Below are 53611 nucleotides of genomic sequence, written 5' to 3'. Positions count from 1 at the left end.
CCAGTGCTTCTGTCATGGGGACCATTCAGATATTTAGCCCTTCTATGCATTCTGAAGAGTTCAGGAAGAACTCTGCCCACATGGTTTTTTAGAATGTTTGTTAACTCCTTGAATTGCTAGTCCTTCAAGATGGCGGGACTTGGTAGTTATAGGTATTTTTTATCTAGTCCCTGTAGTAGGAACTAGATATTTATATTGTCAGTGTCCTTTTTACAACCCATGGTAATATAATATATTTTACAACATGTGGTGATCCATTACCAAAAACTTCCTAGTAAAAGAAAAATGAAAAGACTAAATAAGGCCTTGAATAGCTTTATTGAAATTTTTATAAATAAAACATGCGCATTTCAAATGTAAACCCAAGTGAACTCAAGTGCAGACAATTTTTTAACCTCTGTCATGCAGGAGGCTAAGCTTACATTTAAAAAAACAGAAAGCAGCTTTAAAATACCAGGATGAAACACCAGCTTTTAATATCAAAGTATAAAGCAAAGCCATGTCCACAAACCTAATTTTTTTATCCTGGTCAAATGCAATTTTAAACTTTTAAATGCTAACATAAATAAATAATTTACCAAAATGTGCACTCACAGAGTGAACTTTATTTACAATACACAATTTATAACTTATTGTATTTGATTAGTTCAAGTGAAGATCATACTTTTTGCTTTTAACAATGGTGGGACTTCAGGTAGTAGATATGTGAAGTGGGCCTCCACACTTAGGGAGTTCCTGTCAAAGGCAGTATTGTATATGAATCAACAATACATTCTTCCAACTATATCAAAGGGAAAGCAGCAAATAAAAAAAAAATGTTTCAAACTGTTACACTTATTTTTGGCATCCCAGACTTCTTGAACACAGTTAATTAAAATCCAATTCAAGGTATGTATGCTTTATCTACTTACTGTACAGGTTCTGACTCTTGAACATGCAAATGCCAAATCTTCTATAATAAAGTTACCTTTTTTGAGATAAGATGTAAGGCTATGGTGAATTCCACCAAGAACGCACATGAAAATTAACAGACCTACCTTTAAACCAGTTGCCCATTAACAATTTGAAGGCAAGTTATATGGAAAAGTCATCTAAGCTTGATGCACAGTCGTTACTATGAATACAGTATACTATTAAAAATCGGACCCTATTACACGGCATGTAGTTTGCAAAATTGCCAAACTACCAAAAATGGGGTGGGGTGGGGACTTTTACAGCACAATTAAAATTTTTGGACTGACACCAGATTAAAATTACGCACATCTTATAAGCAAGGTAACAGGAATTATGTTTACAAAGTAGATCCAACAAGCAATGAGGGATACTTACATTTAATTGAAAAATTCAATTCCTTAATGCAGCATGAAATCCAGAACCTGTTCCACAGCAGCAGTAAGATGAACATAATATTCTGGAAGTTTACTTATACCACAAAAGGTTAAAACACCTTTCCCAAGTTATTTTCTATCATGATTATTTCAGGGATAAACTTGAAAATTTGGTGTTGCAAGAATACTGCTGCACTTATTAATTAGTCACATATACTAGGCAAATTGAAGTTTGTTACATGTATATGGACACACCTATCCAAAAATAAAGGCTTGGCAGTAATATTCTTGTGGTGTTACACAAAAACCAAATCCACAAATTGTTGATAATAACTCGCATCCGAAACAAAAAATCCATAATTCATCCAAACTGCAGCAGAAATTGTAAAGGGGTTTATTTGTGATTTCCTATACGTATATAGCTTGTGAATACAAGATTGTAAAGGTAATAGGAGACAAATTCTGTTAACGTTTTCATTGTGTTTCACTTCAAGTACTGCACAAGTTAAAATGTAATAAGGATTTACATTCTGTCATCTGAAATTTCCCATCTCAGATTTTAATTTTAATTTGGTGGGTAATTTCAATGCTTTAGTAGGTATCTCCCACAAGAAAGTTTTTCTCTGTATGGCTTCTAGGTCTTCCATTAGTTAGTGTGCATACAATTTTCATTCTCTATATCATTGTCATTCTCATTACTGTCTTCATCACTCTCTAATGGGATGCCTGTGGCGGCAGAAGCACCTTGTTTAGTTTCCCGGTCAAGAGGAAAAAAGCCAGTTCCACTTATTGTGTCCTGTCTCTGGTAGAAGAGCACATATGCTGCTTTGGACTGCAAAATAAGGAACAACCAAGTTTTAGTATTATCTCCATTTTCATAGGTTCAAAAACAAGGGCCCAGAAAGCCGACAATGGTATTCACTGAAAGGATTCTGTATTTGTACTATTTTTCACTACGGCGCCCAAATTCATATTGGTATTTATGAACTGACATAATTAAACCTTTCCGCAACTGCTTTCTATTGAAGAACGTAGTACTCATTTGGTAAGCCTTTCTAGATTTCCAAGGCTGTTCTTCCAGACAAAGTACTAAGTACGTAACATTTTGGCATACTGCTATTTCAAATTACACTGTAAATTGGGGTGGGCAGACTTCAGGTTTGTGGGAGCTCTTTTGCTTTTTTTTTTTTTTTAATATAACCAACTGAAGGCAACTTTTACTCAGAGTAGATTCACTGAAATGAGTGGACCTAAATTATGTCATGCCATTATTTGATAGGTCTCCTGTGAGTAAAAATTAGTTGGATTCAACTCTCAGATTAAAAAAAAAATCATGGGACCAGAAATTTGTTCTGAGTTTAGAACAGAACTGAGCTCACAGTTCTTCCACACAAAACCCCCACTTCTGATAATTCCCATTTCAGAAATGTAATGTGGGTGGGGTGGGGAAGTAATTTTGTCATTGCCATTATTATGTTGAGAGTCAGAAACCCTTGCTCAGAAATCCACCAGGAGATCCGTATTTAACTCCTGATAATCCCTGTTGTAAATTATTTTCTTACTAAAATATATGTGCAAGTCCATGTTACGTCTTGTTTCTAGGAAAATAAAATATACTTGCCACTATTTGTTCCTCAGATGCAGTGGACACGCTACTGTCATCAAAGTAGTACCATTTCCCATCATCCTTGTTTTTTGCAAAAGCAGTGTCTAGGATAGGACAAGAATATTTTCCCTTAAAGTGCTAATAACAGGCCACAATAAAAAAATGTATTATCTTATGAACAAACTAAATTACTTACAATGCCCTCCACCCATTCCTCCATAGTGGTTTGAAACTGCAATCAAATTATAGCGGCAAGGCCCAGCATTTGGATTAATAAGGAATTCCGACATATCCAAATCACTGTTTCAAAGAAAAGTATCTCATTAATTCTGGATTTATATTCAAGAACTGGTTGCAGGTTTTACATCTGATTTTAACACAACTGAGACAAAGCACTCACTCCAAACCTTATGCAAAGAAACAAATGTAGGTCTTTTAACTGGTACGTATTCATCAAGGCATTTTCATACACACTTATATCTACTGGGTGCCCTTGCTAAAGAAGAAATGGGAGAAGCCAGCCTATTTAGTGGTTAGAGTGTCAGACCAGGACTAGAAAGAGCAACTAAATCAGGCATAGGCAAACTCTGACCCTCCAGATGTTTTGGAATTACAATTCCCATCATATCTAGCTAACAGGACCAGTGGTCAGGGATGATGGGAATTGTAGTCTCAAAACATCTGGAGGGTAGAGTTTGCCTATGCCTGAGCTAAACCCATGAAGCTCACTTGAGCCTATCTCAACAGGATGTTGTGAATATAAAATTGGGATCTGGGAGAGCAATGTATTCTACCTTGAGTTCCTTGGAAGATAGAAATGTACTAAATAGCTAAAATCAAGCAATCCTCAAATAATAAGAGCTCATTCATGTAGAAAGCTTTTAAAGGGGCATTTTTACCCTAGGCAACACTATCAATCAGAACTTTCTTCCAAGCCTTACTGAAGTCACAACTGAAAATGTATTTAAGATTAGAATGATAGGACTGTACATTAATATCTGAGGAATTGTTTGGACAGAAACTAATTAGCATGGTAGCCCACTGCTAAGAAAACACAGGGGTCATTTTTTAATTTGGAAGCAGTGAAGAGCAGGTTGTGCAACATCAATGAAAGCTATGTAACAGCACTGAAAATGTCTTAGCTGTAGTAACCTTGAGCGTAAGCAAGGCAAATGCAACTTATGCTAAGCAAATTATTCTTTTACGGCACCTGGAAAATGCTTTGTTGTGTTCACAGTGAGTTAAGCCTACATAATCAATAAATTAAATAAATAAATCAAAACAAAACAGGAAAAAACTAAACTATTTAATTGTTGTTAAATATGGTTTTCTTACGTTATAGGGAAGTCAACCAAAGTATCCAACTTATCTCTCATGTATCTGCTGTAAGAAAAACGTTTTAAATGCACTACCAGTACTGGTGGCAGCGACCACAAGTCTAGTTTTTTGGTAGCTTGCTGATGTTCTTTACAATTTGGGCAATACCTAAAAGAAAAACACATTTCAAGTCAAAGCTTTGCATCACAGTGAAATTAAAACATCATGTCATTAATGCTTCTCTATGACTGAGTAAAGCTCATCTTGACAAATATGAAGGTATTCTTTAGATCGGGGGCTGGGAACCTGTGGCACTACATATTCCATCCTGACAGAGGCTAGTGGGGTTTGGGAGTCCAAGGACACATGTTCCACACACCGTCTTTAGGGCCTATACTTAATAAACTAAACATGTACTTATTTAAATTCATGATACTAATTAACAGTGTGATCTGGAGAGATCCCCTGCTTCTGTTTCTTCTGAAGCCTATGCAAAGGGAATGCTTTACCACTCCTAATAGGGTTACATAAAAGGTGATGGGTAAATGAATGACCAATCCTAGCTCTTCAGACATAAGTTATTTCTGGCCTGCATATTCACTCTGCTCAACCTTCGCCAGCTGGTGCCTTCCAGATGTTTTGAAATACAACTCCTGTCAATCCCTGTAAATATGATGGGAGTCGTCCAAAACATATGAAAGGCATCAAGCTAGCGAAGGTTCCTCTAGCTCTTAAGCATATCTATATGGTCCAAGGGCTAAAAAACACCTTGGGTAAGTTAAATTTATGACTGAAGTCTTTATGGATTTGGGGCACATTATGTCCCTTTAGATATTTTCAGTTTTTTTCTTAAGAAAAAGGAGAAGACTTAGGCTCATGTGTTTCTTGCCTCACTCTCGCTAATGGAAGAAATATGTGGACCCATCTCTCCTAGCAAGAATTCTTTCAAAGTGTTAATTCTAACATGCAATATAGCAAGCTTTCACTTGGCTTTGGAACACATTTTAAAAAGAAAAGCCTGACTAGCTTTTCAGATACCTTTTAATTGAGTAACTTTTTAAAGAAATGTAACTGATATTATAGTTTGAAGTCTTGTTACAGAAGAAATAGTTTACTCCAATTTATCCTAAATAGAACCCAATAAGGCAGACATGTATGTACAAAGTATTTTTTTAAAAAATGTGATCCCATTGAGATCTGAACATGAATTTTTGCCGGTAGTTCTTAGAAATATTTAATAATCAATACAGTGGTGCCTCGCAAGACGAAATTAATTCGTTCCGCAAGTCTCTTCGTCTTGCGAGTTTTTCGTCTTGCGATGCACGGTTTCCCATAGGAATGCATTGAAAATCAATTAATGCGTTCCTAGGGAAACCGCCTTCAGACCAGGTCCGGGGACAGTCTGTCCCCCGACCTCTTCTGAAGGCTGGGGGGGGGGGGACAAGGGCTTTTCTTCCCACCCCCAGCATTTTAAAAAACCCCGGGACAGCGGAGGACTTCTCCGCTGTCCGGGGCAATCTTAAAATGCTGGCGGGCGGCATTTTAAAATCGCCCGGGACAGCGGAGGACTTCTCCGCTGTCCGGGGCGATTTAAAAGCCCCTGGGAAGGCAGGCAGGGGGGACAAAGATTTTCGCCCCCCGCCCGCCTTCAGAAGAGGTCAAGGACCTCTTCTGAAGGCGGGTGGGGGGGCGAAAGTCTTTGCTCCCCCCTGCCTGCCTTCCCAGGAGAGCGGAGAAAGGCAGCGCGTTTCTCCGCTTTCCCGGACGGCTTTTGAAGGCAGGCGGGGGGGGGGGCAGCAAGGATTTTCGCCCCCCGCCCGCCTTCAGAAGAGGTCCTTGACCTCTTCTGAAGGCGGGCGGGGGCGAAAGTCTTTGCTCCCCCCTGCCTGCCTTCCCGGGAGAGCGGAGAAAGGCAGCGCGTTTCTCCGCTGTCCCGGATGGCTTTTGAAGGCAGGCAGGGGGGAGCAAAGACTTTCGCCCCCCACCCGCCTTCAGAAGAGGTCCTGGACCTCTTCTGAAGGCGGGCGGGGGGCGAAAGTCTTTGCTTCTCCCCCCCCCTTCAAAAGCTGTCCTGGACAGGCTTGCGGACCTCTCCGCAAGCAGCGGGAGTGCTCCCGCTGCTTGTGGAGAGTTGCCAGCATGCCGAAGCCTGCGCGCGCTGAGATCAGCGCGCCCAGGCTTCGCGGCCCCGCATCGGAGCTTGGTTTCGATGCCGGGCGGCGGGAGAAGGCGTTCCCGCCCGCCGCCCGGCATCGGAGCTTGGTTCTGATGCCGGGCGGCGGGAGGAGGCTTCCCGCCCCCCGCCCGGCATCGGAGCTTGGTTCCGATGCCGGGCGGCGGGAGGAGGCTTCTCGCCCCCCTGCCCGGCATCGGAGCTTGGTTCCGATGCCGGGCGGCGGGAGGAGGCTTCCCGCCCCCCCCGCCCGGCATCGGAGCTTGGTTCCGATGCCGGGCGGCGGGAGGAGGCTTCCCGCCCCTCCGCCCGGCATCGGAGCTTGGTTCCGATGCCGGGCGGCGGGAGGAGGTCCGAGGACAGTGGGGAAGACGCGCTGCGCTTCCCCGCTGTCCCGGAGATTTCCCTATGGGCTTTCGTCTTGCGAAGCAAGCCCATAGGGAAATTCGTTTTGCGAAGCGCCTCCAAAACGGAAAACCCTTTCGTCTAGCGGGTTTTCCGTCTTGCGAGGCGTTCGTCTTGCGGGGTACCACTGTACATTTTTTGAAAATTTTAATCATATTTTTAATCCCTTTTTATAATGTTAAATTTTGTCACTTAAACTTAAATTTTAAAGTACGTCCATCATGTGACATATCATATCAAAGCCCATGAAGAGATTGGTGTTTTTAGTTTTGACGTATCTCAATTCTAGGCTGAGCTTTTAAGGTTTTTCTGTAGTCTGGCAAGGCCAAAATTGTCAATTCCTAGACATTTCAAACCCTCATAACTCACAAACGGGATGAGGTTTTTTAAAAAATAAAATTTTAGATTTAAACTGAGTTTTCATTAGTCAACAAGTGTACAAAATATTAAGAAAACTGAATGACACAAGATAAAAAACTTGAATCACTTGATATGGAATGACCCTGGTAGGGGACCCCATACTTGAGGCTTAGTCCTCTTTAGAGCAGGACTTGAAACTGCAGCTGGGGTAAAATTTGAGCATCTTGCATTGTCAGGGATACAATCTGATGAGTGCTGTGCAATCTCCCCCCCTCTAACCCCTTTCCTTCTACCCATTCGCACTCATTAAGCAATTGCTCTTACCACGGATCTTCAGCACCTAGCTTTTCCTTTGTTGTGAACAATTCAATGCAATCTTTTAATTTCACAAAGGGCTTTTTGGGAGGTCTATATTCCACGCTCTCATGTTTTTCAAAATCCTAAAGAGAAGTATTTCTTGCGTTAAGAGAACAAATAAAACAAAACTCATTTTAGTGATGTTGTCTTACTATGAAGCAAGGTCTACAAGCTCCCAAATCTGGAAAAGCTAACCCAAATGGAAAACAAACTTTCCCTATATTGAACTATGCTAAATTATTTTGAAAGAATTTACCGTTCCCTAGGCATGGTGTCCTTTTGCCCTGTTTCGGAATTTGTCTGATCTGGAGGGGAGCATTTAGGACAACCCCCAAAATCGAATGACAGGAGGTAGTGGTGCAAAGTGATTTCTGCTGGTTTGGGTGAGAGGGAGCTTACTATGCTGGTACAGAAGGAGAAAGTAAAAAGGAGGGAAGAATCTTCTCTGCTACCAGCTCAATAAGCTCCATTCCCTGAAACCCTTCTGAGTTCTCAAGTTGTGGCCCCTGAGTTGGATGCCCCCAGTTACCCACCTCTGAACAGGGTGGTGAGTTAGGGATGGCCATTTTAGCCTACTCCTTAATTCAACCAGAATATTAATTTTTTACAAAAAAATCACATACCTCAGCGGCATTTTCATCGAAGAATCGCTTTTTATATTCGGGGTCCCAATCCAAAGCCAAGAAAGATCTTTCTAAACAGAAGAGTAGAAACCTGCTTTAAAAATGCTGCATTTATTTTAATTAATTAATAATAATAATAATAATAATAATAATAATAATAGTCCTCTAAGTACCAACCCAAACATATTAAGTGGCTTACATGAGTTAAAAAAAAAGTTACTTCATGAATATTTTTGTTCTGCATTTGTTTTAATCACATATGCAATTTTGTTGTTTATCCTTTTAGTACATTGCCCTGGGCTTTGCACCTGCTAGATACAACGTAGGTACTTAGTAGTACACAGTTATCTCTAGAATACAGTGGTACCTCGGGTTAAGTACTTAATTCGTTCCGGAGGTCTGTACTTAACCTGAAACTGTTCTTAACCTGAAGAACCACTTTAGCTAATGGGGCCTCCTGCTGCTGCCGCGCCGCCGGAGCACAATTTCTGTTCTCATCCTGAAGCAAAGTTCTTAACCTGAAGCACTATTTCTGGGTTAGCAGAGTCTGTAACCTGAAGCGTATGTAACCTGAAGCGTATGTAACCCGACATACCACTGAACTGTCTAAAAGGGCCAAGACTTGCTAACCGTTTGCCAAATTTGCATACACACCCATCTGATATACTGTATCCAGTTCAGGTATCAATTGCAACCAAACTAAGACACAATAGCCAAACCTCAGCTAACCATTTTTTTGGGAATCTCTAGATTAAAGGTAATGCGATATGTTAACGTTGTGATATAATGAGTTATATGCAAGACTGTCTTTGAAGACAGCTCAGAAACTGCTTTTATTCTGTAATGTTTCTATCTTTTAAAACGGTTTTAAAAATTTTTTTAGTGCATGCTGCTCTTGGAATTTAATTGAAGAGTGGGACATAAATAATAATTGAAAAAAATGGTGCAACACAGGCAGCCTGAAAACTCGTGTATCTTTTGGGAATGGACTTAAAAGAAGTTCTATGGGGGAGGGGGAGGGCGGAAAGCCTCCTTGTGCCTTTTGATACCACTGACCATAGTATCCTTCTAGGCCAGGGGTTGTCAACCTGGTCCCTACCACCCACCAGTGGGCGTTTCAGGATTCTAGGTGGGCACTAGGGGTTCTACGGCACAAGCTGAATCCTCCTTCCATCGAGCACTGGTGGGTAGTAAGGAAATTTTACCATCAAGAAAGATGCATTAGTGGGCAATAGGTATAAAAAGGTTGACCCCTGTTCTAGGCTGTCTTCCCAGAGTAGGGCTTGGAGGCACAGTCTTAGGGTGATGGTGGTCCTTGCTGGAGCTGTTGGAAGATTACTGCTTCACCCTATAGAACAAGTTATTTGAAGGACCACCTACAAGCACATGAACCTGTCCATGACTCAAAATCAAGTGTTGGAGGCCTGATCTCGCACCTTTCACTGTGCTCAAACAGCTTGGCAAGCACCTGATACAGGGCTTTTTCAGTAGTGGCCCCATACTTCTGAAGTTCCCTTACTCAAGAACCATGCTTGGCTGGCCCCATCCCTTGTGGGCTTTCTGTGGTCCCTAAAGACTTCCTTATTCCACCAAGCTTTTTATTTTATTTTACTGCTGGTTCTCTATTTTCAATTTTATCTCCATTTTATTATATGATGGTTTGATTATTCTTTTTTAATCGTAATCAGCATTCAGGAGCTTGCCCCAAAATAAAGGATAAAAATAAACAGCAAAGCAACAAAATACACACAACATTTTAACAGGAAATGTTAAAAGAATGGAGTAGAATCAAAGCTACCCCACTACAAAAAACAGCAACTTACCATCTAGCCTAAGTTGCCTGTCATCAAATCTAATATGCCTGGTGTCATCTTTAACATAATTGATGTCAGTATTGCCTAAACTATTAAACTGGAATGTGAACAATCGCTTTTTGTGCCCTATAAGTTGATCCTTGCATGAGTCCTCTGTGCATAATCCATTCTCGGAATCATTGTCCCCTCCAACAGAGTCTTCTGACTGGCTGTTTTCATTTTCAGAAGGAAGTTCCTGATCCTGGCTGGATTCATCATCTTGTTCATCAGTTTCCATTTCACCTGGGATGGAGGATATAGCGGCACCGCCTGTCATTTACACAGAACGTTACACATCTCACATCATTGTGAATTTAGTTCTCCCTCTTGGTTCCTGCTTCAGCGGATCTCCCACCCTTCCACCATTTTTCATACGTTTGACATCTTGGTCTTGCTATGGACCTTGGTTGGTCACCTGTTGAGGGGGCCTGGTAGGAATTTTTCCACTTGGCAAATTGGCACCAGCCATGTGGTTTTCACCTACCTCATAGCAATCGTCAGAACTTTGTAAGGTTTGGCGGTTAGGCATTGGTAAAACCTGGTTTATAGGATGGGAGGTTGTGGCCATCACCTGCCCCTCCTCTTTAAGGGTATTCCGTTAAAGGGATCTGGGGCTGTGGATCTCATCTGAAGCCCGGGTACGGGCTAGGGCCATGCCACAACCCCATCTGGGACCCTGGGGGAGCTCTCAGTTGATGTACATCATCAGGGCTCCCCTTACTGGTGGTTGACCCTTACCGGACTACCTGCATGGTGGGCAGGAGTCAGATATAGTCGGTTCAGTTCCAATGCCTAAGCCAATGCCACTCACATTCTGCATTCTGCAACCAATAAAGTTGTGGCCTTAATTAGCCCATTAACCTAAAATACTGGTGTCCATGTGTTTTATTATTCAACAAATGGGGGAGGGCTCGGGGCCTTGACACCCAAGAAATATGGACCCAACACAAGTGTTTTGTCTGTTTCTGTAATGGGGTCCCTGAGATCCAAAAGTGCTAGAGATTTAATGGGAGGTTTACAACAATCAAGGCAGGTTTCAGAGCACCCTTCAAAACTGAACCAAAGCTTTAGGCAGCTATTATAATTCGGGTCTTACTTGGGGATCCTTCTTCATGAATTCCATTTGGGCCATTACCATTGATACCATTGTCCTTGCAGCACTGCAAGGATGCTTCGGTGTCTTCTGTTTCAGTAGACGTTTTCACATATCGGCTGGAACACATCAATTGTTACACAATTTTTTTAAAAAAATATCTTTTAAAAAAATGTTTCAGCATTTTCCCAAGTAACAAATAGTGAAACATCTTAAGACAAAGCAAAACAAGATGATGCACAATATAACTTTCTTCCCATCCTCAATGTGAGCAGTGCTCCTCTTTCATGAAGCTGTGTAAGTGAATAACTGCTATTACTGTAGAAACACAAGAGCTTACTATACCAAGCTATCCTTCCAAAACATTTTATATTTATTCTAATTTGTTAGTGTATTTGCAAGGAAAAATAAATAAAATGGATCAGGCACAATTGTGACACTAATGGTTGTGCAACTATGGCCAAAGTCCAGGGCTACACCCAAAACAATCCAAACAGCGTACATAATTATAGATGCCCCTTTTATTGTTTTTACTTTTAAAAGATATCATTGTCTGCAACAAAATGATGCTTATTCCAAAGTAAATGTTTTTAGCAGAGAAGCACTAGAAGCAACCTTCTTAAGCCATCATGGAGATTGGATTAAAGTGAATCTGCATACGCTCAGATTATTTACTTCTTTACTGTTTTTTGTTATCCCTCCCTGCCCCCTCTAACGTATCAGGAGTGTAATGAATGGTAAGCAGGGAGGATCAAAGGTCTTTTTCAATTGTGATCATCCCTGCTAACATTAGCTTTGTTCTGGCATCCAGGTGACCTAACACAGCCCTGCATTTCCTTCATGGTGTCTAGGTTAGCAATGTCCAAATATGTGACATACATTCTTAGTGCAATTAGGAGTGTATTCCCAGCATTTCTCTTGTATGCTTACCACATTCTCAAAAGCAGAAGATTATACAGCTTATCTTCAGTATTGTTTCTAGGCACTGCTATAAGGAAAGGCTGTCCAAAATGTGTGGAACCACTGTGGTGGCTGTAACCGCTGTGCCGAAACTTCTCCCTCAAACAAACCGGAATTACAATTTGCTCCGTATCTTCAGTTCTGTTGATGCCAATTTCAAATCTAAGGCAGAATACAGACCCACACAATTAAACATAGTGACATAAATCACACAATTTTGCCAAGCAGTCATTTAGTAGACGAAACCACATGAAATTCATGACAAACGGAATACCGTTTAGATTAAGTTTGTTTTCTACTTACACATAAATGTCATCACGCTCCATAATACTACTCAGATTTTCATCCATTGCAAATATCCTATGGAACCTGTGATTGTATATATCAGTAACTATCATCTAAAAATAAATAATAGAATACGTATCACTTGAATTTGCTTAGAAAGTCAGACAACATTAAACATGATCTGCAATTGTCTATGGAGCATCATACCTTATCTGCAGCCACCCCAGACAAAGTTGACAATGCTGTGCAGAGATCCTGTATATTTCCAATTTTTGGAACTACTACTTTATACTAAAAAATAAAATACAAACAGTGTATAAGAAAGCAGAAAGGCAACTTAATATAACTTTCAACTTTATACATTGATGTGACTATGAGATTGGCTATGAGAAGGAAGAAGTGCCCTAAGAAACGTATCTAGCTGAGATTTGTCAGTATAAATAAAGCTGTCGTTTATGTATATATCCAAATTTCAAAGTCTAATTCCACACATGGAAAGTATTTTGATTAGAACCAAAAGGTTCAACTAGTGAGGAAATTTCCTAGGATCTCATGAACAATCGGTTACTGAGCAACCACAGATTAAGCAAGCAAACCTATATTTAGCCAAACTATGAGGTATCCGTGCTAAATGCCAAGTGCTGATTTTTACTTTCTTTTTAATATTCGAATTTTGGAAGATTATTGGTTAAGCCAACCTCAGTTTTCTACTGTGGAAAACCAGAGATTCCAAAATAATTTCCACCTTTCCAGTGACCTAGCACTTGGTGCAACTAAGGTCTCCATATAGCAAGAAATGATAGTTGATCTGCTATAAATCACCACATTATTTCCCCTTAAAAATACATTTTCATAGCCTATGAGCTCAGTTGACTTTGACATACTGAGGTAAGGGTCACCCAGAAGCCTAGGACACCAATCTCTGATAGCTTGTGTGCGTGTTGCAGGGGACAACTCTAACGCTGCATTTTGGATGTAAGGAGCAGGCCATGTCCCATCTCAAAGCTGTCATCTTCCAACTTGCATTTTCTTTCTTGCCTTCCAAACACACCCAGCTCCTTTCCAGGCTGCAGTAAAGCATTACCATCTTTCTTCATTGTAGTTTTCACTTATAAACAAGTGCTATCATCTACTAGATCACCTGACAATTCCCCACACACCCTTTTTTATTGCTTGCGTTTATGCATCCAGCCTCATTGTGTGTCTACTTATAAATTCTGCCTCCTTGAGAAATTATGTCAAGCAAGTCAATTTAATGAACAAAAGCAGATATTCATCAATGTAGAAAATAAACACACACGCACTTAGCTTGCACTATTTATAATGGTTGTATCTGGTGACCATGGCAGCAGAATTTTTTAACGCAGGCAAACGATGCAGGTTTGAGATACATACACACTGAACAACTACGATCAGTGTTCGAAACTCCCATTGCTCTAGGCGCATTTTGCAACAGGGAATTTCATTAGCACAAGCCATTTCTGAGCTCTGGGCCTAAGATTTCAGATTAAAACTGTGAAGTGGAAGGAAAGGAGGACCTCTTTCTGCCTCCCCACTTCCAGCTCCTCTCTTAAGACTGGAGAAGAGACCCTCTTAAGAATATTAGGGGGGTGGGCAGGAGAAAGACTAGACCATGTGAAAAATGAACATAGTATTTTCAGCTTTGTATTATTGTTATAAAGAAAAGCGTGCCTAGACGTTCCGTTGTTGCGCACATAGGCTAGGTTTAAGGTGCCATGTAGCGCCTAGCTTTCATATCTCAGTTTCTAACATGGACTACGATTAACACAAGAAATGATTGGGCCCTAATAATAATCAAAAGGGGCCTGACCAAGAACACCTGCTACATTTCTTCTGTTCTTTTTCATAATATAAGCAGACATATCAATTTCCTTTATCAGCTGCAAGATTTTTTGCAGTAATGTGCAACTATAATTAGTATATAACTTCAAAACAGAAATCCAATGACACAAAATGCCAGGGATTAGAGAATAAAGTTAGATCAATTTAAACACCAAAAGCAAGGAAACAAAATATTGGTCAAATGTTGCTTTCAAGGGCTTCAAGATAGTACAGGCAGAGTACACAAGTCTACCATGAGGAACATGGAACTGTTACATAAGGCAGGTATATTTAATTCACCTGAAAGAAGCAAATTCCAATTTATTCCTTAGTAGACCATGAAAGTCAGAACATGCGTAAATACTATACTTCTCACCTGCATAGGTTTGGCAAGCGGATCCATTCTAACTAAATAAACTTCCAAAGTGCGTTCTTTTTTCATGGGTAGTGGAAGCGTCAAGTAACAAAAGGGGTCAAATGTTACGGAGATCTTAGCACATTCTGGACAAACTAGGGTTGATTTAAAAAGTCCATGGAATATATCTACAATGATGGAATCATTTCTCTTCAAATGGTTCTCCCAAGCTTCTTCAGCAACCACCTAAGTAAAAGCAAATGTTTGAAATAATGTATTTTTCCGCCCCATGAACTGTTTTATAACACTTGAATGTATTGAACAGAGCATGGGTGTGTAATGATTAACACCAACCGACAGGGACCACATGAATTAGAAGGGCCAAGTTATTTTAAGCAATGGGTATTAGAAAACACCATGAAAGGCAAGAATGGTAGGGCTTCCTCAAGTTAGCAGAAAGCTGGGATATGGCATTTACCACCTCCCAATTATCTGGAGTTTTTATTATGAGAAACGTCCAAATGTTTTTCATATACAGAAAAGTCTCAAGGAAATAAAACAGCTGCAGAGTAACCCAGACTTAGATTGTGTCTCTCTTCTATATTAAAGCCACTCTAATACTACTAAGAATGTAAGACATACTGCTATCTTATCTAGCATTCCATTCTCACAGTAGCCAACCAGATACCCTTGGAAAGCCCCACCCCCCAAACAGGACATGAGACTAGCGAAACAATACCACTGATTCATGATTCACAAGCAACTGGTATTCAGAGGAATACTGCCTTTGGTTCTGGAGGTAGTATAGTCATCATGACCATAGCACCTTAGTCTACTTGCTTTTTTATTTGTCTCTAAGTCATTCTGGGAGCAGGGCACAAATGCTTTAAGTAAGCCATTTCCTGTATAGAAATGTCAAGGTATTAAAAGGAAAGTCTTCAAGTATCAGTGGAAACTAGAGCCTTGGCTAAGATTTCTATTACAGGAATAAAAATACCAAATATTTTAAATAGAATCAGCCCTTTCGAAATACAGTGGTACCTTGGGTCAGTGGCATAGCGTGGGTTGTCAGCACCCGGGGCAAGGCAAGTAATTTGCGCCCCCTAACCCGTGGATTTTAGCACTCGGGGTAGGGGTAGGGGCAGAGAGCTGCGAGTGCGAGCGCGCCCCCCAGATGTTGCGCCCGGTGCGGCCGGCCCCCCCTGCACCCCCCACGCTACGCCACTGCCTTGGGTTACAAACGCTTCGGGTTACAAACTCCGCTCACCCGGAAGTAGTACCTCGGGTTGAGAACTTTGCCCCAGGATGAGAACGGAAATCGCGCACCGGCAGCACAGCAGCAGGCCCCATTAGTGAAAGTGTGCCTCAGGTTAAGAACGGTTTTGGGTTAAGAACGGACCTCCGGAACGAATTAAGTTCGTAAACCGAGGTACCACTGTAACTTAATGCCCCCCTAAGCAGCCTGCCAATAACATACAGATTTAAGTTTCTACTCTCTCGGTTAAATTCATCTACAGTCGCACCTTGGTTTTCGAACAGCTTAGTTAACGAACAACTTGGAACTCAAATGTCGTAAACCCAGAAGTAGGTGTTCCAGTTTGTGAACTTTGCCTTGGAAGCCGAACATCCGGCGCGGCTTCTGATTGGCTGCAGGACGCTTCTACAGCCAATTGGAAGTTGCGCCGTGGTTTCCGAATGTTTTGGAAGTCGGACAGACTTCCGGAACACGTTCTGTTCTAAAACCAAGGTACAACTGTACTGGCAAGCACTCCTTTGTGGAGTTCTTAGCTTGCTTGCTCTTTAACAAGATCACTCAAAGCTTAAGTTATGTCCAGCTGGTTCACTTTTGTCTATCAACAAAGTACAAGTCACAACTGTGAAAAGCTGCCTTTTTTGAAAAATCAATAGTATACATATTCTGCTTCAGTTTAATTAATTCATTTTAATTACCTTTGAGAGTTTAAATAATTGTTTGAATTTGGTGACAGCAATATAGTATGCCTCTTTGAGTTCTGTTCCAAATTTCAGCTGCTTATGGGTTGACAATATATTTTTATATACTTTTGGATTAATATTCTAAATATATTGCAATGAAATCAACATTTACCTTATCAGGCCTACCATCAGCATCTTTTAATTGAATATAAGGCTTTTTCCTAATACGATTCAAGTCTTCATGTAGGCCGTCAAGAAGAAAGGCTAGAAGTTCTTGGCAATCTTGTTGCTGGTATCCAGAAAACTGTGGTGCGAATCGTCCTACCTGTGTCTAGAGATAACACCACAAGATTACTATGCTGGTGCCACTTGACATGATGTAACTGAGCTTTAAGAACATTGGTAAAAATATATTCTCTCTCGCATAGTTTGTTAAAATACACTATTGAAGTAGTGTGCAGTAGGACTTGGGGGCAAGGAAAGGGGATTGCTGTTGATTATAGGAATTATTATGGCTAGATATAAGTGTCTAGAGCAGGGGTCTGCAACCTTTAAGACAAAAAGAGCCACTTAGACCCGTTTCCGAAGAAAACAACAACTGGGAGCCGCAAAACCATTGCGACATTTAAAGCATGCGTGCCGCTGCCCTCCGATCTGACAGCGGGTGGGAAGGTGACGTCAGGACGGTGCTTGACTAACGCACGCACCGCCCCCATGCGACATCACAGCCAGTACAGCGCCCGCCACAGTGGGCAGTGTCGGGGCGCGCAATGTGCCTCCTCCCCTTGCTAGTATCCGCCCCGGGAGCCGCGGCAAAGGTGTAAAAGAGCCACATGCGGCTCCGGAGCCGCGGGTTGCAGACCCCTGGTCTAGAGAAAGATAAGAGAGCAACAACAGAATTAAAACATTTTAAATGTAATTCAGTGTCCATTGATTCTTTTAAAAAATAATAATAAAGAAAACATTCAATTAATACATTTCCACTTTTTAACGGTCTCACTCTATTGCAAAGTCATATACTATCTATAAACACAAATCTGAACATACCAGGACCTACTTCTTACCTTAAATGCTCTTGGAGTGACATAACTGTATTTTCCTGACCACATCTGTTTAATGAGTTCTGCATAAGATTTTGCAATTTCACCCCGCATTCCTAAAGGATTGTCAAAATTCAGCTCTTCTTGATACTTATCATTGAGGAAGTATTCTGTGAGTGGAGGGGTGTTGCTCAGACACTGTAAACAAATGTAAATGAAATACTATGTATACAAGACAGGCCTAGCCATTTAATTCCAACCTCGGTTTTCTATCAAGTCCCCATTTCTTTTTCAAACTCGTCACAATACAAAAGTATTATGTAAGCTTAACGAGGCGACTGGTTTTCCAAAGCCTATAGTTTATCATTGCTAATATAACTAAATAAATTTAGCAGGATTCCAGCTATGTTTTTGTCTGTCAATAGCCATTCTGTATAAAAGGGTTTAAAGAATGCACAACAATAGAATTGGAAACATGGCATTTACCTATATAAATTCAACTTTGGATTTTTGATATTATTCTACCAGCAACTCTTTTTTATCATTTAAAAACCCTTTCCAACCTAATAAGCACACTGAAACATCTACCTGAATTGCCGAGTTCATGAAACATGTATTTCCCAAGTTACTTAGGCCACAGAGGCCAGGCTGTTCATTGTGCCTTCCTGGCTCTGAGTAGTCATAATTCTTATAAGCAGTATATGAGGGGAGGCAATAATTTGAGTTTTTCACACTGGAAGAAAACAGAACAGTTCACAATGTAATTGCATTATCTGTAGCTGCGATGTATATGTATGATTGTACATTTACATAGTAAAATACAAATAAATGGCTGTCTAGATTAAGTAAGTACTGTTTGTGTAGTTGAAGAATGTCAATTCTGTACTTGAAACTCAGTTTAAAAAGGCCCTTAAGCTCTTCCACCACTTAACCTCTGGGGGGAACAACACAATCCTTATACCTTGGTTCCCAAACGGGTTAGTTGTCAAACAAATCAGCTCCTGAACCCCACAAACCCAGAAGTAAGTGTTCTGGTTTGTGAAAGTTTTTGGGAAGCTGAACATCCGATGCAACTTCTGCTTGAGTGCAGGAAGCTCCTGCAGCCAATCGGAAGCCGCGCATTGGTTTTCAAACGGTTTTGGGAGTTGAACAGACTCCCGGAATGGATCAAGTTCGGGAACCAAGGTACCACTGTACAGGCTGCTACCTTTGTTCTCTTTCTACCTTTGAACAACAAGAAGAGATCCACAGCTCACTTAGTTATTCATTTTTCAAACAAGTTTAACACATTCAGACTTTAGGCATGAACACCAACGATATAGAGCATATTTCTTTTACATTTTGCTATCGTTAGAAATAAATAAGAAAAAATGGAATAGCAAAGTTATATTTCAATTACAGGTAGAAGTTGAGATATCCAAGGCCACCACTGGCCCAATGCAATGAGGATCTATTTTTGGATTCGCCACTAGGACAGCATGAGCCAGCAGACTGCGGAAGGCAGCCTGGAGTGACAAAGAATGTGTACAATGCCTTTTAGTAATGCATTTTAACTCGCATTATTGTAGCCTTCTTTGCCTGCATAGAACAGACTCCTAACAGGAAACCTGCTTGCTAATTGAAGGGTAATGTACTTAAGGAGGTCTAAAATAAGCATACTTAAGAGAAATGAAAGGGCAAAAATATCACAATGAAGCACCAGCTTGTTCAGGAACTACCACGATTTTGCTTGCATACATGTCTATCAATTCAGCTATGTTTCACTGATGTGCCAATGATACTAATGTAACATATGCACATTGAATTCCAGCCATGTAGCCTGTAGGATGAATATGCAAGATGTGGATCTGAAAATAACAGGGGTGTCCTTGCACAGGTGGAAAGTATATACGTATGCGCTAGAGCACACACATGATGCAGAACAGTCTTCAAATGAATAAATTTGCTCTGCTGCTATATTATTTTATTATCTATCCAAAGCTGAAACAGTCTAATCCCACCTCAATACAGGCCATCTTAGAGACTTTCTGGGTCCAGTCTGAAAGGGGTGAAACTAGAAGAGGGCTTTTAATTTTATTTGTTTTAATCTATAGATTAGAATATCACTTTGTAATAGTTTCATTCAGCACACCGTCTTTCCTAGGAAAGCACTTTAGGCAACACCAACCACCACAAAGAAACAAAACTTGGTAAAGTGCTTATCCAATGATCCACGTGTAGTCCATTATGTTTAAGTGAACTTACCACATGCAATGGTCAGTTCATAGGTACCATTAGCATACCACAATGATGTAATAATACATATGAAAGGGCCAGCATGGGCAAATTTAAACATGAGGTGGCATGCATGAAATCCCTACATGCATTACCCTTAGCTGCCTTATCCATATTTCAGCCTGGAGAACCTGAATTTCAATGAGATACCTTACAGAATCACTTGACCAGGCTTAAGGAAGACTACTCGCCAAGTCACTAAGATGCTCAAAGCCGTAACACTGAAAGGTCACACCAGTTTTAAGGTATGTCCATAATCTTGAGTGCAAAGCACTGCAGATGCATTCCTGCGAAATCAAGCTAACGGAAGTGGTCCTGATTTCTTCCCAATACATAAGCAGAAATCAAACTAATGTAAGGGAAGGCATGTTTTAACACTGATGGCAATTGTAACACAATAGAATGTAAAACCTATCACTTCTGTACAACCATGAATGGAAAAAAAATATTCTACAAGAGAAGTGGGGGGTGGGCTCTTGTTCAAGTCCCTGGAAATAGCAGCTACTTTCCCCAATTCCTTTCTACATTATGGGTGGAATTCAACATTTCACTCTTCCAGTTGTTCCATGTGTGCAATCCATTTCAGCTATTCTGTTCTGGGGATTCTCCTGACCCCCTTAAGCCAATTTCAGGGGGTACCCGGGGCAAGAGAAGCCCCAATATGCATGCAGAAGTTCTGGCCTTGGCTTCCACAGATGGGCCTGGTTAGGTGCATCCCACCCTTTGGGTTTTTACACAACATTAGTCATTCTTAGAGAGGACCCACCAAAACTAATGGGCACGACTAATTTAAGTCTATTCATTTCAATACGTCGATTCTGAGTAGAACTTAGTGGGATACAACCCAGTGTTAAGAAATATGGGAATGGACAATAAAGTTTAGGCAGATGCTCTTCTTTCTGTTCACAGATCACCTCTGCCCAAAATGCCTCATATTACTATGAAGTTCTCTTATCAATTACATTATCCTGTGAGATCCATGTTAAAGATTGTAGGTAATGATTAAACGTACCCATGACTCACGAAAGTTATAAGCAATAGATAGAATTTGGAAGCGTGCAAGCTTGTGATAACTGAGTTGCTCAAACAAAATAGATTCACAACAGTGTCAGAAGGTTATCGATTCTTTGGCAATAAAAGAATGGATAGACAAATGAGCTGTAGCCTCTGTCAATGAATGATGTTGCATGCATTGCAGTTTTCTTCCCCTTTTATGTGGATTTGTGAAAATGAATATTTATAGGATATAATTTTATTGAATACGTCAGACTACAAAATAAATTTATAAATAAATGTAGGAACTGTCTGCCTACTTTAATAATTAACTAACATATTTTAACAAACATATTTATTCACTTTTGATTTCTGAATTTATTTATTTATTTATGTTTTTGGAGGCATTATCTTAAATGGGCAGAAACTTGAAAGAAAATATTTTTAAAAAATATGTGCACTCCAACTCCTGGCCAGGAAAATAAATGTCCTATGGGCAAGAGATATCAGTGATATTTTAAATATTTAGCTAGTCCACAGCGCTCTAAAATACGAGATTAATTTACTAGGGTAAGAAGTAATGACATAAAAGTTCACCCCCTTTCAAAAGATGCCATGCAGTATGTATTTTGGAGTCAATATTAGAAATAAGTAACATTTTAACTGTAGAGTCAAATTATATATATCCTAATGTTAACCAGCTTTTTTTTTTTAATGGGAAACACGGTTTCTATTCCCAGGCTTACAATTAAATGCACAGATTGAGTTTAGTACAATGCATTCAAGTATGTTCAAGACTAGAGTTTAATGTAGTAGGATAATCACAATTTCCTAACATTGCCATTCTAGACATTCTTACCCAGAAGTAAGACCCAGTGCATTCAGAGGTCCTTACTCCCAAATAACTTGGTACAGGAACCTAACCTAAATAATATTTCCCATTTTTTGAAAAGGGACAAATCCAGGGGGGAAAAATCAACACTTGCTTTACTAATGGGCTACTCAGAGGATTAATGTGGGAGTGTTCTCATCCAAAACAGGACTGGTCAGCAGTCCACACTTATTCAAGCAAATACAAAAATTTGCTTCTAAAGTCAGAAGATTTTCAATATAACATAAGGAACTTAAGATAAAAAAGGGAATTCAAGAGTACTTCTAAGTGCACACGCAAATGCTTAAGAAGTTAAACCAGTTCCTCCCCGCTCAGCTATAAGCCATGCTGGCAAGAGCTGATGGGAGTTGGATTCTAACACCATCTAGAGAGGGCCACAGGCTAGTCACGCTTGCTTTATATACATATCCTACTCCAAGATCACTTGATATAGGGTGGATTAGAAATAGTTTAAGGAACAAGTAAATAAAACATTTATACCTACCTTCCTACAATGAGCCCAAGGTAGCTAGCAATGTAAGTTTCCCCCAGCCCTTGTTTAAGCTAAAATGTTCAGTTACAGTAACATGTAAGGTATTTCCCTAACAGGCCCTGAGATTTAGAAATTAAACCTTACATATGCTGAATTTAAAAAGCACATTCTATAATCTTTTCTTCTAAAAGTGCATTTTCATCTTTGAACTTCAAAAATATAAAAAGTACCTGCCTGCCAGTTGCTGGACAGTTCCATGAAATGGAAGTGTAGCTGCCCTTTTTAATACAAGCCCAGGGCACTTCTGTTGATTCTGAAAATTTTTAGTTTCCACTTTAAAATGAGATTTAAAGCAGGCGGCCACTGTCCCATGGCTTCAGAGATTATGATATGCTTTTTCATTTAACATAGGCTATCAGTATTCTAATAAAAGGATAAGACCAGTTTAGGCTGTGGTTAGGTTGTTTATACACACCAAAAAGAAAACTTTGCTGTACTTACTATATACACACAAACAAACTACAATAGACTGCAGTTAAATACATGTATTTCTTTAACTGAGAGAGTTGGGGCTACTCACAATTAGCGGAAGCCACTTCACCCCTTACGAAAACCCCCTTCTCATAAATGCAGTATTTAACTGGAAGATATTGTATAAAATATTTAGAAATTATATTGCTTTTAAATACTTAAACATTTTCACATTTGATTCATAGCCACAAACTGAGATTTTTAGACTGAAAAGAAAAGTTGAATTTGTAACTTCAGTTATTTTTCCAGTATTTCTACGAGAAAGCTTCTATGTGAACTATTTAATAGACACTTTCCTATTTGTAGTGGATTGCAGAAAATGCAATGCATCTGCGGGATGTGTTTTGAATTAAGAGGGATGCTTGATGAGTTAACCCAAGTTTTTAAAAAATAGGTTTAGCATATTAAATATTTGTTAGGGACACATATAGAATTATGTCTTTATAACAAAAGGGATCCAGAATGTAATTTGCTGAGGTTTTACTTTCTGTAACATATAATCCCAAAACTTCCCGCGGTCACAAAAATCTCTACATTCAGGTAGGTAGCAGTGTTGGTCTGACGCAGTCGAAATAAATTAAAAAATTGTCCAGTAGCACCTTAAAAGGTGCTACTTGACAATTTTAATTTTTTTTTATTGATTACAAAAATCTCTGAACTTGAAGGCCAAGCCCCAAGATTTGAAAAGCCTGAGCAATGTTATGTGACTTTTGTTCCATGCATGCCATTTTTGCTAAAGTCTTTTCTTAATGCAATGGTTTCAAATCAGAATGTGGTGCTGTATAGTATCAGGGTGATTATGTAGTATCAGGGTTCTGAAGAAAAAGTAAAGCAGAAACGATCTTCTTCTGTTAGTTTCTCTCTCAACACCTTAGGGTACTGGTGACCTTTAAGACTTGGCATCACTGCAGTTCCACAGCAATACAGTCCATCCAAGTTATTTATCTAGAATTGAAATGGTTTTGCCTTGAAATTATACTTGGATGATTAATATTAAAAGTTCTTAAGATGTGTCGCTTACTTTCTGTTGTTGATGTTGTTATAATTATTTGACAGAGATGGAGAGATCTTTGGTAAAGTTGAAAAATTGGATGCACCTGGGGACCTTTAAAAATATGAAAATGTTAAATTAGATAAAAATGCTGAGATTGCAAAATTAATAATGAAAAAAAGGAAAAGCTAACAGATGAACAATGTATGTAAATACGTATGAAAAATAAGGTTTTCATGATCAGAGCAACAAACAGCCAAGGAAAGTTGTCCAACCTCAAAACATTTCACTTGTAATTCTTCACAGTTATCTCACAAACAAAAACACAAAAACAGGAATTAAAACAGCCAAAGCCACAATTAACATTTGGCAAAGATATACTTTTACCAAAAAATCACAAGTTAATTGCGTCACAAATGAAATGCATCTTCTCCCTAATGGCAAGAGTCACTATTTTATGACGCTTTTAATAATTTTAAAGATTAGTTGTGAAAGTGCAACAGTACATTAACAATAAGCACTCTGAAAGCAAGTTTAACAGCACCTTAAAGCACCAGTTCAATTCACTATTTTAAGACAACATATGACCATCACTACACTAAAAAAGCATTATCAAAACAGTATTTCATATTCAGCTATCTATATAAGAAATGCTGAAGTCTTGATTTTTTATTTTATTAAAAAAAAACTATGAAAATTTACACTACAAAGCTGCATTTTAGTACTATTAACCAAGGAAGCCAAGCCAAAAGTGCACCAATTTCAAATAAACTCCAACGATGGTTGGGAAAGATCTAAACATATAACATCATTTCATGCAACAAAGTCAGACAGAAGACTACAGGTTCACAAAAGGATGGTTATACATACCTCAACATTCCAACTCTATGATTCATCCTTTTTAAAGGTAAAATGCTACAATCTGGTTCATCAAAATAGTATAACCCAAACAGAGCACAACAGCTCCTTTGGAGCATAAAGTTATCAACTAACCTGATATGCTACCTAGTTAAAATAATTATGTCTGGCCTGTGTCAATGCGCAGTTTTCCCTCCGTGATCCACAATGAAAACACACCAAGCATGACATCAACACTGATAATTAGAACAAAGGCCACCTTCAATGAGAAGATTTAAACTTTATACATATTAGTATCCAGTATCCAAAATGTTATCAATCATTTTGAACTAAGAAAAATACTACCATATCATGGAAACACCCATTCTGAAGGAGGGTAAAGTTAAATAGCACCAACTTATCAAGGTGCCTCTATCAATAAAGTATAATCACTCATCAAGAGAGTTTAGAATGTTACATCCAGGGAACAGCCACATTCTGATCCTTGCTTTAAACACTTAAAAAAAGGCTCTTCTGTTCTAATTTTGTTTTTAGCCAGTAACGTCTATCACCACTAACCACTCCCTTGAAGAGTGAAATCAGATGGTTGAAGGCCTATCATTTGAAAGCAAAATGGGATGAAAATAAGATGGTAACTCCTCCATACTTGGGACACTCTTTTACCAGGTACACAAGAGTATCAAAGTTTGTAAATAAAATAAAAAACCCATCCGAGTTTACAGAATCCTGATAGTAGTTAAGCATAGAGAGAAATACTCAGATATTCACGTTTTAAGTGTATTTTAAGAGCAATAGACAATGTGACACTAGATGGCGATGGTGAGCCTTATGGAAAATTCAATGAATTTTCCACCAAAGGAAGGGTGTATTGAAAATAAAGGTAGGCAGACTGTGAGAATGTATCGAGCCACTATATGGTTGGAATGCTCTTGTTCACTGAAAAATAAGAAGGAAAAAAGGAAAATCTGCATATATTCCCATCCCCAACTGCCTAACTAAACAGCTAGCAAATTCTCAGGTTTGGGGCTGGCAGCCCTCTGACACTACCTAGCACACCAGGGAAAGATGGGAAAAGGAGTTCTTAATCCTTTAATCACTTCTAAAGTTGCCTACCTTTCTCCACCCAACCTTACAATGAGGCCTAAACATGCCTCCATTCCAGACTTAATGAGCAAGACTATTCCCTCTCAGAGGTTTTGGGAACAACGTAACATTTTCCTACTAGTTCCCTCCATCATTCCTACAATTAAGGAAGCAAATCAGGACCACTCCAAAATAAAATAGTAGTTTCTGCATATGTTTGCAGAAGTATGCAAGTTTATTATTGGAAGAAATTTTTAATAAATCTTCACGGAAAGGCACACTTGAGCCATTAGCGTTCTGAGGCAGCCATGGATGGAATACTGAGTGGTAGAGTATAGACTGCAACATTTTGTAGCAGTCCTAGTCTGTAGCCTCTATAATGTTGTAGCCTTAACGAGAAGTCTCATCTATATTTCTTAAAGATAATAATTGCATTTGGGGGAAGAGGGTCACACATAGATAGTAAATGTATGATTGTGTGCCCTTGTTTCTCAGTTTGATCCTTCTACATGGTTTTGTATGTTTTGTGGTATTTTATGCATTGTGGTTTGCTGTCATTTTTATTGCTTATAGATTGGTAATTCTTTATTGTGGTTGATAAGTGTAAACTGTTTAATTATTATTTGCTGATGTTTAATTTTACTGTTTACAATTAGATTCTGATGGATGGCTGAATGTTGCTTTATTTGATATAAATTGTTTATTTTAAAGTTACTGTGACTTTTTATATTGGATCAGATTGTTACTGTTTGATGTTTCATTACATTTTTGTATGTGTTGGAGGCCATATGTGTTGGACGGGGTATTAATAATAATAATAATAATAAACATTTAATGTGAAAGTACAATCCTTCAATGTCTTGGTATGGAGTGGGATTTTATTTTTCCATGTTCCGATCAATTCCATCTTCAAAGTCAACTTAGCAGCTATGTTTCAAATATATTCCTAATCTTCACAATTGACATAAGAAGCAATAATCCCTTCCGAGTGTAAAGAAAAGGTAATTTATTATATACCATAGAACTGTAATGAGCAGTACAAAGCTTTGGGGAAAAACAAGCATAGTAATGATGTGCTGTGGTCCCCTAAATAATAAGTACACACCATAAAATGAACTGACAATAATAGAGAAGCATATATTAAAATTATGTGCATGCTGGGGAGGTGGGAGTGAGCAAGCGAGGTAATACAGAAATTATAATCCATTTACAATAATTCATCAGATTAGTTCATCAATTTTGTATTAACATTCTAATAATAAATCATGACGAGGATACAAAGGGGTGTTTTCTATGGGATCAAGCAACCTTTTTGAACAGCTGATACCCATGCTGACTCAATCTGATTCTAAAATGTCATGCAGTTTCAAAAGTAGTTTGCAATGCTCAAATGCCCCCAGTCTACACATGGGGTTATTTTAATCAGAAATGTGTGGTTATTCAGGGATGGTTAAACAACCCTACCTCAGCATGGAAATGTTCTACATTGTTTTAGCTGAGAATAGCTAAACTCACACAATTAGTTTGGCAACTCTTGGATCTTTGAGGTGACCCACAAAACTGTACATGGTCAAGGTAACCCACAGTTTTACATAGTCAGCTATTGCAAAATCAGAAGAAGGAATCTTTTATTCACTTCCATTGTTGGTGCATCCGGTCTATGAGTTAGGATTCATTCTGAGGAATTAATCCCAGAGTTATTAAAATATTTGCCGATAGCTTTCTTCCCATTGAAAATAGCAGGCCTGGGCCCCTCAATTCAGACTGAGACAAAGCTGGGGACAAAGCTGCCTTAAAGAAATGTCTTTTGGGTGTTTTGTCTTTTTTTTTTTTTTTTTTTTTTTTTTACTATTTTTTGTATAGAAGAACCACAGTACTATTACCCTACTACTAAAAGCAGTATATTAAGAATTTGCTGGTCAAATACATCTCTATGACCTCCAATCCATCTAGGGGCACTACGTTCGCAGAAGCAAGATTCCTTGTCTGTATACCAAAACAAAGAGGAAACTGAGGACAAAATTAGATATACAGACATGGAAGCTTGCTTCTGCAAGATTTAAATATATTAAAGTCAATTAAGGGATCCCAATATAAAGAATCGTAGCCACGCCTGAATGGGTCTTATGGCATACAAAGCACATTTCGCTAACAAGAGAATGTACCACAAACATTAAGAGACACATATGATGAATAATACTTGGGTGACTTTATGACTTTCTTTCATAAAAGCAGTGTCATTGTATACAGAGGATTTTGGATCACACCCCATGTCAAAATTGATTCATTTCATCTTAGTCTACCAAGCTAATTTGCTCACATTTAGTCACCAGATGCTAGAACTTAAGAGAAACCATGCCAACAGGAGAAATTGTCAGTTAGAATCTGTTGTCCTCGGCAATTGCTAAATGCACAAAAAGGAAAGCAAACACAGCATGCCGTAGAATGAAGTGCACTAAAGAGTTCTGGCCTATAATAAACTTCAGTATTTTTACAGTCCTGCTAAATGAGACATAACCAAATACTGGTAAGGTTTCATAACGAACGATTCCTTCATGTTATCTGACCCTCTCAGCCAATTTTTACATTAAATCCAACACATGAGGAGACACGGTTCCAGGGTGGGTGAGTGTGGTGGTCTTGAGCACAGCTTTTAGCTTTGACACAGAATTACAAAAAGGAGTAACATTTACAAGCCACATGCTACATGCATATGCCTGGTTAAAGACTGTGAGGAACATGCCGTCCTGGGACTACCCGTGCAATATAATTAAATAGTGTAGTAAGCAGTTTGAAAAATACACAGATTGGTTCCTGACGTGAGGAAAGAGTTTCTAACAGCCTTCCATGTGGAAGGCTGGAAAATGAAAATTGGATCCAAGAGTTACTGATTCCAACAGTCCAAATATTCAAGATTAGGAGAAGCTAATTTGAATATTGTTAATTATCACAGAAACATAGGAATCTGCCTTAAACTGAGTCATGACAATGGTCCACATAGCGTATCATTGCGTGGACTGATTAGATCTGGTTTCCAGACAGATCCTTTCCTAGCTATATGTGGAAATGTCAGAGATTGAACCTAGGATATTCTATGTGCAAAAAAGAATATGTTCTACCCTAAGCTACCTATCTCATCCTCAGAAGAGTTAGCTAAATGGCCCAGAAGCAAAGCATTTAAGAAAAGTATTTGGCTACATGAGACTGCTTAGATATAAAGATATGAGTACCGTATTTTTCGCACCATAGGGCGCACCGGACCATAGGGCGCACCCAGTTTTTAGGGGGGGGAAATCAAGAAAAAAATCTTCCCCCCCCCCAGCCCCAAAGAGCAGCGTACAGGGTGCGCACAACCTCTCCCTGCTGGAGGGGATGCGCGCAGCTATGGAGCAAGCCAAATTTTGGCTTCCCCTTTAGCCCCATGCAGCCTCTCCTTGCTGGGAGATGCTGCGCAAGGCTAAAGAAGCCATAGCCCCGTGCAGCCTCTCCTTGCGGAGGGGTTGCACGCAGCTATGGAAGAAGGCAAGGCAGCGAGCGGGATGGATCCCGCTTGCTGTTTTGCCTTCCCCTTTAGCCCCGCGCAGCCTCTCCTTGCGGAGGAGTTGCGCGCAGCTATGGAAGAAGGCAAGGCAGCGAGCGGGATGGATCCCGCTTGCTGTTTTGCCTTCCCCTTTAGCCCCGCGCAGCCTCTCCTTGCGGAGGGGTTGCGCGCAGCTATGGAAGAAGGCAAGGCAGCGAGCGGGATCCATCCTTGCCGGGAGATGCTGCGCGGGGCTTTCCTGGCTTTTCTGGGAGGTGGGGGAATTCCGCCACCTCCCGCAAAACCGACAGAAGCCGCGCGCACTTTAAAAGGGCTGCACGGCTTCTCCTGGCTTTCCTGGGAGGTGGGAGAAGGGACTGATGCGGCCAGTCAGTCCCTTCTCCCTCCTGTGGAAAAGCCCACAAGAGCGCACGGAGCTTGTGTGCGGCTCTTGGGGGCTTTTCCCGCCTGCCTCCCCCCTGCATTCGCTCCATAGGACGCACACACATTTTCCCTTGCTTTTTAGGAGGGAAAAAGTGTGTCCTATGGTGCGAAAAATACGGTACATCTTGCATACCCATTATCAGAAAGAATAATGACCAACTAAACCAGTTGTGTTTGAACTCCTATTGAGTTCAAAGAGATAGGAGAATTCTTGACTTTGTTGTCAATATAACAACAATTAACAGTAAAACTAATATTTGCAGAGAGTAATATGGTATATGTATTATAAATCACATTCAAGAGTGTATGCAGCCTCCATGACTTCATGAAAATGTTTAATTTAATAAAGTAAACATTCATGTGAATAAAAAGTTTTAATCAGGATACTTTTGAAAATAAAAACTTTTATTTTTGGGGGGGCTTTGATTAATTACTGCTTAAAGACATTTCTGAAAAAGTTTTTCATTTCACAATTAATATTATTCTTTGAGAGTCCTCTGTTTATCTGTTTTCTAATAGCAATGGAGGACCTCAATGTAAACCAAAGTGACTATGGAATCTCATACTGGGTGGAATAAAGTGTAAATAATTCATTACAAGCCATTACTTCTACTACTAGTCAAATATCTAAACCTTCAATTATGAGCTAAACAAAATGTACAAGTAACAAACAATTACATACCTATAACATAACCTAAAATATGGGTCACACAACTAAAAAGAATAGCGAAACAAGAATATATGAACACCCAAGCACTTGGCATGTATTAAGATGAATTATCAACATGGAAAGAGAGCTAAAATGACTTTCATCAGTGATGTGACTGATTGAAGTATCTGAAGAATGCAGACAAAAGCTGATTTAATGTGTTTAAGTACACGTGTCTAGCATCTAGGTAAGGAACTGCCTGGTACAAAGCAGCATCACAACAAATATTAGCACCTAAAAATCTAACATGTTGAAGCAAGGCCCAATGGCTTCTCTTTGATGTGCTGACATATTATTTATTATTATTTAATACATTTATATCCCACCTTTCCCCACAATGGGATTCAAGTCAATGTGCATGGGACTCCTGTTTGACCAAACCCAGATTCAAACCTGCTAACCTTCAGTAGGATGACTCAATAATGTGCCTTAAGGGCCAGATTCATCTAACGAGTCCTACTAGTGGAAGGTAGCACAAGGACTCTGGCTAGCACAACTGGGCTTTTTGCCGCTCTCCCTACCCCACAAATATGTGTGTGTCAGGGGAACTCCCACAACAGTACACTGGGGATGTAAGATTGATCTTGCAAGCCAAAAGGCTGGCGCTGATGGCATGATCTCAGTGCTACATGGAATTCCTCCCTCCAACTTTCTGACTGGGCATGTGTCTTGGTGGCTAACCAGATAATGTCTGCATTTTCTAGCATAGGGGTGGGAAACTGTGGCCCCTTCCAAGATGTGTTGTACTCCAGTTTTCAGCATTCCAGAGAATTCGCTGTGCTGTTTGGGGTCAATGGGAGTCCAACACCATCTGGAAGGCCATCTGTTCTAGGGTGCAATTTCCCTTAGATTAGAATGGGTATACTGCACAGTACAGGTACTCATCACGCCCAGATGAACAAGGTCTTAAAGGTGAAGTTAAAGTCTTGAGTATACAAATGAATAATTCAGCACACAGCATAGTAGCGGGCTACTGTAACCTTCTCCAAATGTATTTCAATACCAAAACCAAATATATAACATTCGGTATAACGATTCAAGTTTTGGAGGATTTTTGAAAGTGTAAATATTAAACGTTAAATTCTTACAGATATTAAACATTATTTTGTAGAGGTACTTCACCTGTAGCTATAACCATTCAATCTTAAAAGCAGTCTGATTGCTTTCTATCACTTAGGGGAAGTATTTAAGCATCCAAAGTTTGCTTGGCCGCATATTCTGCTGAATTTGGAAACTTGCTCAATTTTAGCAATTATTCCCACACATCTTCATGCTTATACAACGGCTACATATTAATCTGTATCTAGATACAGTATGCAGAATCAGCTTCTGCATTTCAGTTTATATTTACAGCATTTCTATAGAAAAGGAAACTGTTCCACTCTCTCTCTCTTCTCCCACGCCTCCTTCAACATCTTTTGAATTTTCTTCTCCTTTTCTCCCTTTTGCTTTCAGCAGGATGACATGGCAATATAGGTAGGTTTTGAAGTACCGCATTTTTCGCTCTATAAGACGCAGCAGACCACAAGATGCCCCTAGTTTTTGGAGGAGGAAAACAAGAAAAAAAGTATTATGAATCTCAGAAGCCAGAACAGCAAGAGGGATCACTGCGCAGCGAAAGCAGCAATCCCTCTTGCTGTTCTGGCTTCTGGGATAGCTGCGCAGCCTGCATTCGCTCCATAAGACGCACACACATTTCCTCTTCCTTTTTAGGAGGGAAAAAGTGAGTCTTATAGAGCAAAAAATACGGTATTTCATTATGAAACGGGGTGTTTGTTCTTTTTGCTACATTTACCCTTATGAAAATTATTTGAAGCTGCTATATGAAATATTTAAAAGCATATTTTAGTACTCTACTAAGATGTACTGTTTGGAGCAAAAGGGCTTATTGTTTCTCTTTTCTAAACAATGTATTTTAGAAGACTAAAGATTTTAGAACATTAACATTCTATTTAAATAATACGTAAGTAATGAAACGAAACTCAAAATATACGAGTAGATATTGAACTTCAAGAAATGCCCTTCCATTCATACTGTGGAGTGAAATCTGGGCTTTTAAAGCCACATATTTATTTAGACCTATCAGATGTACAAAATGGACCTGTTTCTAACATACCATTTTAAAAAATAAATAATGTCAAGTGGTGATGGTGGCCAGTTCCAGGCACCCTTGGGGAAAATTGATAATAACCCATTTAGGAATATGCTTCCTAAAGTGACCTTCCCCAGCCCCCTCCTTAACTATATTCTGTATATCGTAATTTAATATATTATGGCTTTTTCTGTACATTGCTTTGTATGCCCATGGACATAGAATGTGACCAAGAAATACAATAAGTCACAGGATTGGTCTTATTCAATCCTATTATTGTAATACAATGAAGACAGAAGACAGAAGACGGAAGACAATCAATAATCATAGTATTTAAAAAAAGGTCATAAGGACAATAACATAAGCAATGATTAGTAGTTTTGACATCTTTCCCATATAAAAGAAACTATTCATATTTAGCCCAGATTCCTAATATTGCAATAATGACTTAGCCACAGGTCTACAGAAATACATGCTCTTTAATAACATCTGAACAGTTACCAGCCACATAAACCTGTAGAATATAATTCTTGTTCTTCCAAGGAAAGGCATATATTACTAACATGAATGTACTGTTTCCAAAACCATGTTGAAAATGTTTTGGGGTATAGAAGCAAATCCAATAAGCCATGTTGTGGGAAGCACTGATTTGTTTTAATCACTTACTTTGGAGCTGAAGGACCCCTTGGCCATGTTCCATCTTCATTTTTTTGTTCTATCACTAATACCTATATTGAATAAAATTTAAAGAGAAAAACTAACTTCATTACAGTTTAGGAAAATGAGAGTACAGTTTAAGACTATCAATTGGACATTAATCCACTTAGAAATGATATAACATCCATTACGGAAACAGTATGCATCTCAAGATTTTCCTGAGATTATCGCTCATTTAAAATCAGAACAAAAAACCTTCTCCTTGTGCACACATATAGACATACACCAACACACACCTTGCCCACACCTTGAAGAGGTGGCAAATATGCATCCCAAAACTGAATGTCTGTACTACTGAATGGGCTAATGAAACTTATATCTATGGATGAAAGTCAATTTTGTGTGAGCAAACTTTCACTCACACAAACTTTTCCTTCCTCTCATTTGGCTTCAAATCTCTGCCAACTCTCCAGAGCAAATTTTGGGGATGTGCAGGGGGCTGCAGAGAGGAAGTAGAAGCCCAGTTATGAAAGCAGAAGTCCCTTCTTCTGGGAACAGGGCACAGCTGGTTATCACTCCTTACTCTTGCAGAAACAGCAAATGGATTCATGCCTTAAAACTGACAGTGCTATGTTTCAAAGTGGATATTTACTCACTCCCCCCACTGCATTTTCCCCAACACTCCTTTATTATAAGCAGATATAATGAAGTTTCAAAAATGCAAAACACCAATACTATCAAACAAAAAGCTCTGATCTTTCTAAATGTGTCCTATCTGCAGGCTTCAACAGAATTGAGTGAGAATTTCTGAGAAACTTTGGAAATGGTGTGAATTCCCCCCACCCTCAGACTACATTAATATATAGCAAACCACTGCCTAACAGTGAAATATTTTCTTTGGACAGGTACCAGAATAGGTTGTATTCTATCTGCTTTTTAATCTGCATATAAAAACCTTTCCAATAAGAATTACACAAAGTCTTTTTTAGGGTTATTGATAGATTATAATGACCAATTTAGAATGAAAAGATAAAGATTTTAAACCATTAATTACTACAGTATGCTGATGACATGGTTCAAGGGACCACCAACCAAACGTAGTTATCCAAAATACAATGCCGCAGCCTAGAGAAAACCCTATAGGTTTTATATATCCTGGGTTGCGTCCAATGTTAGTCATACTCAGAGAAGACCCAATGAAATTAATGGACTTGACTAACTTAGGGTCATTAATTTCAGTGGATCTACTATAGCTATAACCCCTACAGTCCCAGTGAGCCCAGGACTACATATTTTATATATCTATAGGCCTAGGCAGAGCATTTCTGGTAATTAAACATAGCAGGTGGCCACTGCAGATGGAAGCCAAGCTTTATTAATTTTAAACTTTAACATATTTATTTTGCTATGCCTGGTTACAACCCAAAATTATACAGGCTCGCCAGATGCAGCTTGTCATGCTGGCCAGGTGACCCGGAAGTGTCTCTGGACAGCGCTGGCCCCTGGCCTCTTGAGATGGGCGCACAACCCTAGAGTCTGTCAAGACTGGCCCGTACGGGCAGGGGTACCTTTACCTTTACCTAACCTTAACAACATCCTCTTTGGAGTCCCACTTGCCTTCTTGCCACAGCATGTGAATCTGGAGAAGGCTGTGGGGAAGGCACATTAGGAGAAACCATGGTTGGCTGGACATTCGCCCTGACAGACTGAATGGTATCAAGCATAATGGTATTTTGGGCAGCCTCTTTCAACTGTCTCATCACAAGAGGAGTAAATGTGACACTTTCTTCCTGCTGCACAACCACATTTTAGCCAGGGTGGCAGCAGTATGAGCAGTATTGAAGTGCAAGCTAGAAATCATTGAATCTCTATGCCGAGACTGATGTAGAACACTTGCTTGATCAGAGGTGGCAGTATGAGGGAAGCTTACTTGTGGCTTGGTAGCAGTGGCTTGCTGTGTAACCAACAGGCCAGAGGAGCAACAAACCCTTAAGCAATATAGTATTAGAATAGGCCATGGAGTGCCCTTGAAAACCCCCCAAAACTAATCCCTCGAAGATAAAATGGAGTGAAAGAAGGAACTGGTGGGCTGGCCCAAACCTTTCATCCATTCCAGACAGCTGCTCATCTCGTCTAGAGTCCAAACAGCGCTGCTGCTATCCTATATAATGAGCATGGCACTTCTCCAACATCACTATAGATGAAACAAAAAAAATTCCTTCCAGTAGCACCTTAAAGACCAACTAAGTTAGTTCTAGGTATGAGCTTTCGTGTGCATGCACACTTCTTCAGATACACAGTGTATCTTCTCGGTAGTGGAGCCCACCCTTCAGATGTCAAGGAAATAAACAACTATCTGACTTTTAGAATACATCTGATGGCAACCCTGTATAGGAAAAATTTTAATGTCTATGTTTTATTATTTTTTATGTGCTGTAAGCTGCTCAGAGTGACTGGGGAAAGCCAGCCAGATGGGCAGGGTATTATTATTATTATTATTATTATTATTAATCTCATATCCAGTGCAGCAGGGCCAATCAGGTTGTGCTGTGCTGCTGCAGCTCCTACAGAATCCAAAAAAATTGTGGGTGCCTGTTTTCACACCATATCTGTCCTCCTTCATGCTTGCCATGCCCCACACTTTAGATACTCTGCCCACCCTCCTGGCCTCAGCTGCTCTTTTCTCTTATCCTTCTGACACACTGCTTCTTAATTAGTCCAGTAAACTGAGACCTGATCTTAAAACAGGCAACAAGCAGCAACTCTGGAGGTTTTTAAACAGGCAGCAAGCGTAGGCTCAGGAAAAAGTGTGTAGGGTCAGACCAATCGATTTCAAAGGGAAAGAATTTAGAAGTTGATCAGGCCAAGGTTTATGGCCTGATCAAAATTCTATAATTTACAATTTAATTATTTTATAATTAATTGGTATGTTATAGATCAATAGGGGAGGAATAAAGGAAGAACTAATTCAATAGCAAGGGACAATTAGCTGTGGTTCTATTAGCTCCAAGGACGGGCCAACTCAAAGATGCTCATGGAGTGATTACTTTTTCCTGCCTTCAAACGACTGGACGATGGAACACACTTGGTGTCCTACTGCCCAGTCAAGCAAATGTGGATTTAAAGGTGGAGTTTATGTGCAGTGGAATTGGGTTTTTACTATTGTTCATATAAAAAACTGATTTTGAAATGACATTTAAGAGTGGTTTTGCCCTCTAGTATGGAAAGACACTGTTCAAGAATCACAAGTCACAAATCTTCATATAGGCCGATAACCATTTTCCCAGCCTCAGCGGACATGGTTAATTAAGTGTAAAGCTGAAATAAACTTTAACCAAACATTAAGAATAAGATGTCCTCAATAAGCAATTTTACCACGAATGTATGCCAGAAGAGTAGAAAATCTCCAGAATTTCAGGTTTCTACATATAGCCTACCTGCCCCTGGTACAAGCCAGCATCCTGTATGGTACTGTCTGGTTTATTCAAAGGTTCAAATGTGTTACTCATGTATTTGTTCCACAACCTGGTCTCTTTTTCATCTGGAATATTGAAGATTTTCCTTATCTCCTTTTCAATTGTGTCTATATTGACAGAAATGGGGGGGGGGGGAGTTTTTTTTAGAACCCATGGTATCATAATTACTTGGTTGCACAAGTTGTAAATATCCATGTTACAACACACCACATACAAAAAACAAATGGCAAGATTATACAGATACATGCAGCTGTATGAATTGAGGATATAAATTGGGTTTAGCCACTCATCCTACTCAATGTCTTAAAAGAACTGACCACATGCATTTTTAAAAAATTAGTAAGCTTCTTTGGCCTGACATTCATTTACGCTGAGGAATCTGAACTTTGCCAGTTTTCTCAGACTATGGTCAGGTAAAAATCTTTATTATATACATTTACACTTATTCTATTCAAATTATAGCATTAGGGAGAACTTTGTACTGGAGCTTTTTTTTTTTTTTACACACAAATACGATTATTAATACTGTGAATGTGTCATAAAACATGTTCTACAAAACCTCACAAGATCCAAAGACACATTTTAAATAAGGTTTTAAAAGCAGTAATTCATGTTATAAACAGGTATGGGCATACCGATTGTGTCAGCTTTACTAAATCTTCTTGTTACTACATTGTTCATATTTCCGTTTTCACACAATTTTAATTCGGTCAAATATACTTCTACTTTGCAGTGCTTGACAAACATACCCTGTTCAACTACCTGGAATACAAACAGATCAAGAATGGTTATTTGAATAGAATATATGAATCCCTAAATGCATAAAACAAAATTTAGAACACTTCCAAATAATCGGTTCTTATTTTAGAGTTTGATGTTTTATAACACTTTGAGAATTTTTATGATTTTAAAAAGCATGGAAGCTACATCATAATCTTTTCTGTTTTACGTTTAAAAACATGTTTATAATTAACAAGATAGCCCCTACTAATTCTATATAACATTACCAATATTCCCCCAAAAAATACGGTACAATGAATAAAATATATATAATACCAGCAGGAGTTACGACATTGGTTAACTGATTTTCTAAGTAAGTGATATGGTAATTTTCACTTTTATCTAGGAAAATGATTTTCTAATTTGTTCCTTGCCATATATTACTAACGAATGACAAAACTTGCAAATTGAAGTAAGCAGAATATTCACAATCACCTCGTATATACTTCTATCTGATCTTCTATGCTGTAACTGCATAAGTCAGCCATGTAGACTGTCCTGAAAATAGCCATCAGCCTGATATGTGATACATCAGACAAATATGGTGAAGAAGGAGGTACCAAATGACTGCTAGAAGTACTGTAATATGCTATAGCAACAGAGTTAATGAACACTCACTAAAGGGAAGTATTAGTATATTAATAAACATTTTCCAGGTATTTTGTAGCTTGATTTGGATATTTAGGGGAAACTGAATCTACAGAACTTGCTTATGCCAAATTATTTGTATGTACTGCTGCAGCTGAGCTTTAAGTGCAACAGAAGAGTGATACCACCTTGTGTTACTATAAAACACAGCTATTCTTGTTGCTAAGGTTACAATCAGGGATATGTGAATGCCACTATTTCAAAGAAGGCTGTAAAACGATGTTTGCATCAAATTTCAGCATGCTAAGAATTTGGGCTATCATTTTTTAAAAGTACATTTCAAATTTTTGATTTTTTAATTTTAAAGATTTAACATATTCAACAAGTTCTCAGAGCAGCTTACAAAAATTGTTTTATGTTGTATGCAGAGTTAAGCATGTTTATTGGGTCTGGTAGAAGCTGATTTCCTCCATAAGGCAGTACCCTTAGCCCCTTAAAAATGTTCCACTTAGGGTCAGGAGACCCTGCTGTATGGGGTGGGCTGTGGTCAGGGTGGGCTAAGGACTTCCAAGGAAATTGAGCAGAGGCAACGTCCTGAAGCAGGAAGGTACCTCTGCTCAAGTTTGGTACCTCTGTTCAACTTGTAGTTTCACATTATATGTAAGACAAAGAAAGTCCCATGCTCTGCTCCCAGTTCAAAACTTAGTTGAGTTCCAAGGGTTATGTAGCAGGGCCTCTTTGTCCTTCCTTCTAAATGCAGAATTAATAGTTCTAAGTCTGGAAGAAAGAGCAGAACACCTCTAGAATGCAGCCCTGTGTTACGCAGAGTTGCATTTCAGAAGCTGCATACAGGATTGCTTCCACTACTGTTTTAAAACTGAAATTGAAACTGAATCAAAACAACTCTGTGCACATGAAGAAGGATACACAAGGTCCATCCTTCCAGATTACGGCTGCAATACCATGTATGCTTAACATTCCAGTGGGAAGTCCCACTGAACCTACTTCCGAGTTAACATGCATAGTTTGGGCTGCAAGTCTGTATCTAAACTGAATGCAGCTTAGATAATGAAGGGCTGCATATAAAAGCGAACTACTACTGCAAATGCAACACTGTGGAAACACAGGCTAATGGCTACTGGTTGTCACAGATCTCTGCCTGTTTCTGGAAGTGGAAAGAAAGATGTGCATAGCAGCAAAGAGAGGGAGGTTGTGATGGCATGCAATGAGATGGAGCATCCAGGAAGGGTATCAGGTAAACAGATGTCGGTGGCATTTTATATACAAGCCGGATCTACCTTTGCTATGCTATTCCTAAACTGATGATTCATGATGGAGTGTGTTAAAATAGCAATATTGTAAATTGTACCAACAATTCAGGCCAGCATATGCTCTTAATTTCTAGTTTTCATTGCAACCAAAACCTCTCTATGCAGCCAAGCAACTTACAAAAAAAACCCCAGATCAGCTGAGGTTTTGCTTATGGATAAGCCAATTTATATCACTTGGCATTTTTCTGATTTGGTCCCTTATGGTAGAATGGTACCTTATGGAACCTTATGGTAGAATGGTTCAACACCTTTGTAAGCAAGCAGTTTAGCAATGAAAAGTAAGCAGATTTTTGGCTCAACTACACAGCCACCAAGGTTCCTTTGGAACAATGTTTTATCTCAACAAAACTATCCATCTATACTCTGCCAGAACAACCTGATATCTATGGGGCTTAGAAATATGAATATGAAATTGGGGTCCTCTTCCTTTCACTACTTATTAAGATACTGGAGTAATGAAAACTGCAATACACAGGTTTTCCAGTAACCTTAAAACGGGATGTTAAAACAGAAGGCTTAGACATCAACACAGATAATCTTTCTTGAAAACAAAAATGTAGATATAATATTTTAGGTTATTATTTCAGCCACAGTGAAGCCACACATTCTCAAATTTTACCCACAATAAATCCCAAATATCCAATAAATGGATACAATATATGGTTTCTTCACAGGAGGAGCGAACACTACAAAAGATCTTAACTGGACAAAGAAAGTTAATTTTCTCAGACAGCAACATGCAAGTAAGTCTTTCTGTAAAATACAATTAATAATAATAACATGTCCTGCCTATCAGCTTTGTAAGCTAAGAAGATCTGCAGACAAAGGCAAATGGCAACAATTTTCATTTCTTCAACTCCTCCCAAAATATAAATCAATGAAGCTATTGTATCTTTATCCACTACTGAAACTGGAGTACATGTGTTACCTATGATAAATACCAGTTTCAGTTGTTAGCCAGCAAATCAGAAAATGGTTAAAGTGGTTTTGCACACTGTGGTTTGTGCTATAATTGGACATGGTATCAAAATGGACAAGCCATAGTTACAGCCATTACCCTCCTTGCAGTGCTACTGAACTACGGAGAAATGTGTGAAGCTGATTGCTAAGAGGACAGGAAACAAACAGACAAGCCACCCTGAACTGCTGTCTGGAAACTCAAACTATGATTTAACATGATACCTGAACGGTACCTATACCCAGTGCTTTTTTTCAGGGGATACTCAAGGGTTTGCAATACCAGCACCTCTTTCTGTTGTTGTTAAAAAGTGTGGCACTTACTGTAACAACTTCATGGTGAGTACCGGCACCTATTTTTCGGGGGCGAGGGGCGGAAGCACTGCCTATATCCTCCATAGAAAACTGAAGAGGTCTAGGAATGTGATACCTGGATTAACCAGACTATTTCATAGGATTAATGCTGAGCCTCAATAGTTGACTACAAAAATAAAACACTGGCTTTAAGTACAGTAGTGGTTGGTGAGGCGGCACGGGTGGGGCATGAGTGTTGCTCTTGCAGCATCTCAAAGCAGCAGGTCACTTGACACTTATTGAGAAGGAAAGAGGAGCTCAGAACTGTGTGACGGAATATATTGGATGGTCCTGCCAAGATGTCAATGCCAAGTTCCCCATGCCTCACACTTCAATAGGTAGGCAAACTAAAGTCCGGGTGCGGCCCAATCACCTTCTCAATCCGGCCTGCGGACGGTCCGGGAATCAGCGTGTTTTTACATAAGTAGAATGTGTGCTTTTATTTAAAATGCATCTCTGGGTTATTTGTGGGGCATAGGAATTCATTTCCCCCCTCCCAAAATATAGTCTGGCCCCCCACAAGGTCTGAGGGACAGTAGACCGGCACTCCGCTGAAAAAGTTTGCTGACCCCTGTGTCAAACCTCGGTTCTCGAATGGCTCCATTTTCGAATGTTTCAGCTCTCAAATGCTGAAAACCTGGAAGTAAGTGCTCCGGTTTTTAAACATTTTTCGGAACCCGAATGTCCAACATGGCTTCCACTGTGCAAAAACCTAGCTGTCAGTCAACTGGAAGCCATGCCTTGGTTGTCAAACGTTTCAGAAGTTAATCGGTCTTTCAGAACGGATTACGTTCGACAACTGATGTTTGACTGTATATAGATGACAAGTGCCATCTCTATTCTTTTAGTTTTTTTGGTTTTTTTAAGACTTTCCTCTTTCAGTACTCTTCCAAATAGAGAGCATTATCCTATCTTGTAATTGTACTGGATGTGAAATTGATTTCATTTATGCAACTGTTGTTTTACATGCACTTTTGATGCTTTTTATATTTTCTTATATCAGCAATTGTTTCCACTGCTTTTAATTGTACTGCAAATTGCTTTGATAACCTCATAGGAAGTGATTCATACATGAAACCGATGAATAACTAATAATAACATATTACCTACTCTCCTTTTTTCCAAAGTACATATTACATAAGCAATGGGCAATGGGCATTCTGTGTAGAAAAAGTGAGTATTATTCTGTAAACTGATACAGACACAAACAGACATAGGAGAGCTGTTGCAAGGAACAGTGCCTAGAAAGGGAGTCTTCTACTGAATGTATCATAAGAGAGTGCACATGACAAGGAAGAAAGTGGAACGATACAGGAAAGTGAATGGTATGTCCAAGTTCCAGCAGAGTCTAATAATTCTCATTTTTAAAAATGCATCACCTGTAAATATTTCAGTACACAATGTATTTTTGCTATTAGCACAAAATGCTTCATACAGTTGTGTGTCCGAAATCTAAGTACAAAGTCAAGGTATATGATTAGAACAGACTTAAGCAGAACGCAAAATTAAGCAATTCATGCAGTTAACAGTGCTGCAGTTGAAACAGTTATCACTATAAAACTGAAACAATATTTACCTAATTTAATGCTTATCTACATGGTTTGGGTTAGAACTTGCCTTGCTATGCCAAAGCAAGGACAAATTTCTGCCCTACTCACAGAACTGTCAGGAGAAGTTAACAGAATTTTTTTATCATTAACCAGGCCAGAAGTACAGTGGTGCCCCGCAAGACGAATGCCTCGCAAGATGGAAAACCCGCTAGACGAAAGGGTTTTCCGTTTCTGAGTTGCTTCGCAAGACGATTTTCCCTATGGGCTTGCTTCGCAAGACGAAACGTCTTGCTAGTCTTGCGTCCCCCCCCGCTCCCCCCCTTTTCTAAGCCGCTAAGCCACTAATAGCCTTTTAGCAGCTTAGCCGCTAATCCTTTAATAGCCGCTAAGCCGCTAATAGCGCTAATCCGCTTAGCCGCTAATAGGGTTGCTTCACAAGACGAAAAAACTGCTAGACGAAGAGAATCGCGGAACGGATTCTTTTCGTCTTGCGAGGCACCACTGTAACTAGGGCTGTACTAGGATGGTGAAATAATAAATAAGATGATAGAGTTGTCTCATGAATGTTTTGTTCTCATGCTTAAAAAAAATGAATGTATCATTAACACTGAGTAAAAAATGAAGCCATTAATACTGATTAACGCCAGGACTTAATACTAGTTAACTTGCAAAAACCATGACGTGATATGGACATATTCAAATTACTCCTACACATCTAACTGGTAGCACTGTAAACAGAGCATTTCAAGTGCAAGTATAGATATTTCAGTAGTCAATGTAAGAAGTACCTTGCGTGCAATTGGTTCCTGGCCATCCATAAGAGTATACCAGCTAACCAGCTTGTTCCAGCCTTCAGTTGGTAAAAGAATGTAGTCCAGCTCATCAATGAGATGTTCCTTGAGAGACTGACAGTCCCCATCTATGAGGAAATGTTTACATATTTAGGGATGACAATATTTAGATGTCACAGTTGCTGTTTCTAAATTGTTCTTATTAAAAGATTTTCTTGGGTAACGAAAGTATTTAACACACTAATACAAAGGAATTGAAGATCACAAGTGATCAAGTTTGAGACAACTGAAATGTATTTATAAACTAACAACATATTCCCTGATGGAATAAAGGGTGATTGTCAATATCAAACAAGAGAAATCCCCTCAGGCAATATAGTTTTCCCTCTTCTACTCTTCCATGCTCTTCCCTAGCAGATTTGGGGAGCACATGAGGGGTTGTGGGGAGAAGGGAAAATCTGTGTCACAAACAATATTGATTCCACTAGTGGACAAATATTGTTGGATATCATCCAATCTGAACTACTGTATTTGAAAATGTTAATTTGTAAGAAGAAATTCCCAGATATTCTGGAACCTAAGAATGACAGGGTGAGATAACTGCAATAATATGCAATATTTATAATTCATAGACACATCAGGTTCCTGCTTTCTTTTTTAATACTCAACAGTAATTACCTTTGAGAAGTCCAGAATTGTCAATAGGACCAGGATAAACATTCTGATCTCCCATCTGATATTTGTCCCAGCTGTCAAATCCAACATACTTTTTCCACTGTTTGAACCAGCGGCTATCCACTAAATACCTTAAAAAGGAGGAAAATATACATATGAAAGATCAAAGTCTTAACCAATGACGCAATTGACTGGCTTTTTATTGTATTTATATTTTGAGTTGTACTTTGGAGAATTGTCCAAAATACAGACACAACACACCTGCAGAGCTGCTTCCAGCATGAAGATTAAGACTGCTTTGACTAAATATGTATTATTACAAGAAAGAATGCAACCAACCATTCAGAAACTGCATTTACACAAATTTACTGAGACATACATCTTAAGAGACTATTAATTGAGTTTCTTTCCAACAAGTAATCTGATGAGTCTTATTTTTAAAAAAAACTTCAGAAAGAGATATTCACATTCATGTTCCTTACCATAATTAAATTTATTATCAGTAAATGCCAGAATATTAAAATAAACATGAAATCAAATCAGAAGAAATGATTTTCCACTTTCATCCCTAACTTTTAAAATATGCCTGTCTATAGCAGATAACTGGGGCTTGTTCTTAACAGTGTTAATAACAGATGCCTGCTTAGCAATCTTGTTTTAAACACCCTCTACATCATATCAGAAAGCACAGATGAACAATATTGCATAATACAGGCTTCCTTAACCTTGGCCCTTCAGATGTTTTGAGACTACAATTCCCATCATCCCTGACCACTGGTCCTGCTAGCTAGGGATCATGGGAGTTGTAGGCCAAAAAACATCTGGAGGGCCGAGGTTGAGGAAGCCTGGCATAATACCTCCTCTAAGTAATCAACATCATATTTTTAATTGTAGTTTATGAGCACCCACTGTGGACAACCATCAGACCAATAATTCCCAAGAGAACAGAACTATGCAATCAAAGTGAAGACCAGAAAATTGTAGTAAGAAAAGGACTGTAGACTGCATGCAAATATGCATAGGATTGCACTGTAAATTGTATTTTATAAAGAGTGCCAGCTTTTATAGAATACATTGTATACTCAACATTCCTACGGATGGAAGAGAGACTCTACCCATTTTCATGAAGTGTAACAAATACTTAATCTCATCAGATCACAAACATGTGAGCATAAATGATTCAGATACAGCCAAAGCTTTGCTTGAAATAGTCAAAGAAACATTTTCATCCTAGACTTCAAGATGCTAAGTAAACAATTTAACCCGTTATAAAAACCTATTGACTACACTCCTTCACTTCAGACTGTTTTGAAACACAACATGGTTCAGTTCATTTTGCTCTGTGAAACTCTGTTTACATTTTAGATGCTTATTTTTAAAAATAATTAAACCAGCCTGATCAAAAAGTGGCATTAAGTAGTGCTTATTCCTTTGTTGAAGCATTCTTCTCAAATGTATATTAATGTCCTTGGGAAAAACTGCTTTATGAAGGGGGGGGGGGGAGCTGTTAATCAAACTTGTAATGGCTGGGATATTATTCTAGCACAGGAGTGGATTCTAACTGCTGTGTGTTCCAGTACATATTGATAGCAACAATCAACAACCAAATTTGTGTGATAAGGAAAAAGAAAGCATAGACCATTTATTCCTCAACTTCACATCTGTGCTTGAACATGATTCAGAAAGTACACATTACTTTAATATCAGCTGACTATACCCCAAATTCATTGTAAGGATACTGAAATCACTTCTGTACTTTTTGCCGTTGTGAATGTGCATTCTCTATGGCTTTCATAAGCCTTTCAGTGAAGACAGAAGCGGCAACTGTTTGAAATTTTTAACTATTACAGCTGGGTTCGTAGACAAAAAAGCAGAGAAACTGACCAGCATATTCTCTCTGTCAATATGTTTACATTTACAGCATACCCCATCTCATGGTCATGGGGTAGATAATAACCATTAAGCTGCCTTAGGTGGAGTCAGACCAGTAGTCCATCTAACGCCCAATACCATCAATTCTGACTGGCAATGGCTTTGCAAGGTCACTGGCATGGGTTTCCCCTATCACCTGTGGCCTGACTATTTAAATGCAAATGTCCAGGATTAAACTTCTGCATGCATCTTTCTAATCAAGCAACAATACGTTCTAATGGTGTTCTATTAAGTATAGATCCCCTTGTTTTTATACACTCTTCAAATTTCGGGAGAACCTTAAAAAAACATGCAGAGGACAAGACCTACTTATGACACTGAAAATGCAATTACAGCGAGCATCTTGGGTAAATTAAATAAAAGAAAATCCAGTAAGAGCTAAGTAAGTTTTAAGAAGCTATTAAATGCCTTTCAACTAGCTAACAGGAAAAATAAAACCAAACACATGAAAGTCACACTCAATCACCTGGGTTCTTTATCATGTGAAATGGCAGGGTAAAAATCTTGGTAACAGCTAACTACATCCCTGAACTACTGGAATTAATTTCTGAGTACATATTTGGCTGAGGATTCTTTACACGTTGACCAGTGTTATCACTCTAAGCACACACACAAAAAAACACCGCTGAAGTGAATCTACCTTTTGTCCTTTGTTTTAAAAATTAGGGATTAATTTTGTGCTTTGTGAAATGGGCTCCAAGAACGAACCACTTAAGGACTATAACATAAGAAATCAATGGTCCACCCTGGCTCAGTATTCTGTACAATGACTGGCAGCTGTTGTCCAGCCCTATTAGGATTCTTCGGCTGAAGTTGCCAGGGACTGAGCTATGGACCATGAATGCCACAGAGCTATAGCCCAGCTGCTATGACACACAGCAATAGATATGAAGATTGTATCCTGCATAAATACTCTATGTGTTAATATCTGTAGCATGCAGTTTGAACTAAAAATACGAAATGAATGGATTTTTATCTTCTTCCCATTATAAATCATATCTAAGTAATTTTTGCAAAAATTCTTCTGGTTTTCTTGTCTTCTGCCCTTGATGTTTGGTGCATAGTCCCATCCACATAAAAAAATGTTTCTAGACAGAGAAAAGCGACTGCCACAATCTTCTGCTATTCTAGGAAACACTGTGTGAACATCAAACATGATGTAGGAGTCTACTTATGCACAGCCTTGAAGATTGTGCCTAGAGGTGTGATTGGCTAGTAGTAAACACATCTGGATCAGAAGCAAACATAATTATTACACACTAAACTAGTGTTCAGGGACGCAGGTGGCGCTGTGGTCTAAACCACAGAGTCTAGGGCTTGCTGATCGGAAGGTTGGCATTTCCAATCCCCATGATGGGGTGAACTCCTGTTGCTTGGTCCCAGCTCCTGCCAACCTAGCAGTTTGAAAGCATGTCAAAGTGCAAGTAGATAAATAGGTACCGCTCCGGCGGGAAGGTAAACGGCGTTTCCGTGCGCTGCTCTGGTTTCGCCAGAAGCGACTTAGTCATGCTGTGTGTCTGCTCCCTTGGCCAGTAAAGCGAGATGAGCACCGCAACCCCAGAGTCGTTCGCGACTGGACTTAACTGTCAGGGGTCCTTTACCTTTTTTAAACTAGTGTCCAACTACTGGGAGGCTACTTACAAGTTCAAAAAACTATCTCTCTCCCTCCACATTCCTGAACTTGAATGCTAATGTTTCAAAAGGCAGGCAGGACTTTCATTACATGTTCACTGCCACAGTTCATAACTGGAAGGCGGGAGCTCAGTCTAGATAACTGGGCCTACTGCACCTTGGCTCCGTAGCAGCCAGGGCAGGAGTGGGGGGGGGGGAAGCAGGACACTCTCCACATTCTAACTAGGTTTGTAATCCAAGACACCACAACGCAAACAAGGAGCAGGAACAGCCAGTAGAATCAGATCCACTTTGTCTTTCTCCTTTACTCTTCCTTAACCATACTAAGCATGGCACACTCACTCTCAAACCCTCCATATGCACAAACATGCATGCATATATAATTAATCGCAGCAAGCCAATACATGAATAGAGCTCATGCTCCTGTCAATGGGCATTTCCCAAACATTACAGTTATGGCATATTGGGTGAACAAGCCCCATCACTACAATTAAGCTCTTTGTAAATATAACCCTGCCACGATGATGAAACAACATAAAGGTACTTGCAGGATTCTTAAATTAACCGAAGCATGTTACTGTTAACTAGGTCCATTGTTATGAAGCTCGTTGCAGTCTCCTATCTATCTATCATCTATCAGATGTAATGTGGCAAGTTTAGAGTTTTCAAAAATACTTGAGAAAATATCTTTAGTACATAGGAAGGTGCCTTATACTGAATAAGACCAGTGGTCCATGGAGCTCATAAATGTCTATACCTGGGGCCATCAATGGGGTAACCTTGAAGGTGTAGAGTGCTACCCTGCTGCCCACAAAGCCTCTGAACTCCCTCCCCCCCTGCATTTCTCACAGCTGCTTTGGTTATGAGGTAGAAATGGTGATTATCTCCCCTCCCACTTGAAAAGTGCATAGTACCAAAGGAGAAAGTCAGAAATCAACACACTTTACCACTTCTTTTAGCCAGTGTTCAAAACTACCATTGTTATAGGTGCACTTTTCACTAGCGCGAACAGCTTCTGAGCTCTGGGTGCAGTACTGCGCCTATGATTTCAGATTAAAACTGCAGAGTAGAAGGAAAGGAGGACCTTTTCCTGCCTCCCCACTTCCAGCTACTCTCTGAAGACTGGAGAAGAGACCCTCTCAAGAATATTAGGGGGTGGGCAGGGGAAGGACTAGACCATGTGAAAAATGAACATAATATTTTAGCTGCAGTTCATTCGTATTCGTTATAAAAAAAAGGACGCCTAGACATTCCATTGTTGCACCCATAACCTGGGTTTAAGGTGCCATTTAGCTCCTAGCTTTCATATCTCAGTTTCTAAAACTGCTTTCAGCTCTATGTACTTTTCAAGTCTCAGCTCAGCACCTGAGCTGCTCATCCTAGCCTTAAAAAGCACATACAGATCAACACCTGAGCAGCTGGACAAAAAAGGGGCAATCTGAGAGAATGGGAGGGAGATAGTGGTGAGCACTGTTGCTCACTGAGCACTCTCAAAATTCCAAATATGTTCATGGGACCAAAAAGGTTGGCAATCTCCTTGCCTATGCAGGAGCTGTCCATAGTTTCGGACAGGTGACTTTCCCCTGGAGATGCTTGGGACTAGACCTGGGAACTGCTGCATGCAAAGCATGTGCACTATCTCTGAACTATAGTTCTTCTCTGTGACTAAGTATGTTGTCATACAAATGTTTGAAAAACAGAATCAGATGTTGAAATATTCATGCTTAGAATAGGGGAAACCATGTGTATAGCTTCTCAAATTACAGCAAACCTCTGAAGTTCAATTCATCTTAAAACAACACAAACATTACTCATTACTACACTTGCTTACAACTTTCATCATCAACTCTCTGAGTTTAAGACTATACCTTCTCATAATACTCCAGTATATATCACAATAATTTAGTGTGAGATTTTATCTAGTAGTACAACTTTAAGCATGTTTATTCTGAAGTAAATCCCACTGAGTTCAATGGGACCAGAATTCTAACCAGTTGTTAGGTTGCTTGTGGCAGCCATCAATTCATTATGAAGAAGACAACTAGTGTACCCCACCATAGAAGCTTTTAGTAAGCCATCAGCAATACAATGAAGCAGAGAGTGAGTCTTTCAAAATGGTGCCAGGCCATCAGGTTCAGTTGTATGGAGTGGCAAAAAGAAGTTGGTACAAATACTCATATCACCCACCATTCTTCTTCAGGGAGTGGGTATCAAAGGATTGCCTGTGCAGCAGGATAGAAGAAAGGTGAGTCTCACTTCCTATAGCATGATCGTCTACCTATGCCTAGTTACTACCTGTCTTAATTTCATGCCGTCATACTTATATACACTATATACACACCTAGAAAAAAAGCCCAAATGAAAAGAGTGGAACATATTTCTGAGTAAGCATGCACAAATTTGTGTTAAAACAATGAAAGGCAGACGAGAACTAGTGTAGTGCAGCAAGTTTAATCCCTTCTCTCAGCCATAAAATTCTCTGGTGGCCTTGAACCTCTTGTTATCACTCAGTCTACATTCTACACTATCTTTCAGGGTTGCTGAGAGGATAAAATGGGGTGTCTGCGTATGGTGCACTGAGCTCTTGAGGGAAAAAAGGGGAGGCAGATGTGACAATGGACACACTTATTGTACTGTAAAATTTATTAAGCGACCTGAAAATGCTTTACATATACTCTGTCAGCAATTCCCACATCAGCTCTTTAAGGTAAGCCAGCACAGTTGTGATTTTGCAGGATGATTACTGAGAGAGTAGCAGCTTGTGGCTGAGACGAGATAATGTAATTCAAGTCAAGTTCAGATATCATGCTTCCACTCCAACTAACTATGCTTCCCCAGCTTGGGAAGATACTTTCTGGTTTATTAAATCAGATTACTGTGATTTGGAAACCATAGTTTAACGCTGCCTATAACCCTGGCTTGCAAATCACAAATAAACCTGTGCTGTGTGTAGGCACGACTTAAAGAACAATTTCCAGCTCAGACATAATGGGAAACTGATTTGGCAAGCCAGGAAGTCTCCTCTAAAGCAGAGTGAATAAAGAGGAAGAGGGAACAGGGGGAATGCTCAAGCTTGTTGCCAGTTCCCAGCAGCAACAGTACATTTGAACTGGGCCTTAACATGCAGGAAACTTCAGACTTCAGGGTGCAATGACAGACATAGAAAACAAATGAGAAACAGGTTAAGTGTTGTAACTGCTACACACCTGCATTTGACAAGACTCAAGCCCACTTGCTTCTTCTATGGTAACATAAATTATAGTTGAACAAACCCAATGAATTGGTATAATTAACCCTGCAATCCTAAAACCTATCGGTAGGGAGTAATAAAGCAACCCTAACCCCAATCACTGGAAGGGGTTATGATGTGATAGTGGTGTCACTCCACGCGGTTCCATAACCATGGAAGTTGCTGCTGTACTCTCTGAAATAACAGGAGCAAGGGAGTAGTGGCAGAGGTGGGCTGGACAAAGGCCCACTGGATTCCAGTTACTGATCATACGCCTGTTTGCTGTAATAGCAAGGAGCTGGCACAGTAAAATCAACATTTTCGCTTACATACATACACCCCCCTTGCGCTTTGGCAAGCAAGAGAAGCTCCACTGCACCATTCAGCCCTGGCATTTCTGACTAGCAGTTAGGATTGCTCTCTAAGCCCCATTTAAGACCGTGGTACTTATTTCTGAGTAAACATGTATCGGACTGCACTTTAACACTAAGACTGCACTTTCATAAGTTGTATAACTTATGAAAAATCGGGCTGGCTGACACACCTGGCGGCCTCCATGCAGTCACCCTTGTGCTTGTTGCCTAAATAGGATTCACAAGGTGCAGCTGTTTGTATGAACTGTCACTGCATGATACATGTTACTGCCATGACACATGTAGTCACAACAGCCCATTTATGAAATCTTCACATATCCAGGCCACAATCCCACTGGCAGTTCTGCATGCTCCAAGATAACATAGTGGCTGCTGGATGCACAAAGTTATCCTCAATCTCTAAAATCCAAGAATTTCCCCATGGCCCAGGATTAACTTCTCTTTTAATAGAGGGGCGGGGGGAACATGTGTGCATAATTGATCTGTTTAGTCACATCTTACTCCACAAATACCAAATGTTCTTCAAGATTCAGCACAATTAAGCCAGGAGGTGGCAAGATCCATTTCCCAGGTATTTCAGCTAGTACTGCACCAGAGGAAAAAACATAAAACAATGACACGGTTTGCAGATAAATACAATCTACAGGGAGGGTGGAGAGGAAAAGAAAGGAGTGTTGTGGGAGAAACCAGGCGAGGTGAAACCCTAAAGGAAATCCAGAAGTGACAAGCAACAGTCAGCCAGAAAAGACAAGGCCTTGCAATATGTAAGCTTTCTGGGGGAAAGCCTATGCTGTGGATGAGAAACCTTAACCCAGGAAACATTCACACTCGATCACTGGCTGCCTTCAATACACAGAAAAAATAGGGTGTGTGTGTGTGGTTTTTTTGTGTGTGGTAGTTTTCCGGCCGATTGAAACAATAGGAGAAAACACCTGGGAGAAGAAGTGCCTGCAATTGAAAGCCGGCTGGACCGGCTCGCCTCTTCCTCTCGCAGGTGAGAGAGGGAAGCAGCACCTTGGCACAAACCTTGCCTCTCCAGAACCTGTCATGGGAAAGATGCGCGGAGGGGCGGGGGGCGGGTGGACGGCTGTGAGCGCCTGGCCCCGCCTTGGCGCCACCTGCGAGGCAAGGTGAGCCCCTTCCTCGATGGGGATGCCGCTCCCAGCGCATTTTGGGGGTGGTGATGGTGGGGGGCGCGGAGAGGAAGGGCGGCGGGCTGCTGCCGCCTCCCCCCCCCCAAGCGGCGGAGGAAAACAGGTGGGGCGAGGCAGGCAGGACCCGCCCGCACCTGTCACTCAGAAGGGCCCCTCACCAGCCTCTCCCCCTCCCCGGCCTCCCCCTCCCCCATCCCTTCCCTGCCCCTCACCAGGTGTCGCCCTTGCGGAGCGCCGTCTTGAGCAGCGCCGCGATGTCCGAGCGCTGGGTCTCCAGGTCCGCCGCGCCTCCCTCCGCCATGTCTCCCAGCCCCGCGGCGGCAGCAGCTGCGAAAGTGACGGCGGCGGGAGAGGCGGCGGCGGCGGCGGTGACAGGAGCGGCGGCGGCGGAGGCAGCGGCGGCGGCGGCAGGAGCGGGCCGCGCTGCATGCTGGGAGTGACGCCGCGCGGCGACCGGGGAAACGCCCTCCACGACCCCCTCCCACTTCGGCAACCCCATCGGCAGAAGCAGCGCGGGGGGAGAGAGGAGAGAAAAGGACGCAGGGAAAGAGCGGTGGAAGGTTGCGGAGAGGGAAAGGACAGCGCCTCTGGGACGCGAGCGCCACCGGGCGGGCGGGAGGCCTGCGGCAGCGGAACAGGGCTGTGCGGGATGGGGGGGGAAGAGTCTTCGCCAATCGGGCGGCTCGGACTACAACTCCCATCAGCCCCAAGCGCCCGGGCTGATGGGAGTTGTAGTCTGGAGGAATGTGTCGGGCGAGGGGTCGGGAAAAAAGGCTGGCCTAAAACGGCTGATGGATGTGATGCTGCCGAGGCCGCTGCGGTGGGATCAGCGTAATATGCGGGGTATTCCTGCAGCCCCCGCCAGCAGCAGGAGGCATATCTTGCCGTAGAATCACAGGATTGTAGAATGGGAAGGGACCCCCCAAGGGTCATCTAGTCCAACCCCGTTGGAATGCAGGAATCTGAGTGTTGCCTGCAGAATCGGGTGCTGTTCATTCTTAATTTTAAGCGGATAATAATGATAACTTAAGGTGGCTTCATATGGTGATATCTGCGCGGCATGTGAATCTTAATAAAACGTAGCCGTGGTGGGGTTGGGAGTGGTAGTGGTGGTGGTAAGTAAATTAAATTAGAGGTGGTTAGGGAAGTTCATATCGACTAACTTGACGTCAAATGGGATGAGTAATGACTTTAAATGGCTTTAATTGAACCCATTTGCAAGGTGTTTGCTTTAAGCTGTTAGTTTCTGGAAGCCTCCAATAAAATCTCTAACATGAAAAATATAACTGAGTGCCATTGCCCATTACTATGTGAGAAGTTACCCATTCCTCTGTCCTTTAACGACACTTAATAGTAGGCATTTATTTTATTTTCATGTATACCTGCTGTTTTCAAGCTTATATACAGGCACACATACATATTCAGGGCTTCTAGGGAAAAGGGCAGTTGGATTTCAGTACAACCCTACAGATAAGCAATTCATATTGTTTTCATTGGGGCTTGCTCCCAGATAAGTGTGGCTTGAAACACCAATCACTTTTATTTGTATACCCTCTACTCAAAAGTGGTTCGCAAAAGTGTAAATGCATAAAACTCGACCCACAGTACTTCTATATAAAATAGTGTTCAAAATAATTTCATAATAGCTTGGTTTTTAAAAACAACAACAACAACAGGAAAATCAAAAACCCATAAGTATTTAATAACACCTTCTGAGATGGCACCAACAGCAGAGAAGGA

The 53611-nt window shown here is 40.1% G+C and overlaps 1 protein-coding gene across 9 annotated transcripts; it reads right to left on the bottom strand.

The window, feature by feature from the left end:
• Window positions 1-1706: 1706 nt before the first annotated feature.
• Window positions 1707-52428, bottom strand: USP15 (ubiquitin specific peptidase 15). Of its 9 annotated transcripts, none has more exons than XM_077934678.1 (22): window positions 52084-52406; window positions 43554-43681; window positions 42873-43003; window positions 37160-37286; window positions 36486-36631; window positions 33058-33119; window positions 23716-23799; window positions 18121-18265; window positions 17557-17730; window positions 16665-16823; window positions 14579-14803; window positions 12568-12651; window positions 12379-12473; window positions 12046-12237; window positions 11119-11234; window positions 9993-10292; window positions 8170-8240; window positions 7514-7629; window positions 4270-4419; window positions 3131-3234; window positions 2950-3038; window positions 1707-2160 (listed from the first exon to the last, which is right to left on the bottom strand). In XM_077934678.1, the coding sequence occupies exons 1-22, from the start codon at window positions 52368-52370 to the stop codon at window positions 1975-1977; spliced, it is 3171 nt and encodes a 1056-aa protein (XP_077790804.1). In that variant the 5' UTR covers window positions 52371-52406; the 3' UTR covers window positions 1707-1974. The 9 variants fall into 9 exon arrangements, 7 of the variants coding, with proteins under 7 accessions (XP_077790804.1, XP_077790805.1, XP_077790806.1 ...); XM_077934679.1 differs by having other exon boundaries at window positions 9993-10265; window positions 52084-52402; XM_077934680.1 differs by lacking the exon at window positions 23716-23799 and having other exon boundaries at window positions 52084-52403.
• Between the last annotated feature and the right edge of the window lie 1183 nt (window positions 52429-53611).

This window comes from Podarcis muralis, chromosome 10 (genome assembly GCF_964188315.1).
Source record: "Podarcis muralis chromosome 10, rPodMur119.hap1.1, whole genome shotgun sequence".
Classification (NCBI taxonomy): domain Eukaryota; kingdom Metazoa; phylum Chordata; class Lepidosauria; order Squamata; family Lacertidae; genus Podarcis; species Podarcis muralis.
Note: the sequence above shows the minus strand (reverse complement) of the source record. Positions and strands in the feature narration are given on the sequence as shown.

Bases quoted from the DNA above. Each gene is read 5' to 3' on its own strand.
- USP15 (XM_077934678.1), bottom strand. From the start codon at position 52,370: ATGGGGTTGCCGAAGTGGGAGGGGGTCGTGGAGGGCGTTTCCCCGGTC. The intron at 8,241-9,992 runs GTAAGTTGCTGT...TCTTCTGTTTAG, and splicing joins CAGGCAACTTAGGCTAGATG to AAAGATCTTTCTTGGCTTTG. The intron at 7,630-8,169 runs GTATGTGATTTT...ACTTCTCTTTAG, and splicing joins TCGATGAAAATGCCGCTGAG to GATTTTGAAAAACATGAGAG.